At 47.5% G+C, this 71,395-nt stretch overlaps 3 protein-coding genes across 8 annotated transcripts; 1 reads left to right on the top strand and 2 right to left on the bottom strand.

Moving 5' to 3' along the window:
• Window positions 1-15,518: 15,518 nt before the first annotated feature.
• LOC119340709 (aconitate hydratase, cytoplasmic-like) lies at window positions 15,519-29,938 on the bottom strand. Of its 3 annotated transcripts, none has more exons than XM_037612629.1 (21): window positions 29,794-29,938; window positions 29,412-29,528; window positions 27,892-28,052; window positions 27,713-27,805; window positions 27,432-27,617; window positions 27,201-27,362; window positions 26,331-26,475; window positions 26,089-26,231; window positions 25,854-25,910; window positions 25,695-25,774; window positions 25,548-25,623; window positions 24,946-25,131; window positions 24,765-24,832; window positions 24,519-24,637; window positions 24,313-24,434; window positions 23,984-24,082; window positions 23,123-23,602; window positions 22,849-22,947; window positions 22,529-22,771; window positions 21,302-21,417; window positions 15,519-15,680 (listed from the first exon to the last, which is right to left on the bottom strand). In XM_037612629.1, the coding sequence occupies exons 1-20, from the start codon at window positions 29,795-29,797 to the stop codon at window positions 21,343-21,345; spliced, it is 2,715 nt and encodes a 904-aa protein (XP_037468526.1). In that variant the 5' UTR covers window positions 29,798-29,938; the 3' UTR covers window positions 15,519-15,680; window positions 21,302-21,342. The 3 variants fall into 3 exon arrangements, with proteins under 3 accessions (XP_037468526.1, XP_037468527.1, XP_037468524.1); XM_037612630.1 differs by lacking the exon at window positions 15,519-15,680 and having other exon boundaries at window positions 21,080-21,417; window positions 23,123-23,364; window positions 23,440-23,602; XM_037612627.1 differs by lacking the exon at window positions 15,519-15,680 and having other exon boundaries at window positions 21,080-21,417.
• A 307-nt stretch (window positions 29,939-30,245) lies between these two features.
• Window positions 30,246-41,810, top strand: LOC119339021 (uncharacterized CRM domain-containing protein At3g25440, chloroplastic-like). 4 transcript variants are annotated; one of them, XR_005164145.1, is made up of 6 exons: window positions 30,246-30,376; window positions 30,457-30,805; window positions 30,912-31,313; window positions 31,441-31,675; window positions 32,978-33,283; window positions 41,394-41,810. XR_005164145.1 is itself a non-coding variant. In XM_037611208.1 (5 exons), the coding sequence occupies exons 1-4, from the start codon at window positions 30,306-30,308 to the stop codon at window positions 31,630-31,632; spliced, it is 1,014 nt and encodes a 337-aa protein (XP_037467105.1). In that variant the 5' UTR covers window positions 30,246-30,305; the 3' UTR covers window positions 31,633-31,675; window positions 41,389-41,810. The 4 variants fall into 4 exon arrangements, 1 of the variants encoding a protein (XP_037467105.1); XR_005164144.1 differs by having other exon boundaries at window positions 41,389-41,810; XR_005164146.1 differs by lacking the exon at window positions 41,394-41,810 and adding an exon at window positions 37,908-38,305.
• A 332-nt stretch (window positions 41,811-42,142) lies between these two features.
• LOC119338164 (aspartyl protease family protein At5g10770-like) lies at window positions 42,143-45,438 on the bottom strand. Its single transcript, XM_037610463.1, has 2 exons — window positions 45,285-45,438; window positions 42,143-43,732 (listed from the first exon to the last, which is right to left on the bottom strand). The coding sequence occupies exons 1-2, from the start codon at window positions 45,385-45,387 to the stop codon at window positions 42,435-42,437; spliced, it is 1,401 nt and encodes a 466-aa protein (XP_037466360.1). The 5' UTR covers window positions 45,388-45,438; the 3' UTR covers window positions 42,143-42,434.
• Window positions 45,439-71,395: the final 25,957 nt, after the last annotated feature.

The raw sequence follows: 71,395 nt of genomic DNA, 5'->3' as shown, positions 1-71,395 counted from the left end.
TCTCCCATCTAGGGGGAAGGTCAAGGAAGAAGAAGAAGAATGGGGGCTCTTTCCCCCTCTCTCCAGGTGGCGCCGGAACACCGCCGGGACCATCATCACGATGACAATCTACACCAACAACTTTGCAGCCATCATCACCAACTCTCTCCCCCTCTATGCAGTGGTGTAACACCTCTTCTCCCTGCTGTAATCTCTACTTGAACATGGTGATCAATGATATATATTATTTCTCAATGATGTATGGCTATCCTATGATGTTTGAGTAGATCTGTTTTGTCCTATGGGTTGATTGATGATCCTGATTGATTTGAGTTGCATGTTTTATTATTGGTGATGGCCTATGGTGCTCTCTGTGTTGCGCAAGCGTGAGGGATCCCCGCTGTAAGGTTTGCAATATGTTCATGATTTGCTTATGGTGGGTGGCGTGAGTGACAGAAGCACATACCCAAATAAGTAGGTTGTTTGCGTATGGGAATAAAGAGGACTTGATACTTTAATGCTATGGTTGGGTTTTACCTTAATGATCTTTAGTAGTTGCGGATGCTTGCCATAGTTCCAATTGTAAGTGCATATGATCCAAAAAGAGAAAGTATGTTAGCTTATGCCTCTCCCTCATATAAAATTGCAATAATGATTATCAGTCTAGTTATCGTTTGCCTAGGGACAAATAACTTTCTTGTGACAAAAAGCTCTCTACTAAAACTAATTTAGTTGTTTCTTTATCTAAACAGCCCCTGTATCTTATTTACATGCTCTTTATTATCTTGCAAACCTATCCTACAACACCTACAAAGTACTTCTAGTTTCATACTTGTTCTAGGTAAAGCGAACGTTAAACATGCATAGAGTTGTATCGGTGGTCGATAGACCTTGAGGTAATATTTGTTCTACCTTTAGCTCCTCATTGGGCTCGACACTCTTACTTATCGAAAGAGGCTATAACTGATCCCTTATATTTGTGGGTTATTAGCCCGCGTGAAGCCATCACTGGGGACGAGCTTGATGTCGTAGCCAACTTTCTCGAGATACAGTAATGCACTAGCCCGCTGACATGAAGCCTTCGGCATGGCAACATAGTCAACGTCTTCGCTGGCTTTGGCAGCGACGTGTTGCTCTGGGATTGACAGTTCGGGGCGAACGGTGGCCACCTCGCCAAACGTCCGCCCGAGAGGCCATGATAAACCTCTTCTTGGCCGAATGCTCGTCGGGCTCCCCGGGATACGTGGTCGAGCTTAGGCTACGACATTCTAGAGCAGGGGATGTGGATCTGGCGGGGAGGGCCACCACAGGCCTCATCTAAAAACTCAGGGGAGTGGGCGACGGTATGAGAATCGCTGGGTAACCTGAACTTTATTATCTAAGCTAGGAAGAACGGGCAGACCGGCAGGGGTTGGCGGCGGCACCGGCGGTGGTCGCGAGCTAGGGTTTGAGGGGGGGAGGGGCCAGGTGGGGGACTATGGAGGGGGGTGTTTGAGGATACGTCGCGACTACTGAAAATTTTAGTAATGGTGGGTAGAGATGGTGGTGGATAAGGGAGGCCGACGGTTCAAATGCGTCGGCTACTGCAATTTTACTATAAGGTCGGTGTTGGAGGAGTGTGGGCAACGGTTGAAGTATGGCGGCTATTAAAATTTGGGTAAAGGAATTGATGTGGGGCAGGAGTGCCCAAGATCAGGCACGGTCCAGTAACAATATGAGTGTATGATAATAAGAAAAAGTGGCGCAAGCGCCGATTTTTGCAATGCTCAAAGCGGGTAGTTTGTTTTTATATTTCTAGCTAGCTAGTCTATCACACATGGTTCGTCCTAATTTCCAAATAAACTTACCCGCCTTTAGCTTGCACATGTGGTGATTTTACAGCGCACTTGCATCGCACACGGTTAAGCTAGTACCTCCACCCTTTGCGTGCGCTTGCGCGGTCGTGGTGATTTTACAGTGCACTGGCATCACACACGATTAAGCCAGTACCTCCACCTTCGCTCGCGCTTGCGCAGTCGCCGTGATTCACAGCACACTTGCATCACACACAGTTAAGATATTATACCCGTGTCCATTGAGCGTCATCAGAGTCTTTGTAGCAAAAAAAACATTAAAGAGGGTCCGAAGACAGCCGCACCAGCATGTGGCCCAAATATATATGAGTGAAAAGGGTGGTCTATGATGTTCAAAATTCCAATGCACAACTTTGACAGCGCGGGCCCACGGTTGGGCGCGTCGTCAAAGATCGATGAGAGGGGCTAGAAGTCAAGAACCACCTGGCAGTGGCCAAATATATGTAGAAATATTGGATGTGATGTTTAAAATTTTAAATACTCAATGCATAACTTTGGTGGCACCTGCCTCGCAAACCCGAAAGCACTCTTGGATATATCTATAATGACATAATGTTGTAGCTACCTAGGATGCTTGGCCCACCACCTCCCACTTCGTGTCAGCGGGACGGATGCACGTAATTATCGATATTTTGGTCATACATGCATGTCGCCATGCCCTACCATAAGATGGACCAGTGAATCTATCATTTGGTCAAATGTTGTCGATAAACCGTTTGGGCCAATAGATTGAACCATCATAAAAATCGCACGAGAGGGACCACAAAACCAGCACCTCTTGCATGCGTCCCAAAATGATGTACGCCAATATAGAATAATGTACAATTTAGATGTGGTGCCTACCTCTCGATACATACAACAACCATGAAGGCGAGGTAGTTAAGGACGAGATACGCAGGGTATGATGTAGGTTGAACCCAGCAATCCGAGCATGTGGGAGGGAATCTTGACAACGCATGAGCTCAAGCTTTGGTTGAGCGACATGTGACGGTGATCGGCCCTAACACAAACTAGGAGGAATCCATTCATGGCCTACACATACCCCTCGTTATCGGTCGAAGGGATGATATATATACACTCGGGGAGCCCACAGATATGTGTATCGTCACAAAAAACCGCACAAGGGAGACGTGGTCGATCAAAAGACCCCATATACACAACATGCGGCCTGAAAATATGTATGGGTACGGTGGCGTGTGATGTGTTTAAATCCCGAATGCATAACTTTCCGATGGGCCACCAACTACATTACAAACCGAACACCGTAACCGACTCCAAGCCTGGTTCAATACGTATGATGTCAGTTTCCCAACTTCGAGGATGCGACGGGGGGGGGGGGTGTCGTACCATGCATGCGCTCAAACTTTATTTGGTCTAGCATGGGACACATCTATACCCCTATATAGTGAGCGAATAACCTTGAAAGTTGATCGTTGGATGAAGCCAATCCGAGGTACAGAGATGGCAAATCCGAGCACTACTGGCCGTTGGATATCATCTACATTCCACCAAATTCTGCCACATGTACAATCTAAAAGACTCCATGGTTGAAATTAACACCCTGCCCCCTATACCCTGCATGTGACCTGAAAAAGGTTTATATAATCGCCATGACAGGTCAATTCAATCATTCTTTAACTTTTTAAAGAAAAAAATAACAAATAAAAACACAGTCTACAAATTAGCAAAACAAGGATCCCATGGTTTATATAATTGCCATGATAGGTCACTATAGAGATATATTATATCTCTATAATGACCGTGTCATGGCATTTAAATGAAGCTTATATCTCTATAATGACTGTGTCATGGCATTTAAATGAAGCTTGAGATATGCAACTTCCCACCGGGTCACCCATCCTTGGACTACTCCAGCCCGAGCATGCTTAACTTCTGCGTTCTATTCGACTAGGCTAGCGGATGGGAAGCCGCCCCTTGCTGATAGGAATTGCCTCCTTGCCATTAAGGTGTTTGATGCTGGCCACCCTATGGGACCTACTCCCTCCTATCACACACATTTATGCTTTAGAAACTGTGTGGGATATTTCAATGGCCGGTGTGTCGCCGCTAGCCTTCAATGAGCACTAACACTAGTAGCAGGAAAACGATGGGAGAAGAGGCGGGATACCGATGAGAGGAGTGGCGAGAAACAGTAGCATGTTTAAAAAACATAGTAGAGAAGGAAGCGTGAGCTTGCACGACGCATGCGCACAATGCTTACCCATGTACTGCTTGTGCTATCGAAAGGGCTGAGGGTTGCCGTTCGATCTGGGAGCATCCAATGGTGCACGCATACAATCTGTGGGGTTTGGGTTCTGGCCAATCAGAATGCACGACTCAGATCACGCTCACAGCAGGGGGATGCATCGGCCACGGTTTGGTAGGCACACGTCTTTCGTGAGTGAACCGTGTGCTATTTGAAAACATTTCATGAGAAGAATCTCAATTTTTAAATCCCCGTAAATCCAAAACTCACCTAAAAATCGTGAAACCTAGCATGGTGTCACGACATGGCACATATCTGTTGAGGAATTTTTTTCGTCCATTTTGGTTCAAGTTTTATTACAAGCCTCTTACAAACGGGAGCTTCTCTCAAAGAAGTCCCGTGGTTCCGAAGGGAAATATGTTCCCCTTGTGGGCGAAACATAATCATTGTCTTTTTTCGCCTTGTATTTTATTCTACGGGCAACATGGAACAACATGATATCTGTGCTGAAATTTAAACTTATTCAGGGTTCGTTAAGCCTTTTTATACACTAATTGAGTTTCCTAGGCATTTAATGTCCATAATTCAAATCTGCACTTCAAAAACATGCTCAAGTTCACCAAAATGGCTAGAAAATTTATAGCTGCATCCCATGTCTTATACACCATCTGTTCCTAAATATAAGTATTTTTAGAGATTCCAATATAGACTACGTAAGGAGCAAAATGAGTGAATCTAGATTCTAATCTAAACTATATCTATAATTTTATATACATCCGTATGTAGTTCATATTGAAATCTATAAAAAATACTTGTACTTAGGAAGGTAGGTAGTTGTATTTTACATCATTTATGCAATCTCAGTTTAGCTTCTAACATTTACTAGTTGCTTGTAGGTACATATATGAGCGGTACTAATCCATGCTTCGATCCCTCAATGAGATATTCATGAACAAGCGTTAAGTGAGGAAACTAAGAAAGATTGTTAGGCGAAAGAAATGGGTGATGTGAATTAAACTCTTTATTTACACTTTGTCCAAGACAATAGTGAACTTTAGGATGGTAAGAAATGAGTTGCCTTTTCCCCCTGCCCACAACAAGTTACTCTATTAGACCTCAGTATCTGATATTTTTCTTTTTTCATTGGTTTTCGAAGCTATTTAATGATGATTACCTTGCAAACTACATGATTGGGGTGGAGGCAACTAAGGTTAAAGTATTTAATTCAAGCTACCATGATAATGCTCTAGAAGTCTTCCTGAAGGCGGTGAAGGATGGGATGGCGATCGTCACAAGGGGTTGGACAAAACTTGTTCGTTCCTATGACATGCATGAAGACACATTATGTGCATTCCGCTTCTTCAACACCATCGGCAGTCAAAATGATTTACACTTGTCTCTTCACCTTTACCGCCTCTAAATATTATGGTTCATCGTAGTTAATTGATGTCTAATCCTGTAATTACTGAACATATTATACTGACAATTTTATTTATGGATTCGTTGTTGAACCACTGTGCTCAGAATTTGAATTGCACGTTTCATATTTCAAAATTTCCTATTTGAATAATAAATTACAGGGGAAAATAAAATTATAAAGGAGCGAATAAAACAATGTGCACACGGTTAGAAATAAAAACGGCGTGTGCGATAAAAAATAGAGAACATACGGTTCTTTGACGTGAAACGTATGCGATGCCTGACAGACACAGACACGGTTTCGTCTCATATGCGTGTGCGATTCATGGTAATATGAAAAAAGTTTCAAACCATGTGCGTGTGTGATAGGAATACCAACCGCACACAGTTATGAAAATGGACACGTTGGCGTTAGTAGAGGCACCACATAGATTTTACATTCTTGAATCGTGTGCGATAACGTACCTATTACAAACATATCGGTAGATTAAATGTTGATGTCCACCTTTTTCACAAGACTATAGCGGCGTAATCGTTTGGGATGTCTCTTAGTCAGAAACCTAACGTCGAGATGTAACATGTGGGACTGGGACGGCTTCTCATACGTTTATTCTATGGCAATCGTCAGTAGCCGCTCGCCTATCCCCGACGGTTTATGGGTCGTGTGAGACGGACCCCCCTATCGCCCACACTCACTAGGTGCCGGTTTCAAATGCCGTCGCGGAAAGGGGTTAAAAACCGTTTGTATAGCATGATACGGTACTAGTGGTAGAACATTTTTTTTTGTTTTTCTACTATGTTTCCCAACAACATGCACGACCACCAACGAAGCCGTTAGCGACCGTCTAGATCAGAGCGGTTCGGGACCGAGAGGCACTAGGCCGGGAAGGCGGTTGGTGAAATTGTAGGTACAGACCACGTCCATGACAGACACCCCTTGTGTCCTCGACGGGTGGGCCAACCTGGTTGGTGCCACCCATCCCTCCCGCCACCACTCCAAACATCACCCCCTGTGAGGCCCCACCATATCTCCCAGCCTGACACGGCATATGGTAAGCAACATCCACCCGCCCACCGGTGGGAAGCGCCGGACTGGCCATCACCCGTCGCCTCAGAAGAGCTTAGGCACCGTCCACAAGGGCCACTCATAGACGAGATGCTGCCAAGACCTGCCAACCTCTGTGGAGCGCCGCACCGCCGGTAGGCCACCGTGCCGCCATGGACCACAACCCATGCATCAGCCCCGAGGGCCTCCCTCACCACCCCGCGACGCCCACCGACAACCAGGCGCCATATCTAGCCAGATCTAGCAAGCACGCATCGCCAGGAGGCTGCAATAGCCGACGACCTCCGGCCTAGGCGCCGCTGCAATGTGGCCAGACCCCATCGACCAGGCTGCCCTCGGCACCAGATCCAGCCGAGCAACAGATCCAGCAAAGGAAGGCCAATACGACACACACTACCGTGGCCCACTACCCTTTACACCGCCTCCAGAAGGCCATGAGCCGTCGCTACACCCTCTGCAAGTGCTCCACCACCACCTGACTACCTCAGCCCGTGTTTAGCCACCCCAAGTGAGGGAAAGAGAGAAGGCCCTGCTGAGGCTAGCCGAGCTTCGCCCGCCAACGCTCTGAGGCGGTGGCAAGAAGGGTAGAAGGGAGCGAGGAAGAAGTTGAGCGGGGCAGCTAGGGTTTCCCCTCGGGTCGCTTGCGATAGCGATTGCAAAAGGTGGAAGGAATAAATCTAGTGGGCTTACTAGCTAACACTAAGGTATCATTATTCCAAACATTATAATACTCTGGTAGCCAACTGTGTGAACTAACGAGTTCGGAAAAAAGTTGCCAAAATTCTACCCATAATCATAGACATGCCTGATTATTTGACAATACAAAACCTCATTTACAACTGGTTATAGGTATGTTGAGTTGTTGACCATCTAATACAATGGCAGGGTGTAACTAGTTCTCTCGAGCTGCCGTGCTCTCTCAGTCTGACGACCATGGTTGCACCCTGAACAAAACTTCAACATGACTTAGAACCAATCATACAAATAAAAGACTGGTGAAGGAGATGGCGACACTCGATGGCTCTGGCGACCCGGCGGCTCCGCCGCCGCCCCAGCCCCCGTCCCCTTCCTCGTGTGCTGCCCAACCGCCGGTGCCCCCCTCGCCTACCCCGCCGTCGACTCCCCTCGATGTCCCAACGCGCGTGGTCTGGGCGGACATCGCTGAGGCCGACGACATCGCCGCGGGGCGCCCCATGGTGTGTCGGGACCGCGTTTCCCCCAAAGCCCCATCCCGGTTGCCTCGGCTTGACTCTGCTGGTGGCCTTACTCCCAGGGGTGGGAGTTCGGCCGCCCGCGTGTCTGCCCGACGCCGGCGCCGGCAATCGGGCTCGTCTCAGTCAGTAGGGGGGCAAGCTGCCCCCTTGGACTCAGGATCTCGCCCCCGAGGACGCTGTGCCGGCGGTTGGGGAACCGCCGGCCGCGCTGACCGCGGCCTCGCGCGTTCCTCCCGAAAGGCCGCTGCCCCAGCGTCGTCCTCCTCCGCTCCGGCTTGCCCGCCCCCAGCGCTCTCGTCGGAGCTCTCGGCTGTATTTTTTCGGCGCTCCCCCTTTCGGCCCTTCATCTCCGCGTTCGGCACCTCCGTTCCTCCGCCTCCAGGAGCCCTGCGCGCCCCGACCTGGCCTCGCTGCTCTTGCCCTGCCCCACCGGCGGCCACTGCGGTGGCGCTCGGGGAAACCCTTGGTCGCCCCGAAACTGTCGTACCGGGTCGCGCTGGTCTTGCGCCGTCCCGTGGGCCATGCCTTAGGGCCCACCCAGAGTGCCTCGGCCACCGGGCCGGCCAGTGGGGTGAGGGCCTTAGATCGCTCTATGGGCCGGTCTCGCCTCCCGCGACCCAGCCAAGCCCCTCGGTGAGCTCTAGCCCGGTCCGGCGTTCCATATGGCCTCCTCAACGGTTCCCTCGTCAACCCGCCCCAACCCCGCGCCTCCCGCTTCCCTCCCCAACGCGCCTCCCATCGCCCCTCGCCGCCCTCTGCTCACCGGCGCCTTCGGCCCCCTCGCGACCCGGGAATGGGGCGACGACGCGGGCCACCCCAAATGCCGTGCAGACGACCACCGTGAACCCCCAAGATCCTCCCCTGATGATCTCCGGCGCGAGGCCGATCTCAGGTAGCAACTGTCTTCTCGCCCGGCCCGGTTGTCCCCTACCCGCGACTCTCGCCGTTCCTCCCCCCGCCCCGCCCGCCGGTCTCCTACGCGCGATGACCGCCGCTCCCGTTCCCCGGCGCGCCGCTCGTCCCCTCTGGCGGACTCGTGGGACCGCGGTAGGTCATCGGCGGGGGAGGCCCGACTGTCCTCCCGACGGCGGTCCTCCTCCGCGTCGCATCGTCGGGACCGATCCCCCTCCCCTCCCCGTCAGTAGCCACACACCAACGCCACCAACGCCCCGGCTGCCCGCCGCTACCAGCCCCCGCACACCCAAGCTACGTTCCCGCCTTCCAACGGTGGCAATGGGAACCGGGGACGCCAGGGTGCCAAGAAAAAGAAGAAGAGGGGTCCCCCTCGCCCCCCGATCTCCGCCACCACCGCCGCCGCGGCGGCTCCACCTCCGGGCACCAACTCCGCTTCTGACGGTCCGCCGTGCTTCAATTGCGGATTGACCGGACACTTCCAGGTGGCCTGCCCCAACCCACCGACGTGCTACCTCTACAAGGACTCCGGTCATCCCGCGATCCTCTGCCCGGACTGCCCGGTGACGGAGGAGATCATGATGTACGGTCACGGCATCGAAGACATGTGCTTCTTCCACATCGAGGTGCCGGAGGTTCCTCCTTGCTCCTGGCACTTGTGTCTGTCGTGGGCGAGGGCGTCGCCACCCCGGAGCTGATAAAGGCCGAGCTCAACCACTTGTGCAGGTGCACGTGGGATTGGCAGGTGACCCCCACTGCTGGCAACGTATTCATGGTGATCTTCCCCAATACCCTGAGCATGGGATTTTGCACCCGCAGCGACAACATCACCTTGGCCCTCAACGGGATAGTAGTGAACATTTGCGAGCCGAGGTAGGATCCCAAGGCCGTGGCGGTCCTGGACACTGCTTGGCTCCTCATCGCCGGCCTGCCAGATGTGGCCCGGTCTGAGCGTGTCATTCGCAGTATGTCCAAGATCCTGGGCAAGGTGGTGGTGATCGATGAGCTCTCTCTGCGCAAGGAGGAGGAGGTCCGGGTCAAGGTGAAGTGCCTAGACTCCTCCAAGCTCAGCGCCACGATGCAGGTCTTCTTCAACGACGACTGCTACGACCTCAAGATCTGCCCCGAGCCTCTGAACCACATCGACCGTCCTCGCGTCTATGATGACAGCCACACGGGGGGCGGCCCAGCTGATGCCGACGACTCCCATCGCAGGCGGTCCCGCCACTCCCGCCTCGACGACCCTGAAGATGATGAGGACTTGTCAGAGCACTCCCGCTCTCCGTCCCGCGAGCCCGTCAACCCACCTTCGGGCCGTGGCGGCTCCGATGCGGGGCGCACCAGGGTGTCGGCCGCTGACCTCGCGGTGGCCCTCCGTCTGGCCGCCCCCCGGTCGCGCCCTCTCCTCCTCCGTCAGAGTCGGCCAGTGACATCTCCAGCGTGGGCCTGCTCGTCGTGCCGCCTTCGTCGCCTCGCTCCCCGTCCACCGACTCCGCCCTTCGCCCCACGCCGGCGGGCCCGGACCCCCTATCCCCCCTAGTCTGACCTCCTCGGTCCCCATAGGTGACGATGGATGGGCTCCACTCGCCGCGCCTTCTCCGACCCACCCACCCGCGGGGGACGCGTCCGGCGACACCCTGGAGCTCGCCTCCCCGCTCCCCCCGCTGGTGGCCTCCGTCATCCACCATGCCTCTCCAGGCTCTCCGACCGTGGCGGTGGACGTGGTCATGACCACTCCAATCTCCGCGCACCCTCCTCAGAGGGTGGCGTACGCCAAGAGGCCCCGCTCCACCTCGACGCCGGTGACGGCGTCCCGCCGTAGCGCCCGCCTCGATGCGGCCCGCCCGACGGACTCTTCGGCTCCGTCCATCTCCGAGCGTGCTGAGCTCCGGGCGGCGGCCCGGAACCTTGAGCCAGGTGTGGATCCCGCCCTTCACAGTTCTTCCAGCTGTTCCTTTTCCGCGCTTGAGGCCGTCCCTCTTGGCCACCTCGCCAAGGTGGCCACTGACTCGGCCATCATCTTTAGGGGGGAAGTTGGTCCCCGCGAGAAAATTGCGGCCATTAGGGCACGTGAGATCCTAGATGGCAAGCTGGCTGAAACACGGGCTCGCCTTCTTCGGCCTCCCGAGGAATTGACCGCCACTCCTGCGGTTCGAGCTCCTCCGGTGGCCGACGGGGTGATCCGTGGGACCCGTTCTCGCATAGCTGCTCTTCACGCGCAAAGCGCATCTCATGTCCTGGGGTCAAGCAGCCCCCCGATGGGGGCTTTAGATGCAGGCCCTTTTCTGGAACATCCACGGCTTCGCCCATGATGGTCGACGCCGCCAACTCATCGTGTACATGTGTGATGAACACATTGACATCATTCCCATCCAGGAAACCATGCGCACATAATTCTCCCTCCACGAGCTCGACTGTCTTAGTTCCCACCTCTTCGTCTGGCATTGGCTCCCTTCTAGTGGGACCACGGGTCATTCTGGTGGCATCCTTTTAGGGGTAAAGGATGCCACCCTTAAGGTGGGTGGCATGGACCGGGGGGAATTCTTCGTTAGTATGGAGATCTTTGAGCGTGCACTTAACCTCAAATGGGAGGTCGTGATTGTGTATGGACCGGCGAACCACCGCCACTCCCCGGCCTTCCTTGTGGAACTACATTAGAAGACCTCCAACTCCCTCCTCCCAGTAGTAGTGGGCGGAGACTTTAACCTCATCCGTTCCCCGGATGAGAAGAATAATGATCAGATTAACCTCCCCCGGACGCAGTTGTTCAACGACTGGATCGCGGAGCTCGGTCTCCGTGAATTAGAACGGACGGGTGCCCGGTTCACCTGGACAAACCGTCAAGTTGACCTGATACAATCCGTCTTGGATCGCGTCCTAGTTTCCTCGGAGTGGGAATTATGCTGCCCCCTGGCATCGCTTCGTGCGATTACCCGGATTGGATCTGACCACGTCCCTCTCCTCCTCTCCACCGCTGACGAGGGCCCCCCCATCCCGCCGCGGTTCCGGTTTGGGCTCTTCTGGCTTAATTAGGCGGGCTTCCGGGAGGCTGCCGTCGCTTGCTGGATCTCCGCTCGCTCTTCCCCTCATCGCTCCATGTCCATAGTTGACACGTGGCACTTCTGTGCCAAGCTCGCCTGCCAGTTCATGAAGGGATGGGCACTACAGGAAACAGATAATTTGCCGTCTGTGGATTACATACGGCAAAGACCTAATTCCAGACGGCAAAGACTTTGCCGTCTGGAAGCAGACGGCAAAGATAAGTCGGCAAAGAATACTTTGCCGTCTGCTGTTTATCGCGATGACGACAAAGAGTTTGCCGTCAGTCAATAGGGTTCACCGTGAGCGGACTAGCCAGACGGCAAAAATATGCCAACACACGGAGCGTCGCGCTAACGGACGGCGTCAAGTACTTTGCCGTCAGCTAGGCTATGTCTTTGCCGTCATCCTCATATACCCACACGGCAAAGCAAATATTTTTATTTTTAAAAAATGAAACAATGTAGAAGCCGTAGATGGCCGAAGGCGTAGGGAAAATCTTTCACAGCTATGACGAACGAACGAACAAAAGTACTTTGCCGTCAGCTAGGCTATGTCTTTGCCATCTGTGTTTTCTTTAGAGACGGCAAAGTATGTATTTGCCGTCAGTTGTTCTTTGCCGTCAGCTGCTGTCGGCAAATTTGTCTTTGCCGTCTGGCCCGACGAAATGCTGACGGCAAAGAACAGTACTGACGGCAAATCTCCTGTTTCCTGTAGTGGGGGCGCTAACCTTGGCCGGGACCTACGCGAGCACAGAAAGGCCCTCCTGCTGGCTATCCAAGCCATGGACGCCCGTGCCGACACCTCCGAGATCTCCCCGGATGAATGGATGCTGAGATATGATCTTGAAGACCAGCTTTCAACCATTTACACGGATGAGGAGGCTTACTGGAGGTTGCGTGGTACCCAACGGTGGGTGCTTCGGGCAGACGCTAATACCACCTATTTCCAGGCGGTCGCGAACGACCGGCGGCGTCGGAACTCCATCCACTGCCTATGGGATGGAGCTACGCCTCTCATTCGCCCCTCGGCCATCCGTGCCCATGTTGACGGCTTCTACAAAGCTCTATTTACCCCCACCCCTCGAGGTGGGGCTAGTCTCGCCTCTGACATTTGGTCGGGTGAACAATTGGTCTCTGTGGAGGCCAATGCGGCTTTGGTGGCCCCCTTCACCGAGGACGAGGTCCTCGCCGCTATTAAGGGGATAAACTCCTCCTCGGCCCCGGGGCCGGATGGCCTGCCCGTAACGTTCTTCAAAACGTTCTGGCAGACCATCAAACCAGAGGTCATGGCCCTGTTTGAGGAGTTCTTCTCGGGGTCCATGGATCTTGGGCGTCTTAACTACGGGATCGTTACCCTCATCCCCAAGGTCCCGGGCGCCTCAGACATCCGCCAGTTTCGCCCCATCACAGTGATTAATGTAATATTGCGGATCCTGGCTAAAGGGTACGCCAATAGGGTGACCCTGCTCGCTGACGTGATTACCCATCCTAACCAATCCGCCTTCATACAAGGCCGATTTATTCTGGATGGGGTGTTGGTATTCCACGAAGTCCTTCACGAAGTCCGGGTGAAACATCACCGTGCAGTCTTCCTGAAACTAGACTTCCACAAAGCGTACGACACGGTTCTCTGGTCCTTCTTGCGGGAAGTGCTGCTCCGCAAAGGCTTTGACGACCGGTGGGTGACTAGGGTGATGCAGCTTGTCTCCTGCTGCCGAACCGTTGTGAACATTAACGGTGACATTGGGCCCTACTTCCCCACCCTTTGTGGGGTCCGTCAGGGTGACCCGTTCTCGCCGTTCCTGTTCAACATGGTGGTGGATGCCCTTGCCACCATCCTTGACAAGGCCAAAGCTGTCGGCCATATTCGCGGCATCGTTCCCCATCTAGTCGGAGGGGGAGGGGTCTCCCTCCTGCAATATGCGGATGATACCATAATAATGGTGGAGGGATCTGTTCAGGATATTGCTAACCTGAAGTTCCTCCTCCTGTGCTTCCAACGGATGTCGGGGCTAACTATCAACTTTGATAAGAGTGAAGTGATGGTTCTTGGGTATCCCCCGAGGAAGCACAGGCTATTGCGGACCGACTGAATTGTTGGTTGGGTTCTTTCCCCACGACCTACCTGGGGATCCCCATTAGTGATTCGCGCCTAACCGTGGCGGACCTTCGCCCCATGGTGACCCGGATGCAACATCGAGTTGAGCCCTGGAAAGGGCGCTGGCTGTCGAAGGCTGCTCGCGTGATCCTCATTAACTCCTCGCTTGCCAGCCTTCTTTGGTTCCTCATGAGCTTCTATAGCCTTCATGAGATGCTTCATCAGGAAATCGCCAAGTACCAATCCAGATTCTTCTGGGCTGGAGAGGGTGATAAGCAGAAGTACCATATGGTGAGCTGGCCCGATATTTGCAAACCCAAGGACCAGGGCGGTCTTGGGATTTTGTCCTCCCGACGCATGAACATCGCTCTCCTGACCCGTTGGCTCTGGCGCATTGCTAATGGTGATGGAGGCCTTTGGCTCACCATCATCCGGAATAAGTACCTTCGGGGCCAGCCACTCGCATTCTGTGAGCGCTCTAGCGGCTCCCAGTTCTGGCAGGCTGTCATCCAGCTGCTACCTGTACTCCGCATTGGCACGTCCATCTCGATTAGTACTGGGTCCTCGACCCTGTTCTGGTTTGATCGATGGATTGGCGACCTTCCCCTGGCCGCGCGATTTCTGGAGCTCTTCGCCATTGCGATCGACCCTCGGGTCTCTGTCGAGGTGGCCCTTATTGACTTAGGGTGCCTCGCCTTCCGCCGCCCCTTCGGCCCACCTGAAGTGGATGCTTGGGATGCCCTCCTCCAGGACATCGCCCTCCTCCCGATGAACATTGCCGACACCCCAGACGCCATATCTTGGCGACTGGAGCCCTCCGGCTGCTTCTCCACCAAATCCCTCTACGCGGCCATCGCCCCCTCGATGGCCCCCGGGCCCTTTAGTTTGATTTGGGACATCCGCTTGCCCCTAAAGATCAGGATCTTCCTATGGCAATGGATCCGCGGCAGCCCCCCGTCCGGCGTTGAGGTCCTTAAGCGTAATGGACCTGGAGATGGGATTTGTCCCCCGTGCGGCACGGTGGAGGATGCGAACCACATCTTCTTCACTTGCTCCACGACCCAGTTTCTATGGTCCTGTTTCCATGAGACGATCGGTGGCCAGTGGTGCAACACCAACTTCCCTGACCTGCTTGTGGAGATTCACGCCTTCCCCCCTCGCTATCGCCATATTAGATGGCTATGCATTGGGGTCCTTGCCTGGATGCTTTGGACCGTCCACAATAAGCTTGTCATCCAGAAGGTGCCTCTTCGACGTGCTACTGACGCAATCCTTAAAATGTGTGGCTACTTGCAGCTTTGGCGGCCGCTTAGCCGTCCCCAAGACCGGGACGTCATCAATACTCTCCTCGCCGACCTTCGATTGATGGCCTTCCGCTTGGCACCTCCGCTCCCACGCCCCCCCTCCCCCGGAGCCCGACTAGTTGCTCTTTGCACCCCAAGTGTGCCTGTTTGTTTTTCTGGTTTTCAGGGTTTGTTGAGCTGTGCCTTCAACATTAACCCTTGGATTTCCCCTCTGTGTGAGACTTTTGTGTGTGTGTGTGTGTGTGTGTGTGTTTGAACCTTATTGGATGTTTAGCTTGGGCACTTGCTTTATAATATAAAGCGGGGCGAAAGCCTTTTTCGGTAACTAGTTCTCGAAACAGGCTTTTGCCCCGCTTTATAGATAAAGTATATGTCCATACAACCACAACTCAAGCACAGTCATAAATGAGAAATGCTGGGGCCACAGCACAAAGACGCCCAAATGAAAGAAGAAGAAACAGAAAGGCCACCAGGGGCAAGCTACGGGACCGACGAGCGATCGGAGAGCTGACGCGCGGTAGACACCAGGGCATCCAGGAAAAGCTGAAGGCGATCATGATCCCTCGGCCTAGCGAGCGGATGCCAATGCTGCAGGAAGGCAAGAAATTTGAAGAACGAGTCAGAAGCACGCCGCGGGGACACCCGCTCAATCACCATCTTGTTGCGAGTAGTCCAGAGAGTCCACATCATAGCCACAAAGATGAGCCAGAACAGTCGACGCTTACGGCCAATCTGAGTAGCCCTAACCTGCGGAAACTCTGCTAGGTCCTGAGCCTCCCACTCTGGCCCTAGAGTCTCACAAACAAAGCACCAAAGTGCCTGCACTACTACGCAAGAAAACAAAGTGTGCGTTCCCGTTTTCGGGACATGGCACAAAGGGCAAAGGCCATTGCCCGGACCATGGCATTTCAGCACCTCGGTCCCCGAAGGCAGACGGTCACGGAGAAGCTGCCATACAAAAATCTTAATCTTCAAGGGTGGTGCCTTCCACAATGGGGATAACCACTGTAGAAGCGGCATACGACATAATGCCTGATAGGCCGAACTAACGGAGAATTCACCCGAAGGAGAAAGGCTCAAAGAAACAGAGTTAGGGTCCGAGGACAAAGGAAGTGGGACTACTTCCCTCAGGTCAGTCCATTTCCGGACCTCATCTGGACCGAATGAGCGGCGGAACGCAATGTTCCACCCCTCCTCCAACGCAGCCGCAGATACAAGAATGGCCGGGTCATCACAAATCGCAAAGAGCCGCGGGAACCGCAAGCGGAGAGGCTCGCCCTCGAGCCAGGGGTCCAACCAAAATTGGGTCCCAGAGCCATTGCCAACCAAGAAACGCACATCCAACCTAATATCTTCCTTGATGGCCTCAATAGATTTTTAGAACTGGGACCCAGCTTAGTGAGAGCAAGCCATGAGGGGTTGACCCTGCAAGTACTTGGACTCAACCAGCTGCAGCCACAACCCCCCATCTCCCCGCCAGATCCGCCAAACCCAACGCAGCATAAGTGTAACGTTCATCCGACGCGATGCAGGGATGCCCAACCCACCTCGATCCTTCGGCAAGCAAATGTCAGCCTACTTCACCATATGATACTTGGGCCGACCATCCCCTACCTGCCAGAAGAACCTAACTAGCTCCTTGTCAAAGGAGCTATGCACCCCATCATATACATGGGGAGGCTGGCAAGGTTAGAGCTAATGAGGACAGTTTTGCTACCTTTAGAAGTGAACCGACCGCACTAAGGCTCCCCGAGACGCTACTCGTCCCACAAGCGGATCATACCCACTCACCAAGATGCTGGACTCAGCCAGAGGCATCCCCAAGTAAGATATGGGGAAGGATGCTAGTTGCCTCGATTTCCTTGCGTTTCACCACCAAAACATGCTACTATTTCTTTTGGTAGGCATTTAATCCCAGATTTCAGCATGAAAGTATTCGATAAATTTCAAATCTGGGCGCAAGGAGTAGACCGAGTTTCTTCACAATCTACTCTTATCTTTTGGATGGTTAGAAACATGCATGGTGTGATGGTGGAAATAGCTTTCTCTTAGCCCTTTGCACTATACAGAGAAGACAATAAAAAGCCACTATCTAGCAATTAATGCCTACATATATATGCCAATAAATATCTATACGTAGATCAAAAGTCAACCAAAAAACATATGCCAATGGCTCCTTGGGCGTTTCTGATGGTCAAAGGCAAACAACGTCTACAACCTCCCGCTTGCATGCGCACGCCCTTGGCAGCTATCACACGATACACAAGCAAACAACATCGTTGGTGCTCTCGAGGAACTCGATATCCCGTCGATAATAACTCGTACTCCCTCTGTTCCTAAATATAGGTCTTTCTAGAGATTTCAACAACTGACTATATACATAGAGATTTCAACAACTGACTATATACAAAGCAAAATAAGTGAATCTACGCTCTAAAATATGTCTATGTACATCTGTATGTGGTAGTCCATTTGAATTCTCAAAAAAGACTTATATTTAGAAACGGAGGGAGTAATAAGATAAGAGAGAGCAAAGGAGCTTTACATAAAGTCATTATTATACAAGCAATAAAACCCCGAGAACCCACGGATACCCAGCCAGGCCATCCGGAGCCGGGAGCTGCACTCCCCCGTATGCATGCAAGGCAACTCATTAATCGAGTACACTAAATACTTTAGCAGGATGTGTATCGCCAGCGTTTAATGGCCAGGCCGGGGCAGGGGGCCCACGCCGCGGTCCACCCACCCAAATTCCCGACGCCCCGCCGGCCGGCCTGGCGCCACGACGATTTGAGCAGAAGAAACAGAAATAGCAACCCATCAAAATCAGATCGGAGCCGTTTTTATTCCTAAAAACGAGAGCCATGATCACAACCTACTCGCCGCGGTGGGCTTCCTCCTCGCCTCGCAGATAAGGATTTGCGCTTGCCAGTTCCCACCACCATTACTCCCGACCGAGGAAGGAACGCGTTCGTTCATCATATATATGCGTCCGTTCCTACTCCTTACCACCCGGAGCGCCGGCGGCTATCCCTCCCACTTCTCCACCACCGCAGCGCCCAGCTATAAGCAGCCATCGACTTCGTCTCCCCACCCAGCCACCAAACCGATCCACTCCCCTCCCTCGCTCCGCCTCCTCCTCTGATCCGTCCCTACATGAGTAAGCGGAGCGGCCTGCTCTGCGTCCTGCTCTTGTCGCTGGTGGTGCTGCTGCAGGCTGCCTCTCTCCGCTTGCCCGTGGCCGCAGGCAGCACCCGCCAGCTCGTCGTTGCTGCTGCTGCTGCTCGGATTGGAGACGAATTTTTGTGTCAAGATCCGATCGGGCGACCCAGCAGCAGCAGCGTCATGTTCAGCAATGCTGGCGACGAGCTCAGCAGCCTACCCGCTGCTCCTGCTGCCGCCTTCACCCAACAGGGCTTCACTGCTCCTGGTGCCGCCTTCAACCAAGAGGGCTTCACTGCTCCTGCTGATGCCTTCACCCAAGAGGGCTTCCTTGGTGACGAAGCCTTCTCATCAGGTGACAAATACCCAAAAGAAGATGAAGACGAACTGCTATCCGGTGATGGATATTCAAGAGATCCCGAGAGATCTGTTGAAGAAGAAGGGCCTCTAGGCGAAGAAGAGGAAGACGGAGATGATCTGTTGCTCAGCGTTAAACAAGGTCCTCAAGTTGAGCCTAGCAGCAACAACTATGAATTGGATGGGAGCAGTGCCAACGTGCAGTGCCCTGAGTGCGGGAAGCTCTTCAGGAACGACAAGTCCATGTTCGGTCATCTCCGAAGCCATCCCAATAGGGGGTACAAAAAGGGTTCTGGTCATCTCAAAAGCCGTCCAAGCAAAGGCTACAAACCACCTGCCAGGCCCAGGCCACTGCCGAGCCGCAACGGTAAACTGTCGCCACTGCCAAGCCGCAACACTAAACTGTCGCCACTGCCGAGCCGCAATGCTAATCTGTCGCAACTGCCGAGCCGCAACGGTAATCTGTCGCCACCTGCCAACGACAGCAGTCGCGTGGCCAGGTACAGCCAGCGTGATCCCGAATTAAGTAGATTTGAAGTAATGATCGCTTACGTGATGCTCACGCTTAAGCAACGCGGTGATGGGGTAGCGCAGGATCAGTCTCACAAGAGAAAGCATGAGTCCAGCGAACTAGATGTTCCTGAAGAAGATTTGGTAAGGAACCAAGCAGGAGATGATGTCATGCTCGGTGATAACCATGGCACCTCTGTTGCTGAGATGCTAGGAGATGATGTGGTGCACCGTAGCGAACAAGGCAGTTCCCTTGTGGAGATGGCAGTAGATGATGCCGTGCTCGGTGATAAACATGGCACCTCTGTTGCTGAGATGCCAGGAGATGATGCGGTGCACCGTAGCGAACAAGGCAGTTCCCTTGTGGAGATGGCAGTCGATGATGTCGTGCTCGGTGATAAACATGGCACCTCAGTTGCTGAGATGGCAGGAAATGATGTCGTGCTCGGTGATAAAAATAGCACCTCAGTTGCTGAGATGGCAGGAAATAATGTCGTGCTCGGTGATAAACATGGTACCTCAGTTGCTGAGATGCCAGGAGATGATGCGGTCTACCGTAGCGAACAAGGCAGTTCCCTTGCGGAGATGGCAGGAGCTGACGTGGTGCTCCTGAACGAGCACCACGGTTCTGCTGCAGTGATGGCAGGAGATGACGTGGTGCACCGTAGCGAACAAGGCAGTTCCCTTGCAGAGATGGCAGGAGATGATGTCATGCTCGGTGATAAACATGGCACCTCAGTTGCTGAGATGCCAGGAGATGATGCGGTGCACCGTAGCGAACAAGGCAGTTCCCTTGCAAAGATGGCAGGAGATGACGTGGTGCTCCCAAACGAGCACCACGGTTCTGTTGCAGTGATGGAAGGAGATGTGGTAGTTCGCAACGAACATGGCAATGTCGAGGTACCAAGGAAGAAGGGGAGGAAGAAGTCCAAAGAAAGCACAGAGGCACGTAGAAAGGAGAAGGTGCCCAGTGCAAGTACGGTCAAGCGTTCTTACACATGCAAGCAATGCAAGGCAGAATTCCCCACACATCAAGCTCTGGGCGGGCACATGGCTGCGCACAACAAGGACAAGAGGATCCAGGCCCAGAATGAGCAAGCAGCAGCAACATGGGAGGCACATCAGAACCAGATAGACCGGAGCCTAAACAGGCTGGTAACCAGCAGCATGAAACCAGCATGGGAGGCACATCAGAGCCAGAAAGGCCAGAACCCGAACAGGCAGGAAACCAAAGGTGGCGGTGAGGAACCCAGGCAAGGTGGCGGCATGTTCATGTCCACCAGAGAACTGCTTATGGAACGCTACACCAAGCTGTTCAACCAGGGGTGGCTATCCAGGCAGGAGGCTGGAGGGTCCTCCAAGAGGCAGCACACTGAGAATAAGGATGGTGGCTCTCCATCGATAGCGCCGCCCCTTGCAGATGGAGGTAGGCGCAGGCCATTTGACATTGACCTCAATGCCGTGGCTCCAGAAAAGGAATAGAACAAACACATACCTTTTGTGTGTTTTAGGGAAAAGCAGGAATAAATAAAGCCATTCTGTAGGCATGTATCTTGAGAGAATCTTGTACTTTCACAACAATATTATATAATGTCTCTCCAAAGCTATACTTCCCAACAATACCCAGCAGAAAATATGTCATGTGAACACAGGTAAATTCGCCACCATGACACACTAAGAATACTATATATACTAGTAAAGATTGAATAGTAAATTTTATTTTGCGTCTATGGATCAGAATTAGTTCCAGACTAAAGTTTCCAAATAGTAGAATCGTGCTTGCAGTAAATCAATTCCAGACTATATCATTTTTAAAGACTAGTACACTTGATTTATCGACCAATGGACAGCATATATACATTCTTACTGATTTCTAAAAACTGCTGCATAATGCAAAAACATAATTCTATTATAATATTCATTAATATGGTCCAGTTGTAAAGTCAAATAAATAAGAACCTGCAAATTAACATATTGAGTATTAGCATGTGACGTATTCTTTGTTATCCGATCTCACATGCATGCTAAAGGATAGTCAGATACATACAAATCATGCTTGAACATCGGTTGTTTATTGTAATCTCCTTATTTCAAAGCTAAGATAAAAAGCATCATAAAATTCGTACTACAGGACATAATTAATATATACAAGGAAACGCCAAAAGAAGAAAGTTCTGGACCTCATGCTTTAATTTCCAATGCAAACATGCTCTCCAAGATACTAACGTGCTGAATTGATAAGTTTTCGCATAAGGTATTGTAGTATTCTCCCATGATCAAAGTAAGACAGTTCCACCTGCAAAATCATGTTTAAGGCAAAACCTTAAATTCTGTATGCATACTACTTGAAGAAATTATATATAATAAAAATAAAGCCATATCATACAGCCTGTCTACTAAACTATGCATATTTCATTAGAAATGAAATTTGATCATACAAAAATCAACGTTCTACTGCATCCTAAGATGTTATAAATAAGGAAATGTTGAAGACATTGCATTAAAGCTCAGGAAGATTGAAGTATTTTTTCGTTAGCATAAATTCTCACACGAAGTTCTTTGGGGTTTCATCTCCATAATAGTGGCTGAATTTTGATGTTGGCTCGCCAAGCCTATCACAACTCTCCTCCTTTATCTGGGCTTGGGACCGGCTCAGGATAGACAAAACTTGACATGGGAGGAGTCCATAAACAGGGACCTGAAGGACTGGAATATCACCAAAGAATAGCCATGGATAGGGGTGCGTGAAAGTTAGCTATCCACGTACCAGAACCATGACTAGGTTTCGAGATCTTTTAGGTTTCCACCCAACTTGTTTGGGACTGAAAGCTTGTTGTTGTTGTTGTTGTTGTTGGTTGTCAGCATAAATTCTCACATGATATTAAAAATATAGATTTAAACAGTTTTTTTTTATTTTGTACATTTCTTATAAATATATTCTATAGTTTCATAATATATTTCAAGAATTTCCTGAGTTATGTTTATCTCGTATCTTTTGTATGATCAAACGTCAACCTAATGTGGCGTCAATAATACGGCACAAATAGATGCAGCAAAAGAGAGAAGGTTGGTTTTAGATGGCATGAAGTATTTTCAGTACAGGAACAACTCCAGAATATATATGAAATAATTTACTTCTCAATTTCACATTCCTTACATACAGAAGCAGCACTAGTTAGCATCCTTAAAAGGAAATTAGTTTACAGAAAATTAAAGGCTCCTAGAGGATTAGATACTTGAAAATTATATGCAGTATATTCTGAGAAGTACTTTGTAATTTGTTATTGGATTTAATAAATATATTATGATATTTTGTTAGTAAAAGTTGTGTTTTAGAGATCATATCTATGTCTAATATTACAGCTTTCAGGGAAACGGAAGGAGTAATAAGTAAAGGTTCCATTTACCTCTGTGTCAAAGCGAAGCGTACACGTAAACGATTTTCGTGTGCTTGTGGTAACAACAATATCCTGGCCGGGCTGCATTTCATGAATACTGCTTGGAAGATGAATAGTGTATTGTTCTTGTCCAGTCAAACCAATTGAGTCCATATCTTCTCCAGACTTGAAGCACAGAGGAATTACACCCATCCCGACTAAATTGCTTCGATGGATTCTTTCGAAACTTTTGGCAATTACAGCCTTAACTCCCTGCGGCGACACATTATTCCATGAGCCTACAAAGTGAGGACGTGCAAGGCAGGAAACTTCCGTACTAAAATATTTACCAGCAACATAGTGCCTTTTGCATCCCAGTCCCTCGAACTTCCAGTCCCATATTCAGAACCCGCCAATACAATTGTGTCTTGCCCATCATTCTTATACCTCTATCAATAGTATGGAGAAAAGAAGAAACATGAGTAGCACAACTGCTCTTTTTCACAAATAGAAAGTTCTAAAATTTTTTGCAGCAGGAGAAATAGCCATCAACTAATTCATGAATATGGGAATTATGGACAGTGGAAAAAACCAAGACCAGTCTTTTTGTGCAAAGGAACTAACCATGGCAGCATCATAGACATAAAGCTTCTCTCTTGTTGGAATGTGAATTGTTTTTGGTCCAGGTTCACCGTCCAAAAGCTTGTTGACAATCCTAATATTGCCGAAGGTTCCCCTCATCATTACTTCATAGTTTCCGCGACGGCTGCCATACGAATTAAAATCCCTGTGCTTCACAGAATGGCCAACGAGATACTTGGCAGCTGGGCTATCCTTGTGAATGCTCCCAGCTGGTGAAATATGATCTGTCGTTACACAGTCACCAAAGCTCAACAAGCAGTAGGCATCCTTTATACTATGAGGCCCAGGTGGATCCATACTCATGCCTTTGAAGAAAGGAGGCTCACGAATGTAGGTTGAATTAGGATCCCAAGAGTAAACATCTGCAGTTGGAACCACCAGTTGGTTCCACATGGGATTGCCTTTCGTGATTACCTCATAAGTACTTTTGAACATATCAACCAAGACATTGGAATGCACAATCTGTGATTTGCATTGTCAGCACACAACAATTAGAATCACCATTGAATAAGTTCATGTATGTCGTTTGTGTTAGACGTAGTGAGGGCAGTACCCGTGCGTATGAGGGTGATACCCAAGTGTGTCTGGATATGTTGTGTGTGTCTGTGTGTGTTAGGATATTTGTGGTATTCCACCTCTTGTATATATATAGTACAAGGGTAGCACCCGTGTGTATAAGGGTGATACCCGAGTGTGTCTCTAACAGTTAGAAGTGCCAATGTCCAACAGGAGTGCAGCTCCATTGCTAAATTGAATCTTGTTTGTGCAAAGGTGCATATGTGAATGCTGCCTATTCAACCTTTCCAATGTGATGTGCATCAATTGCTTTCCAAGAAAACTTACTTCTGATACTTCCTCGCTAGATGGCCAGATGTCCCTTAGGAAAATTGGTCTGTTGCCCTTTCCAGTTCCAATTGGCTCCTCTTCAAAATTGATATCAACCTAAACACGACACTCTAAACATAAGAATCCATACGTTTTGGGGAACAGGATCCACTTTTCTTCTTCTATTATCACAGTTTCTAATTGGCAACATGATTTAACTATACAAAACAACCACTATGCTAATGGATATTAATAGCAAAACATACATAACAAAATACCCTATAAGTTACATATTTTTACGTTAGCTGGAAAGCATCATTGCAAACATTTACAATATTTCCACTTACGGTGCCAGCAAGAGCATATACAACGACTAGAGGAGGAGAAGCAAGATAATTAGCTTGAGTTAATGGATGTATCCGCCCTTCAAAGTTACGGTTTCCAGAAAGAACAGCAGCCGCGATGATGTCTAACAAAAAGATAAAAAATTATTCTAGTGTCTTCAATATGATACTTTGAAAGGAGTGAAGAGGCACATGCAAGAAGATAATACCATTTTCTGTAATTTCATCTGCAACGATTTGATCAAGATCACCTGAATTTCCGATACAGGTAGTACAGCCATACCCAACTAGATTGAAACCCAGGTCGCTCAAGTACTTCAGCAAACCACTGAAAATGTTATATTGCATCCATGATCAGTATGTTTGGAGGTTACAATACATAATTGCATCCAGGCCGGATTGCAGGAACAACAATAAGGGGCATATGATGAATTAACTGACATGTAGAAACATACCTCCTAAGCAGATATTTGGTAACAACTCCTGACCCAGGGGCAAGACTTGTTTTAATCCATGGTTTGACCTTACCAAACAGAAGTAGGCAATTGAGTACCCTGGCTAGCCAAAAGGGCAGAGAAGGAAGATGCACACCTACAGTAACTATAAACTATTGACCATAATTAACCAAGTGCTGACCTCGAGGCCCAACTCGTAAGCTTTCTTTGCAACCAACCCAGAAGCAATCATAACGGTGGGGTTTGAGGTGTTTGTGCAGCTTGTGATAGCAGCTATGACAACAGTCCCATGTTTAAGCTCTGCAGTTCGCCCATGAAAATCAAACTTCACAACTCTATTTTGCAAATCTTTTGGGATACCATAACCCTGAAATAAATAGAATGAATCATCCTTGCTTCTGTCTTCTCAAGAGAATAGTTACATTAGGTAAAGCAAACACACTCAACATATCTTATGACCTAAAAATACCATGGATGTTAGTCAGCGCATGAAGCTATTGGAAAATGAGCAAAATTGGTAATTTTAAAATGTATCAGCACAGCCCATGAACTTTTTATGAATACAGACTTGAGACCAGAATTCTGGAATTTGTTTGCGAAGACAGGACAAGAGGCACACTTATAGGCTGTAACTAACGTCTAACGTAAGTTTTGATATATTATGTTTGCTCTCTTGCACAACACCTCAACCACTTGGAATAGACTTAAATATATAATCTAGGCATCAAGATTCCTTCAATTAGTATGAGCAAACAAATTTTATTTGTCTGATGATCTCCGCACCTTGAAACCAATTTTATTTTCCAGACATGCATGCCAGTCTGTCTTCATGTCTTTTAAGGTGACTCGATCATGAGGTCTGCAAGAAGAGCTTGTATTAAAACCATGCAAGAGAATGGAAGTATACCACAACATAACAGGATAAATTACCTCTTCGGACCAGAAATACATGGCTCAACATCTCCCAGATCCAATTCTATGTATGATGAATATGTCGGTTCTATTTTAGGCTAAAATCATAATGGAATACGCAGTCAATATTCCTGCATGGTGTTCACTATATTGATAACAGTGAAGAATTAAACTTACTTCATTGTAATCCACAAACATTTTGTTTGCACGTAGATATGCCTCTATTGTTGATACCTACATGGTCAAAGCATTCAGCATTACCGAATAAGAATGTAGTTCTCAGTAGAAATTATGTTAACCATCAGGACATGGATATACTAGTGTACGTTTTTGTTCCAAACAGCATCTGCAAAGCATAGTAATGTATATGTAGCAAAGTCATTTTGAAAGAACAAACAACCATTATACTCACAGTTTCATCTTCTCTTCCAGTCATTTTAAGATATTCTAAGGTGATATGGTCAACTGGAAAGAAACCAGCAGTTGCTCCATACTCTGGTGCCATATTTGCAATTGTTGCTCTATCAGCCAATGCAAGCTCTTCCATACCTCGGCCTACACTTACACAGTAACAAAGCTAAGTTCCTGATAATAGCCGCTAACTGTTTGTGACAGGACAAAGGATATCTGCCAATGATCCAGACAGTAAAATACCATAGAACTCCACAAACTTTCCAACAACACCATGTTTCCGAAGCATTTGGGTAACCGTGAGAACTAGGTCAGTTGCTGTGACCCCATCCCTTAGTGTTCCATGTAGCTTGAATCCAACGACAGCAGGTAATACCATGCTCATGGGCTGCGGACAAAATATAGAAGAGGTAAATATATAAAGCATTCACTGAGCTTGTGGGAAAATTTTGTTCTCATGTACTATCGATTCATGGCTCGGTAGTCGCTGAACATTTAATGTTCATCAAAACTGCAGCAACAGACTGACAGGATCATTTACATGTTCCCAACAACTACCTAGACTAAAGTTAATTGTTATATTGATAATTTAATCTCTTGTAACCCTGTGCTCCTGATCAAATAAAACTATCTGCCCTGAAGGTGGTTCGAGGTCCGAACATAACATGAAGAATCAGCTAAAGGAACTATCTTTGCGAAGAATCAAATGGCCACCATGTTAGTCAGAAAGTTCAGGTCTCTAGACTCTGATCGGAAGCAATTTATGTGTTCCACATTACAGATTACTAGGTTGCTAATAACTTTAATTCCTGCTGTAGTAACAGACATGCTTTTATATTAAGTATGGTGATAATGGAATTAAAAAAGTATGCTGATAACTGAATATCTGAGCAAGGCAAAACATGCAAAACAGGGTCCTTGCACCATTTATGCAATAGTTTTAGTTGCAATAGTCAAACAATTATAAACATCATACTTGATTTGATCCCTGCGACAAATTGTTTCAAACTGAAAAACTAGCAAAAGAAACAGGCAAATATCACTCAGCATACTGTTTTCCAGGAAATTGCATATGCAAGCACATGTCAAGGCCAAAAGAATTTGAGCATGTACCTGACCAAGCATAGCTGCCTCAGCATCAATCCCTCCACCCCCCCAACCAACAACACCCAGTCCATTTATCATTGTAGTGTAGGAATCAGTCCCCAGGACACTGTCGGGATAAAGAAGGCCATCTCTGTTGAAAACAACTCTGGCAAGATACTCAAGATTTACCTACACTAGATAACATAATATAAGAGTTCAGACATAAAAAAAGGGAACCCTTGATTTTATTCCTTTCACCTGATGAACAATACCAGAACCAGGAGGTATGATAAGCATATTGTGAAATGCAGAAGACCCCCATTTAAGGAAGGCGAACCGTTCCTTGTTTCTCTCGAATTCCAGTTCCATATTGGCCTGTATCGCATTTTGTGACCTCACCACATTAGCAGTTACTGAGTGATCAATTACAAGATCTGCTGGAACCTAAAAGCAGAAATACGGAACTGTATATTAACTACAAAGAATATGTGAAAGGAAATACCCTCTGACTAAATATAGTATAGGAAATAATTTAATACCATCGGGTTAATCTTGTCAGGATTGCCACCTAATTCCGACATTGCGTCGCGCATGCTTGCAAGGTCAACAAGGACAGGCACACCAGTAAAATCCTAAGCCAAGGTATCATTAGAAAATCCTGCATGCAAAGAGTTTTATATGGGAAATCAACTAATGTTAGATCCTTGTACAGACGCACCTGAAGTATCACACGTGAGGGTTTGAATGGGATTTCAACTTGCTCCAGGGAGGTCTTCTCCCAGCCCATGATCTTTTCTACATCCTCCTTGGTTATTTGGAACTCGTCACAATTACGCACCGCAGATTCAAGAAGAACACGAATGGTGTATGGCAGTTTATCTGGAGAAGGCATCACCAAGCACTCTAATAAGTGATGTACTTCCTTCACCGTTCCTAAATGCAGCTTTGACAAACATTTTCTTATGATGTTCAATATATTTGCAAATATGTTGTTTGGTCCAACTTCAACCCTTAACTATACAACCTGTTTATAATAAACACTGAACTTTATAAAACCATTTAACCTGAGCCATAGCGTGATACTTGATAGTTGATTTTGTATTATAGGATTTTAAAAAATTATAAAATTCACAGGGGTAGCGAGTGCTCTGAAATGATTGCGAAAATTCAATCAACAGTATGAATATATGTGTCCTGTGTAAAAATGAAAAGACAAATTCCTTTATCTCTTGTGGTTTTTTTGTATAGAACACAAATAGTTATACTGTATGATGCAGTTTTGATGGTTCTCACTTTATAGCATTTCCCTTAGGCATGAATTGTTTCAGATTATTGGTAACCCTTGGAGACCAACCACCCTTCAAGCCTTCCCACAATATTTAGGGTGGTTTTGAACCTATGAAACTTCAGAAAGCTTTGAAGTATGGAAGACTGAGAAACTGCAAATATTCATCCAAACATATCCGAGTATTTGTCCTCTGTAACAAAACAGTACTCTGTTTATCTATTCTCATTTCGTAAAATATATTTTTGGATGATATAGTATCATAACATTTACTGCATATATCAACTGTTTTACATTTTTTGGAAACCAGAAATTACGAAAACATTATACAAAACCAAGGAAGGGTTCAGTTTAAATGATTTTAGAATTCAGTGTTTGACATAGACGGTTTCATAGTTCAGAGCTTATGTTGGACCCAGCACCATAGCTCATGGTTAAAAATGGACGTTTTGCTACAATAAAACTGCAATGGAATTGTTGTAAAAAGAAAAGCCTAGGGTACCAACGCTAAAACAGAAAACTTGGAGAATATCATTATTACACAACTATTAGCCACAGCCCACATGTAACATGCGCCTGGCCCTGCATGCCATTCTTGCATGTGACGATTTATTCCAACCTATACCCCTTTTATTATGGCATATTCATTTTCATGCAGTTTATACAAGCACGTGTTACTGTCCGAATAACAAACCGGTTTGACCGTTAGCGTGGTCGTGGTGGAAGCATTATTTGTATGAAGCGGTTTGACCGTTAGCATGGTTGCGGAAGCATTAATTGTATGTGAAATGCTGTTTTGTCCAAACATTTCAGTGGATTTCACGCGTGGATTCGAACGCAGGGTGCGCGAGTTTACCACCGCAAGATCTATCCACCGAGCTAGCGGCCGGTTCTCTCGTGGAAGCATTATTAATTTGTATGTGAAATGCTATTTTGTCCAACCCAGCATTTACCTATTCGCTGATCGCCTAGGTCGGGGATGCTGTAGTAGCTGCCACAATTGCCACCGTCGCGGTCTCGGAGCCCCCTCAAGGCGAAGCTGAATGGATTGCTGTTGCTGCTGCTGGTAGCTGCACACATAATCATCAAAAGTGCCTGATTTAGTTAAACTGATTCCATGAACTGCTACAAAATGACGTGAGAGCCGATCCCCTAAGTCGAACCGAATTACGGACCACAACGACGAAACAAAAAGGAAGGCTAAAAGCACATACACTTAAATTAACCCCAAAAATACGGCGAAATTCTTTGCAGCAAGGAGCAACGAGGACTCGACGTGCCTCGAAGATAAAAGTAAAAGTACAGAAATCGAAAAGTTGCAGCAGAAAATCGTACCCATGGCCACCGGACCGATCGGACGAAGAGGGGAGCAATGCGACGAGCGGCAGGCGGCGGGGGGATAGCATTTGGCGCGTGGCGTTGATGAGGATGGGGAGGCGCCGAGGTCGAGGCGCTGTCGTGGCGGGGCGAGGAGGAGGGACGCGAGCGGTGCGCCTCGTGTCCCCCCGCGGCATTCCCCACCTGGACGACGACGGACAGCGGCGGCAGGGATGGAGACAAAAGTCCCACCAAAACGCGGGCCTGTCTGGGCCGCAACCGCTCTGCGCAGCAGGAGATTGGGCAACCGCCGATTCGTGATCGGACGGTGGCCGAGTGTAATTTTGAGTTTCGGGCCGACGATCTCCGGCCCATGTTCTGTGTAGCAGACGTGTGGCCCATCATAAGCCCATCCAAGGTTTTACCAACCAACCAGGCCCTGCTAGCCCAAACACACAAACAAACACAGTTGGCCCTTAACTGAACACCTCGGGTGTCCGGCGGCCGGAGCGCCTCACTGCTCAGTCGCCATGGCGTCCCTCGTGCCCCGGCTCCTTGGCCGCCGGGCTCTGCAACCCGCCGTTGCTCTACGCTCTCCACGGTTCGTTGCCACTCCTCCTGTTAATGCCTCCATCGCCATCTTGTATCTTGGATTTGATTTATCCATTGCCTCCTAACCAGCGATCCTTGGATGCGATTCCACGGCGCAAATCCCCCACGCCCCTGCCCGCTGTTCCGGCCTTCCCTGGGGGTTGATGGATGCGCGAGAGCTGCGCGGAGATGGTGGTTTCTCTCGCCGGTAAGGCACCGGAGCACGGCGGTGACGCTGAACACGGACGGAGGCTTTGCGCGCTTCTCGGTCGGAGATCCGGGCACGAATCAGAATGGGGGGCAGAATCAGCCGCAAGCGAAGAAGAAGAAGATGTCCAAGAAGTCCAAGGTCAACCAGCTCAAGTGGTATCGCCTCAAGGCCAAAAAGAAGATGAAGTCGCCCAACCCCGAAGTCAGGATAAGATACAAGCTCGAAAAGGTCACTTGGTTTTAGCATGTTATATTACCACTCTGTTCCCTTTCGTATGTATAGTTGAGGAGAAATGCTGAAAATGCTGCATTGTCAATTTCTCATGTGAATTCAGGCCAAGAGGAAAGAAGAATGGCTGATTGAGAAACTCAGGAAGTACGAGGCCCCGAGGGCTCCGGAGCCGGTTCATGACCCTGAGATTCTGACCGAGGAGGAGAAGTTCTATCTGAAACGGACTGGGGAGAAGAAAAAGAACTATGTTCCTGTTGGGAGGAGAGGGGTGTTTGGTGGTGTGGTTCTCAACATGCACCTCCACTGGAAGAAGCATGAGACTATGCAAGTAGTCTGCAAGCCCTGTCGACCTGGGCAAGTGTATGAGTACGCAGAGGAGTTGGCGAGGCTCAGCAAAGGGACAGTTATTGATATTAAACCTAATAATACCATTATCTTTTATCGTGGAAAGAATTATGTGCAGCCAAAGGTTATGTCACCTCCTGATACTCTTTCTAAGCAGAAGGTAATCATCAGTAGTCCTATACCGACAAATCTGCTTGTTCTCATGGTACTCTTTTTCTATCTGAGCATACTATCGTTCAGTTGGTTCAGTTGAATTGACATCATGTATCTATACTCCATGTCCACAGGCCTTGGAGAAATATAGGTATGAACAGTCTCTTGAACATACCAGTAAATTTATTGAGCAGCTGGAACAGGAGCTTGAAGATTACCAGAAGCATGTTGCTTTATTTAAGAAGCGTGAAGGGGCTATTTCTGAGCAAATCAGTAATGAAGACTCTGATGTGGATGACCTCACAACTAGCTCAGATACCGATTGAATTGCCTTCTTCCTCAATTGACATCTCATATTCCGTGATGAAGGTTTGAGAAGATCTCGCTACCCTAAAAACTTATGTCATATTTTCTTTTCACTCTTCCAAATGTTTGGCAGGTGCAAGAAACGTTTGGTAGCAGCCACATTTGTGGCGTGCCACACTTGTCTAACATTGTATTTATACCCCACCTATCATAGACCTTTATTTACCCAAGTTTTGCCACAAGTGTGGTGACCAATTTGATCGCCACAAAACTGCCACTTGCCATACCTGTGGCACAAAAGTGAGATAATTTATGGATGGCAGCCAAACATGCCCTTAGATGCAGAGCTTAATATTCATACTCAATTGAAAAGCTTGCCCTCAGATAGGTTGCAATAGGAATTAAACAGCGCTTCAATGCTCGGAATCAGGTAGAAAAAGAGCGGTAGAATATTCAGGAGTATTATACTTGAAATTATTATTTATTAGTCTGGGTAGTTAGTAGGTACTTGGTACAAATGTTCTTTGTTTGTGTCTTGATGTGGTCTTGGGTTTGATACATCCATTTAATGAAAGATCTGCTACTTGAACATCAATGTTGTCTGCATTTGATCTTCATAGGGCTGGTAGTGAGTAAAAAGCTAGTTTTTTCTGTCCAGCTTGATTATATTGGTATGATTAGTTTCATGGGTTTTTATCATTTATGCCACTAGTTGTGTCCCACTAAGTTTTGCCGGTAGAAGTTACAACTGCTAAAAAATGCCATCGTTTTGTGAGATGCTTGCTCAAAAATGCCATTAGACACCTAAAAAATGCCATCCTTCCGTTAGATGCTTGCTCAAAAATATCATTAGACACCGTTACTGTCAGGTCGAACCCGTTGACCGTGTTATATGACCAAAATACCCCTAGACCCACATGTCAGCTCTCTCTATTTCACAATGATAAGTGTGGGCCCCACTTGTCATGAGTAAGCAAGCAAATAATTTTAGAGGAAAATAAGAACGTTGTTGGGGGTCGAGTGGGACCCACACTATCATAGTGAGATAGAGGGAGAGCTGACATTTTGGTCCATGGTTATTTTGGTCATATAACATGGTAAACGAGCTTTGAGCTGACAGTAATGGTGTCTAGTGGCATTTTTGAGCATGCGCCTAATGCAACGATGTCATTTTTGAGCAGTTGAAACTCCTAGTGGCAAAACTGAGTAGTGGGACACAACTAGTGGCATAAATGATAAAAACCCTAGTTTCATTGCACTGTTTTTAGGATCCTAAGAATAAGCGACCTTCTCTTTTAGAATCTGTTGTACATTGCCTTACAACCATTACCCGTGACTTGTAATATTGCAATAACCCTTGTGTAGGGTTCTCACGCTTCCTCATCAAATGGAAAAAGGGGCAGTTAGTAGTTCAAGAACTATTATACTGTTGGAGTACCATGAACCCAAAGGAGCTACACCTATGAGGAATCAAGTACCATAAACATATTTATGGGATGGTCACATTGAGAGTTAGTAAAGTTTACGGTTTGAAGATTTAAGGTAGTAGTGGATGCTGATGGTGGAGGAGACGAGTTGAACTTTTTGAGAGAGATGGGCTTGCTTGTTGCTTCAATACTGAAAAATCAACTTGGGTTATCGCTGCAAAGGAAGCTTCTCAAATGGAAACTGGTAAGCTCTTACCTGGATCTCAATGAGTAGATTAAAATAGCATACGTAAGATTGATGTTTTCAGATTAGAATTTACTTTTGTAAGAGTAGTTACTATACCGGCGGTGAAGTCAAGATAATGTCAAATGAAGAAATTATGGTTTACAGTAGCAAACTTGTATAGTTTATACCATGTTTTACTCATGAGCAACATTTTGTTCTACTTATTGTTTTCCTTATGGTAGCGGGTAGCCATGAATGGGTTCAGCCCTATTGTCAAAAAAGTCAACTTTTTGAGTTTGGTTTCTCTTCTTAGTACTCACCATCCCTTTTATATTTCACATTTGATTGAATGCTTGATTTGGACATATATATTCCGAAGATAGTTTCAAAATTTTAGTTATTATAATATTAAAATTCAACCCAATCTACTTTTGGAAAACTGAATTCGGCAAGGATCATAAGATACTTGCGGTAATTGGTTTTACCACTGGGGTCTTGAACGCTGGTACGACTTACATGCCGTTAGCCATGATGCCACGCCATATGTTGGCACAATTGATGATCTCACCATTTCCAGCAATGCACAGACCATCTAGGGGAATACTAGCTTGTGGCCCCGAAAAGGAAATGAAGTTATTGCTTGACTTCTTCACTTAATGACACTAGTCAAGTGGAGGACTACATAATTAGTGAAATACCCACGCTTTCCAATTGATAAAGGATTATAAAGAATCATGGCATGCTATCGCCGCCGGCTCAATGCGAGTTGTACTTCCAAAAAAATTGTTTGGAAGTGGCTCAAGCAATGATCGTTCCTTGCATATGGTGTACAACATATGAATGGGACAAAAGGAAGAAGGTGGAATACACGGAGTCACAAGCAAACGAGCTAAGAGTTATGGTTAAGAGGATAGAGTTTAGTTCGGATGTTGTTAAGGAAGTAGAGTTGAGCAAGAAAACAACTTTCAAATATGTTCGTAACAAGCTACATATGGCAAATAATACCTTGTGGCAAAGATTAAAGGAAGGAAGGCTCATGTGTCACATCAATGCCATCAAGTCCATGTTGACCGAGAGAACAAGTTAGGCAGGATCCAAATTTGTTTATCGATGTTGCATAGCATTACAGAAGAGCCTGTATTCAAAGGAATGTAAAGTTTCATACACATTGATCAAAATTGATTGTACCGCACTTGTCGTACTTAGATTATAACTGGGCACTAGATGTGGCTGATCCCTATCGCGGTGAGCAGAGCTAAGGTTTTATTGAGAAATCTAAGGTCTTGGTAGTAGTAGCAGGGTCGATATGACATTGATTGTATCATGACGTTTGTTGGAATTTAGGCATTTGGTCTTTCTCGTATGAAAAGCTGGCGAAAAGTAGTGAAAGATGTGAGGTGGGATCAATGCTGAACAAGGTTCTGCTGGCACTGACACGGGATGTAAGCCATGATTATTTGGTTAATAGACTTCTTCCCGCCATAAAGAAGATCTGTGGTTAGCGAGTGAGTGTGCCTGTGCCATATACATGTTGCAATGCAACGTGAAGATCCACATTCTCGAATGTTTACCTGTCAACAGAAGACGTTATTCTTCGGTGCTGCATGAGATATCTTTCGGACTGAGGAGTTAGCATTTCTTGCTCCGCAATGAATGTTACCGTTGTGCTCAAATTCCGACCGATGGAATCGTGTCGTTCGGCCATTGGTTGATCCGCATGTCCAATTTGGTCAATTTCCATTAGGGAAAGCTGCGGCTATAAATAGCCACCCCGCTCCAACATTGTCCGTTGGCTGTTCTGCTTAAGATTTATGAGAAGATTGATTAAGCATCCCCTCTCCAAGAAATTTGGGTTTAAAATCCACCAAGAGAAAACCAAGAACCGAAATAGTAGTTGTGTATCACAGTAGTTCTGAGTTAGGGTTCTTGTACCTATTACACTTAGAGCTGCGCACTCTCTAGACCGATAGGTGTCAGCTTGAGTGACGAAGAGTAATTGTCTTCACCAAGCAAAGTCTTCAGCAACCAAGAGTAGTTGTGGTTCGCGAAGAAGTTTGTCGAAGGTTTGGAGATCGTCAATAAGTATCTACCATGAGTGAAATTAACTGGAGTCTGATCAGCTCCTAGTTGAAGGAGAATAGGACGGAGAGAGGTTTTCATCCGGATCATCCTACGGGCATCACCATGTCAAGAGTCCGTTTGGCATACATAAAGGTGAATCATCTCCTTCACGTGTGTTCACTTGACCCCTTCGAGGATCGTATACTACTTGACACCCCTCTCGTGTGCATAAATAGGTATTGTCGGAACTTCATGGACGACGAGGAGGAGTGCAAGCGTAAGGGAACGACTACACCATCCAAGAAGGAAGCTTGGAAGCGGAGAAGGAACCGTCAAGAGGAAGGCCAAGTTACACCAACACCGACGGGAAGATCTCGAGAAAGTCGGAAGCCAACAACACAAAGGAAGAAAACGCGCCCAGGCGACCCCGTGCGCACGACCCCTCCTGATCCGTGTGCACGACCCCTCCAAAGAGCTACCGGACTCCGCTGGACATACTCTATGCGCACGGGCCCAAGACCCCGTGCCCACGATACAAGCCCGTGTGCACGGGCTAAGTCGTCAAGCTGCTGGATACCCCGTGCGCAAGGGCTTCACTTACCCCGTGCACACGGGGCTGCCTGTGTGCAGCTGTTGGGCTTTGCCCCTGTATTCCCATTTCGCCCCTCCTTACCCCTTCATGTCTTGGACCATATATATTCCTCCATTTAGGGATAGCTAAGAATAGACCTAGACATTAGAGCTTAACTCATGTATCTCCCCTTGTGGGATTCCTCCTGAGAGAGAGAAGACTCCATTGGAGTTCACGACATCCATTGGAGAAGATCCTTAGGCATTCAAGACCCCTTCAAGGAAAGATTCCTCCATGGAATTCAAGACCCATCTCTCCTGAGATTTGGATGAACTATCTTGTATCTTTATTTCCCTTGTCGTCTTTCGATTTTGATGCACCTCTTGTATTACTTGTGCTTTGAGGAGTACGTCGTGTTCTTATGTTTTCCCCTTGTGTTTTGGTGTTCTTCCTCAAATCCACCTCCCATTAGGTGGCCTGATGTTCACGAATTGGAGGTGGATTTGAGGAAGGACACCAAGAACACAAGGGGAGAACACAAGAACACTCTAATGGACAAAATTCACTCCAAGTACTCCTCAAATCACAAGCAATACAAGAGGTGCATCAAGATCCAAAGACAACAAGGGAAATAAAGATACAAGATAGTTCATCCAAATCTCTTGGAGAGATGGGTCTTGAATTCCATGGAGGAATCTTCCTTTGAAGGGGTCTTCAATGCCTAATAATCTTCTCCAATGGAGGTCTTGAACTCCAATGGAGTCTTCTCTCTCAAGAGGAATCCCACAAGGGAGATACATGAGTTAAGCTCTAATGTCTAGATCTATTCTTAGCTATCCCTAAATGGAGGAGTATATATAGGTCCAACACATGAAGGGGTAAGGAGGGGCGAAATGGGAATACATGGGCAAAGCCCAACAGCTGCACACAGGCAGCCCCGTGTGCACGGGGTAAGTGGAGCCCGTGCGCACGGGGTATCCAGCGGCCTGACAACTTAGCCCATGTGCACGGGCTTGTATCGTGGGCACGGGCTTGTACCGTGCGCACGGAGTATGTCCAGAGCTCTCTGAAGGGGTCAGGAGGGGCCATGCGCACGGGGTCGCCTGGGTGCGTCTTCTTCCTTTGTGCTATTGGCTTTCGGCTTCCTCGAGATCTTCCCGTCGGTGTTGGTGGAACTTGGCCTTCCTCTTGACAGTTCCTTCTTCGCTTCCTTCTTGTATGGTGTAGTCGTTCCCTTGCACTTGCACTCCTTGTCATCCGTGAAGTTCTAACAATACCTATGTATGCACACGAGAGGGGTTCAAGTAGTATACCATTCTCGAAAGGGCCAAGTGAACACGCATAAAGGAGATGATTCACCTTAATGTATGTGAAGTAGATGTGGCACGTGTCACCTGCCAAACGGACTCTTGACATGGTGATGTCCGTAGGATGCTCCGCATCAGGTTTGCTCTTGTGTTCAACCACAAGTCCCTCCAACCAGACATAGTCCTTTGTCAGACGGGTGAACTGGTCTATCAAATTCATCTGTCGCCATCGAGCACCACTGGTTCACTTTACTTTACTTCTTTTCCCTTAGCAGTTTACTTTCGTGCTCTTTGTCGATAGACTTATCTGATCTATTTTAGTATTTCGTGCTTTCCTCTGTTTCACTCTATCGGTTCGCATCCTTTTAGTTCGTACTTAGGTTGTTTGTCAGCATGATCTTCTCTGTGCTTGTCTCTATCTATTCAGCTTGTTTTCATTCGGTGTTATACCTGTTTTCCTAGCTAGTATTCCTCTTGGTTATATTGTTGTCATATATCTTCACATGCTACTATATCTGCTGACCTACTACATTATCATCGTAATAGTCAGACCTGTGATCTACTATGCACGAACAATTATCGCATCTTTCCTCAAAAGATTTGTTCCTCTCTGAAGTGCATGTTTACCTTTTGCTTTAGCGAACTTAATCCGCCGCTGTGATTGGTCCTAATAGTGTTGTCTTGTTGTATGTATGTGCTGCAGTTTGTTCCGTTGTTTAACTATTTTCTGCTTTATGGCCGGAAGAAGCCTATCAACCATGTAATCATGACTTACATCTGCCAGTAGAACCTTGGTGACCATTCCCGCCTCACTGATTTTATTACTAGTCTTTACCATTTTTTCATACATGAAAGCTCAAAGGCCTATCTTGCCAATAAAATGTAATGGCACCATCAACATCTGTCGAGGCATTTCTACCTCCGTCAAGAACATAACTTTCTCGATAAAACCATGGCTCTGTTTATTGTGGTCAGGATCATCCTCATTTGGTGCCAAATAATAATTCTGAGTACCCCAAGTGCGGTACAATTACTTTGCATCGATGTGTATGATATTGTACATCCTTTTGATGTGGGCTCTTCCAAATGCTATGATCATCAAAGATCAATAAAGAAAACCATATTCTGCCAAACTTGTTCTCCTCTGTTAAAGTGTGCTTGATGACATTGGTGTGACGGATGAGCCTTCCTTCCTTTAACCTCTACCACAAGGTAGTCTTCGCCATATGTAGCTCTTTAGGAAGATCTTTCAAAGTTGTTCCCTTGCTCAATTGTACTTACTTTACAACATCTGAATTAAATTCTTATCTTTTAGGACCATAATTCTTAGTCCATTTGCTCGCGTCTGGATGTATTCTACCTGCTTTCTAAGCTCTCTTCCATATGTTCTACATTGTACACAAACAGCAACTGATGCCACTTCCAAGCTCACTTTCGTGGCTGAATACAGCTTGTGTGGTTCTCTCTAGGCGCATCGCATATATGGCATCTTCTCTTCATCTTTATATTGTCTGGTTTTAGCTCTTATGTTACCAGTGGTGCTTAAGAACCACTACAGTAAAAATAGTGACATGCCAAAATATTTTACTCGAACAAAATAGTGAGAAGATGCTGCCATTTCAAGAGAAAGTCACTGCCGTGGCAGAGAAAACTTGGATTCACTCAGGTTTCTCTGTCATGGCAGTGTTTTCCATAAAATTGCTTATGCACATAAGACTTGAACATGGTCTCTACGCCGACTACTGCATTCTCAAAAATCTGACCATGATCTCTACTCCTACATCATGAGTACATCATTTGCTCCTACAATCATGAGTACACAATTACCTGCGCTATTACGACCTTGTACATCCTCTTGGCCTCCCCTCTAGTCTCACCACCTCCATGTCCAAGCCCACTGCCCTCACGACCTTCGTCTCTCCACTCCCGCTACCCTCACGTCCTTCATCTTAGCCATGTCGCTCATCGTTTTCCGCCAAAGCCAACATTCATGTCCAGGCCAATAGTGGGGTGGCCAGTGTTCATGCTATGCCCGCGGCCTTTAAGACCGGGAGGACGAAGTTTGCATCTACTGCTTGACTGGCCGAGCCATTTGGTGATCACGGGACCGTGCTCGGCCATGACCCATCAGTCTAAGCCTTCCAAGGCCGCATGCGTTTGGACGCACCCGCCATGCCTGCGACCACCATGAGTGTGTCCACTGACCCCATGACTAACTGCTAGACTGTTGTGATTGTGACCATGTTTGCCTTCCATGTCAAGATGTAGGCGGGGCGGGAAACGGTCAGCCTGCACTTGCTAATGCGGGTGGTCGTGGTCCCGGCGGTTTGCATGTGCTCGGGTGTTTCCTTGTTGGTTAAGCGGCAATTCGTGAAAGCCGCATACATCCAAAATCATGCAACTGTGACAGGGATTAGAAAGCAGGTAAGGGCATAAGGCGTTTCCTCACATCCAGGGCACAGTTCACCTGCAGCACGCAGCAGCCAGCACAGCTTCCCTACTGCGCATCCATGCAGTCCATCTCCCGCGCCACCTCAGGCAACACTGCCCTGCCGCAGACCGCCCCCGGCCGCGCAATTTTCAGGGTGCGAGTTTACTGTACATGTATAGTAGATCCGGCTTGCTCGTTTACTGGTGTGAATTTTTGGGGATTCTCCCGGTTGGATAGAGCTCATAGTACGAGTTATGTTTTAGTTGGAGATGCAGGATGCTGCAGCGCCCGCCGGACAAAGCGGCCATATCGTTTGAGCCCGCTTATGACCATATGGTCTATCCAATGGCGCTTAGCGGGCATACTTTGCGGGGCGGTGTTGCGGCCGAGCGGGTAGTCCCGTCCAGCTTGCATCCTGACTTCCACGCCACCCTAGGCCGTTCTCCTCATGACCGTGGACATGTCCCAAGTCGTCGTTGGCGCTATCAACATGATTGCAGGCAAGTCGAAGACCATTTGGGGCACTCTAATAAAACATGGTTCTCGATTACCTTGAGCTTTTGGGTGAATTGTCTGGTGCATGTAACTCGATACCACCTGGGGGTGGGGGGTTGCTAACTTATGGCCCCAAAATTGAAGTGAAATTATTGTTGAACTTTTTACTTTATGACACTGCTCTACTGGAGAACTAAGCGTAATTTCCAGAAACATGGTTCATCCAACTTTTGGTACAAGGGTCTAGGTCTCTGCAGTGCCATCTCTTCCGAATTTTGCTGTGAACCTGAACCGTGTAACCTAAATTGGTTTGTGTATGACAAAATTATTATGACATAGGCTTCTGTCACAAAACTCAGACCATGGCCCTAAGTTACCTTCCTAAAATATGTTTAATGTGGCAACATCAGAAAGTGAAACACCAACCAGCACATGTTTGTTGCTCTTTGTTTTTATTTTGTGCAGCCTTCACTTAATACCATATAAAGAATCCAACAATAAGAAACTGAATATCATAAATTGTTCTTGTCAAAGCCAGTTGCCTGGTGGGTACCACGTAGAAGTGTTCCAATTTCACAGCTCACGTGTCAATGTCGAAGAACCCTTTCATATTATCCTATCTGTAGGCCATAGCCAACTCCAAGACAAAGCACACCCCAAAGCCATTTGGATGTCTTGCACACCGCTGCCATTACCCCACATGCAAGACTAATATGGTCCCTTTCAGCTGTCCTGTGGTGTATGCTGACGAACAATATATGTTAGGCCCCAGCCATTGACATGACATGAGCCCTTACCAGTTGGCTCTGAAGGATTCCTAGTCTCCATTTTTGGTTCTAGTCCAAAAGATGATTAAATCGGTTTATCGGCAGCGAGATCTGTCAATCCCCAGAAAGCAATCACTCATCATGTAGAACTGGTCATCCTGCGGCGTTTTACACCATCTACTTCTGTGATACAGAAATGGTTTAAATTTAGAGCATCATGTCAATTGTGTAATACAGAGACCTCTGAATTTTCCCTTGTGAGTTTTTATGCTGTTACCATATGACGTTAGTTGGTTCTTGGTTGGTCATGTGTACTTTATGAAATATGAATTACTTCTGTGGATTTTGTTCGAAACCAACTCATACTGTATGACACATGAACAACATTACTATAACATGTATGCATAAATTTAGTTACAACTCAGAAGCTACTATTTTTCTTATGAGGACCCACAATCTAGTGCCTGACACTAATTGTACCCTTGTAACAGTGAAGACCTGGAGACGTAATGGATGCCGATTAGGGATTTCTGGACCATTGAAGAGCTGATTTACAGACCGTTGAAATGACAACATACTGGTTATTTTATATGTAGGATGATTTCTTGGATCATCTATCTGTGTTCTGCATGGAATGTGCTGCTTCACAAACTTTTGGTCTTCTTCACTCGAGAGATTAACAGATTATAAATGGACGAAGTCCTTATCTGCATGTAACTGTAAACTAGTTGTACTTTCTCATATAATTGGTGTTAGTTTTCCTTTTTCTTCTACGAAACCTTATCAAGAAGATTGCAATTCTATTAGAAGAAGAGAATAACACCGGTTAGTTATCAGTATCTTTGTTTTGCTGTTACTTTCGATATATGCATGTCCTGGGAGTCTTGCCATCCATCATGGGCAGCTCCCTCCACATCTAGAAGTACAGTACTTGTCATCCATCCATGTACTCTCTCCTTTCACAAATATAAGATGTTTTAACTTTTTTCTGAATCAGATGTATATAGACATGTTTTAGTGTGTTTGTTCACTTGTGTCAGCCTGTATGTAGTCCATATTAAAATATTCAAAACATATTATATTTGTGAATAGAGGGAGTAGCTGTTATTGGACGCGGCAAAACATCCAAACCAGTTGAATAGTTTGCCTCGGTGTTTTGCATTTGTCATTTGTTGCAAAATTTATGATAAGGAAATTGTTCGTCAAATGGAAATAGGAAAACAATGAATCGTTGGAGAACACACATTAACAAGTCATAAGTGTATCATATCCCAAATCTTTAGGCCATTGCAATACTTTTGTACATTTACAATACATACAGTGGTTGAAGCACTTGTACAGACAGAAGAAGAGCAAACACTGCAGTTGCCCTGCCTGTGTTTGACACAGTACTATTTCACATCCATCAGTGCTTTATGACATTGTTTATCTTCTTTGGTGTAATTGTAATTTGCAAGTACCTTGGCGTGCTCTGGTTGCAGATTTACCTAGTTGGGTCCATGCATGCGATGCAGGTGCGGTTCATTTCAGCCATTCTTCAGCTGCAGCCGCCGGCCGCGAAGCCGATCCTGGACTGCGCGACGTCGTAGACGACGCCGAACGTCTGCTGCTGCGTGTTCCCGATGATCGCTGTGCTGTCGGTGGCCGCGAACGCGAGGCACGTCGTGGACTCGTCCACGTCGATCAGCACATTGCCCGGCGCCAGCTTCAGCGTCGCGCCGCCGGCGAACGCCATGTCCACGGCCGGCACGCGCAGCGTTGACACCTGGCCCTTGAAGCACGTGTCCAGGATGGAGTACGCCGGCGCGCGGGGCGCCCCTCCCATGGCCGCGCCCAACGCCTTGCTCAGCGCCGTGTACACGGCCATGGGCAGGCGCGTGATCACAGTGCCGGAGTCGATGATCGTCGGCTGGCTGCCGTACTCCGAGGGCGACACGGCGAGCGGGCTCCCGGCGACGGACATGCTAGCGAGGCTGACGAAGTAGAGCGAGGCGTCGAGCGAGCTGGACACCATGGGCGTGTACGAGTACTCCGCCGGGTTGTACGACCCGATGGACAGGTACCCGGTGGACGCCGTGGTCGGCAGGCAGTAGGAGAAGGAGTCGCCGAGGCTCGGCGCGAGCTGGTAGAGCAGCGACAGCTTGTTGCGCGCGAGGCCGATGAGCCCGGCCGACCGGCCGAAGAGGCCCTCGTTGTCCTGGCCGCAGCCGTAGTAGAAGCCGGGGAACCTGCCGGAGCCAAAGGAGACGGTGTCCCTGCTGAGGTACCCCAGGGAGAAGGAGCTGTCGCCGTAGGTTGCCTGGTAGATGCAGACGCCGGAGGCGGAGCACGAAGACGGGTTGAGCGTGGCGGCCTGCAGCTCCCCGCACTGCGGCGCCGAGCACGGCACGGCGGCGTACGTGCTGGACGCGCGCGGGTTGTAGAGCGGGCCGGCCTGCCGGTGGCACGACACCACGCAGGGGGAGCACTGGAGCCACGTGAGCGACGACCCCGTGTCGACGACCATGGCGTAGGTGGTCGCCGGCGTGCCGAGGCCCAGCTGGGTGACGTAGTTGCCCACGCCGACCGACGTGCCGGGCGCGAGCGGCACCGAGCTGGCCAGTGAGTCGGCGAGGTGGTTATCGCCGGAGGACTTCTCGCGGTGCTGTTGGCGGAGCGACGTCGGGTGGCGGGAGGGAGTCTTGGCAAGGCGCGAGGCGAGGCGGGCGATGCGCGCCTCGTCGTGGGCGATCACAGCGGAGAAGGGGAGGTCCGAGGGCAGAGGCGCCGGCGAGCAGGGGCTCTGCGGGTGGTGCAGCGGCAGGTGCATGCCGGTGCCGTTCACGTGCTGAAAAACTGCAACAAACCATCGCATAGTTTGTTATTACTCACGCCATTACCTTCACATGTTACCGTTTGCTTTTTTTTTTTTTTTTGCAAATACATGTTACCGTTTGCTGAGATTAACTGGTAGTAGTGGTTTATAATTTTCCAACTTAACTCTTCACAAGGGATCATGAAGAGTGCCCCTGCATTTTCTTTTTTACTACTCAAAATGTGGTTTGCTTTCAGATGGAGCTAGTCCGTCCGTCCAACATATTTTGGTAGCAGCGGACTGCACGTAACTTTGTACGCACATGACTATGACGCGTCGGGTTATTCACTCCAACGATGTTTGGATATAAGTTGGTAGGGAGTCACGGTCTGGTGTTGACGTGGAGAATTACAAAACGAAAGGGATCGTCAGCAGATTAGCAAACAGGAGAATCTGGCCTAACATTCTATGAAGACGAATTTTGTCACAACCCATTTTATCAATTATACGCGCCTTCCGTAACCATGTAACTAAAACCCTATCCATTTTGTCACCAGCTGCAACATAAATTTGTCGCCGAATCTTCTTTTTTTTTCTCCCTTTTTTTTTTCTCTTTCTCCCTTCTTCTCATCCAGGCACCAACAGACGATGCTCCCATCCCATGGAGCACCGGTTGCCATGCCCTCTCATTTGTCTCCACATCACAACTTTCAAGTCTTTATCAATTATTGACAGGTTACCAATTTGTCCATGATTGTACTACCCAAAAGTCCAACGCCAGAGGAAACCCGTCAAACGGAGTAAACTGAATTGATTCGTCGACAGTTACGGGGAGGGAGAGTCAGACTGGTTCACGCAAGCGTCTATTCGTGCCACTTATCACTGCTTGGTTCGCTCTGTATGGTCACCTTCTCTTTTCCTAAGCACTGTTGCTTAGCTTAATGGTTGCTATCTTTGCTAATTATCTGGTTCGGTAACTATCTGGCGCCTGAATTTCTACAGAAATATGCCTCGTGAATTTCACATATTGTACGTGTTCTTGGAAATGTGTAATGCAAATCTCTAACAAAGTTGAAATCTGCGATGCAAACTGATTCTAAGATGGTTAGGTTAGTGAAACCGGGCCGCAGGTCGGGTTAGCAATCTCAAATCTTGATAAGATGGTTAGCGAAGGTGGTTAATAGTTATCACCCCTTTGCATGCTAGGGATTAAAACACATGAGTTGTATTATGTGTTTATATAAAGAATAAACAAAATTGGCGTCCTAAGCAGTAAACCAATAAATAAGGAAAATTTTGTAGACCTGACAATTGACACACCATCTACCGCCACATCCTCTCTATCTAAGCTCTACAACTCCAAAAGAACAAAGGACATAGGTATCCAGCCCTGATTCAACCATAAGCCATCCATCCGTCTATTTAAGTATTTATCATGGTCCCATGAACGGTTCAAGCTAGGTTGTGTACTGCGCAACAACATGGTATCTGACGATGATGAAAACTTCTATAATAAAAAAGCTATGATGGACGGAAAACTAACTGGGGAAGAGATAAATACACTGCCAATATTACTGAGTATTATGGGAGTACCATTAGCTTGTGAGGTGCAGGCGTTGGTGATCTCCCTGGCAGGAGCGGCAAGAGGGAAGATGAGAGAGCATGCGAGAAGAAGAAGAAGAAGAAGCAACTCCATGGTGCTGCCGGCTAAAAGCTTCTGCTTCTTCTTGAGGACGTTCAGTAGGCTTGTTCTTGTGGCCTCTATATAGTGTGTGTGAGTGGTTCGTTGGAATCTTCCCGGTAGCTTTCAACGCACATAGTTTGTCACAATAGATACGTTTGAGTTTATCCACCCAAATGATTATTTCTTAGGGACACAAATTATTGTTGTGGTGACGATGCTCTGGGCGAAGTGATTACTGAATTATTTGACGAGTAAGGCCTTGTACAATGGGAGATGCTTAGAGAGGTGCTTAGAAAAATAAACCTGGTTTTTCTAAAGCACCGGTGCCTATTTCTATAGGAGAGACGTTTAGTTAAGCGTCTATCCTGTACAAATAAGCACCGGTGCTTAAGAAAAGCCTGGTTTATTTCTCTAAGCACCTCTCCTAAGCACCTCCCATTGTATAAGGCCTAATATGGCGCTGCTTCTTAAGTCCCGACTCTCAGTTAAGTGCATAATTTGTGCACTGCTTTTGCTTAGGGAGCACAAAATTTAACTGCCAAATAGACGTATCTACGGTAGTTACACTTAGATGTAGGGTTTATTTTGTCGGCCGGTGCACGAGCAGAAAGGGAAATCAGGCACCGTTTGGAAGTTGATATTGAGGCTCAAAATTGGATAATGTTAGGACGCCGATAACGCCCACAAATGTGGGCATTAAGGGGTCTGCCCACACAGTTTGTGTGGTATTTAAGAGGATTAGACCACACGCTTACGTGTGGGCAAAACAAGTAATGCCCACACGTCTTTTTTTTTCTCACGGTCCCTCTCACATGCCTGCGTGTGGGCAAAATAGATAACGCCCACACGTCCGTACGTCAGACCTCCTACCTTATGGCCCCGCACGCCCCGTGTGACAGTCACCAGCGTCCCCACAGTTGTCATGGTCTGGACCCTCTTCCATGTTCATTTAACTGCAGTTGCCATATCGCTGAACTACAGTTGCCATGTCGGACAACTACAGTTGCCATGTATGGTCTGGTCTACTGTAGTTGCCATGATTTCAAAACTTTAGAAGTTGCCACCTACTAACACTAGGCAGTTGAGAGAGTTGCCATGTGCTCACAAGCACGCTAGGGCAGTTGCCATGTAAAAGGAAGAGTTGTCATCTGCTTACGTGCACGCTAGGGCAGTTGCCATGTACCATGCAAAAAAATATGGCAAGAGTTGTCATCTGCTTACGTGCACACTAGGGAGTTGCCGTGTACCCTGCAAAACACATGGCAACTGACATGTTCGGGTAAAAAAAGAGAGTTGTCATATGCTTACAAGCACACTAGGGCAGTTGCCATGTACACTGCAAAACACGTGGCAACTAGCAGCTTGGATGTGGGAGAGGAGACAGGCGTGTGGGCGAGATAGCAAATGCCCACACACCAGCCCTTGTGCGTGAGTGAAAACTGGCATGTGGGCGAACTGCTAAACGCCCACACACCGGCCCCTCCATGTGGTGAAACGGATGTGTGCGCAACTGGATGAATGCCCACCCACCAGCCCAGTCCTACCTGGCACCACAAACATGTCAAGATTCATGCACCCACAAACGGACTCGGATCTACGGGTGTGGGCGAGATGCAAACACCCACACGTGTGGGCGTTAGTGTTTCCGTAATGTTATTGGGGCTATCTGAGTGTTGATATCTTTTTTGAGAAACACAATAAATATGCAGAAGCTCACAAACACGTACATACGCTCATTCCTATAAATGCATGCACGCATACTCTACCCCTATAAACATCTCGAAGAAACTGAGCCGACGGTTCTTGAGATTGATGAAGACACCACAGACACCTTGCTGTCTACGGGAACGTCGCCTCCCCTGAAAGAATGTTCTAACTTTATGGGACATCAAAGCATCAAACCAGGGGTTTGTGATGGGGAACGAAGCATGAAAATCAAAAAAAAATCTACAAACACCCAAGATCTAATCTAGGAGATGCAAGGCAACTAGAGGGGAGTGTGTCAACATATCCTTGTAGACCAAAAGCGTTAGCGTCGTAACGTTGTTGATGTAGTTGTACTCTTCACGACCCAATCGTGATCCAATCCAATCTAGTGCCAAACAGACGACACCTCCGAGTTTAGAACATGTACGGCTCGGCGACGTCCTCTCCTTAATCCAGCAAGTGAGGGAAAGGAGGTAGATAAGATCTGAACCAACACGGCGGCATGGTGGTGGTGGTGGTGCCAGCAGAATTTCGGCAGGGCTTCGCCAAGTGCTGATGGAACGTGGAGGAGTAACGGGAGGGAGATGGGGCAATCATGGAGGGGATGGCTGCCTCCTGCGCCTCCCCACTATATATAGGGGTGAGGGAGGGGCGTGCCAGCCTTAGCCTCCCTCCCAAAGCAGGGGGCGGCGGCCAAGGGGGAGGAGTGCCCTCCTGGCCAAGTGGAGGCCCTCCCCCTTAGGTTTTCCCTTCCTCAGGTGTATGGCCCTTGTAGGGGATGGTTCGCCTGGCCCAATATGGCCAGGGTGCCCCCTATAGCCCATGCTACTGTATGGGGTGTGGTGGAACCTTACGGACTTTCGGACCCCTCCGGAGTCCTCCGGAACCTTCTGGAAGCTTCCTGGTACAATACCGAAAAAACCCAAACTTTTTCCGGAACCCCGACAACAACTTTTCATATATAAATCTTTACCACTGAAGCTCCTCGTGATGTCCCAGATACCGTTCGGGACTCCAAACAACCTTTAGACTCTCCACTATTAATATCTCAATACTACCCTAGCACTACCGAACATTAAGTGTGTGACCCTACGGGTTCGAGAATCATGTGGACATGATCGAGACTCCTCTACGATAAATAATCAATAGCGGGACCTGATGCCCATATTGATTTCCACATATTCAACAAAGATCTTTATCGCTTTAACCACTACGTCAAGGATTCAGTCAATCCCGTATGCAATTCCCTTTGTCCAGTGATATGTTACTTACCCGAGATTCGATCGTCGGTATCTCCATACCTAGTTCAATCTCGTTACTGGCAAGTATCTTTACTCTTTCCGTAATACAAGATCCCGTGACTAACTCATTAGCCACATTGCTTGCAAGCTCTTTATGATGTTGTATTGCCGAGAGGGCCCCTGATATCTCTCCATTATACGAAGTGACAAATCCCAGTCTTGATCCATACCAACCCAACAGACACCTTCAGAGATACCTGTAGAGCATCTTTATGATCACCCAGTTACGAAGTGATGTTTGATAGCACACAAGGTATTCCTACGGTATCCGGGAGTTGCATGATCTCATGGTCTTAGGAATAGATACCTAACATGATGAAAGCTGTAGCAATAAACTTAAGTGATATGATCATATGCTAAGCTTATGGTTGGGCCTTGTCCATAACATCATTCTCCTGATGATGTGATCTCGTTATCAAATGACAACTCATGTCTATGGTTAGGAAACCTTAACCATCTTTAATCAACGAGCTAGTCTAGTAGAGGCCTACTAGGGACACTGTGTTGTTTATGTATTCACACATGTATCTAAGTTTCTGATCAATACAATTCTAGCATGAATAATAAACATTTATCATGAACGAGGAATATGATAATAACCATTTTATTATTGGTCTAGGGCATATTTCCAACAGTCTCCCACTTGCACTGGAGTCAATAATCTATTTCACATTGCTATGTGATTAACATCAACGAGTTCTGGGGTTTGATCATGTTTTGCTTGTGAGAGAGGTTTTATCAACGGGTCTGCAACATTCAGATATGTGTGTGCTTTGCAAATCTGCATGTCATACTGTAGATTCTGCTACCACGCTCCACTTGGAGCTATTCCAAATGACTGTTGCACTATACGTATCCGGTTTGCGACTCAGAGTCATCCAGACCAGTGTCAAAGCTTGCATCGAGTAACCCTTTACGATGAACTCTTTATCACCTCCATAACCGAGAAACATTTCCTCAGTCCTCATTAGGTGCCTAAGGATAATTTTGACCGTTGTACAGTGATCCACTCCTGGATCACTCATGTACCCCCTTGCCAGACTCATGGTAAGGCACACATCAGGTATGGTACACAACATTGAAGGAAATATGCCCTAGAGGCAATAATAAGGTTGTTATTTATATTTCCTTGTATCATGATAAATATTTATTATTCATGCTAGAATTGTATTAACCAGAAACTTAGTACATGTGTGAATACATAGACAAAACGGAGTGTCCCTAGTATGCCTCTACTTGACTAGATCTTTAATCAAATATGGTTGTGTTTCCTAACCATAGACATGTGTTGTCATTTGATAAACAGGATCACATCATTAGAGAATGATGTGATGGATAATACCAATCCATTAGCTTAGCATTATGATCGTTACAGTTTTATTGCTACTGCTTTCTTCATGACTTATACATGTTCCTCTGACTATGAGATTATGCAACTCCCGGATACCAGAGGAACACCTTGTGTGCTATCAAACGACACAACATAACTGGGTGATTATAAATATGCTCTACAGGTGTCTCCGAAGGTGTTTGTTGGGTTGGCATAGATCAAGATTAGGATTTGCCACTCTGTGTATCGGAGAGGTATCTCTGGGCCCTCTCGGTAATGCTCATCACTATAAGCCTTGCAAGCAATGTGACTAATGAGTTAGTTGCGGGATGAAGCATTCCGGAACGAGTAAAGAGACTTGTCGGTAACGAGATTGAACTAGGTATGATGATACCGACGCTCGAATCTCGGGCAAGTAACATACCGATGACAAAGGGAACAACGTATGTTGTTGTGCGGTTTGACCGATAAAGATCTTCGTAGAATATGTAGGAGCCAATATGAGCATGCAAGTTCCGCTATTGGTTATTGATCGGAGATGTGTCTCGATCATGTCTACATAGTTCTCGAACACGTAGGGTCCGCACGCTTAACGTTCGATGATGATTTGTATTAAGAGTTATGTGTTTTTGATGACCGAAGTTTGTTCGGAGTCCCAGTGAGATCACGGACATGACGAGGAGTCTCGAAATGGTCGAGACATAAAGATTGATATATTGGAAGGTTATGTTCGGATACCGGAAATGTTTCGGAAGAGTTCGGACATTTTTCGGAGTACCGGGAGGTTATCGGAACCCCCCGTGGGAAGTAGTGGGCCTTCATGGGCCTTAGTGGAAAGGAGAGGAGGGCCGCAAGGGTGGCTGCGCCCCCCCATGGCAAGTCCGAATTGGACTAGGGAGGGGGCGGCGCCCCCCTCTTTCCTTCTCCCTCTCCTCCTCCTTCCCTCTCTCCCCCTCTTGGAAAAAGGAAGGGAACTCCAACTAGGATTGGGAATCCTAGTTGGACTCCCCCTATGGTGCGCCCCTCCTAGCCGTCGGCCGCCTCCTCTCCTACTTTATATACGGGGGCAGGGGCACCCCAAAGCGCAACAGAAAATCTCTTAGCCGTGTGCGGTGCCCCCCTCCACAGTTTAACACCTCGGTCATATCGCCGTACTGCTTAGGCGAAACCCTGCACCGGTAACTTCATCAACACCGTCCCCACGCCGTCGTGCTGACAAAACTCTCCCTAGACCCTCTACTGGATCAAGAGCTCAAGGGACGTCATCGTGCTGAACGTGTGCTGAACACGGAGGTGTCGTACGTTCGGTACTTGGATCTGTTGGATCATGAAGACGTCGACTACATCAACCGCGTTACTAAACGCTTCCGCTTTCGGTCTATGAGGGTACGTGGACACACTCTCCCGTCTTGTTGCTATGCATCTCCTGGATAGATCTTGCGTGATCGTAGGAATTTTTTTTGAATTACTACGTTTCCCAACAGACATGGCATACATTATACAACCTATGGTTGAGGCATAGGGGACGACTTTCATCCTTTCTCTTTCTTCTGCCGTGGTCGAGCTTTGAATCTTACTCAACTTCACACCCTACAATAAAGGCAAGAACGCCTTCTTTGACTGATCCATTTTGAACTCCTTCAAAATCTTGTCAAGGTATGTGCTCTGTGAAAGTCTTATTAGCCGTCTTTATCTATCTTATAGATCTTAATTCCCAATATGTAAGCAGCTTTACCAAGGTCTTACTTTGCAAAACTCCTTTCAAATAACCCTTTATGCTTTCTAGAAATTCTACATCATTTTCCAATTAACAATATGTCATCCACATATACTATTAGAAATGCTATAGAGTTCCTATTAACTTTGTTGTAGATACAAGTTTCTTCATAAACTTCGTATAAACCCAAAAGCTTTGATCACCTCATCAGAGTGTATATTCCAACTCCAAGATGCCTGCTGAGGGAGTCCTAGACTAGGGGGTGTCCGGATAGCCGAACTATCATCATCGGCCGGACTCCAAGACTATGAAGATACAAGATTGAAGATTTCGTCCCGTGTCCGGATGGGACTTTCCTTGGCGTGGAAGGCAAGCTTGGCGATACGGATATGTAGATCTCCTACCATTGTAACCTACTCTGTGTAACCCTAGCCCTCTCCGGTGTCTATATAAACCGGATGGTTTTAGTCCGTAGGACAACAACAATAACAACAATCATACCATAGGCTAGCTTCTAGGGTTTAGCCTCCTTGATCTCGTGGTAGATCTACTCTTGTAATACCCACATCATCAATATCAATCAAGCAGGACGTAGGGTTTTACCTCCATCAAGAGGGCCCGAACCTGGGTAAAACATCGTGTCCCTTGTCTCCTGTTACCATCCGCCAAGACGCACAGTTCGGGACCCCCTACCTGAGATCCGCCGGTTTTGACACCGACATTGGTGCTTTCATTGAGAGTTCCTTTGTGTCGTCACCGATAGGCTCAATGGCTCCTTCGATCATCAACAACGACGCGGTCCGGAGTGAGACTTTTCTCCCCGGACAGATCTTCGTATTCAGCGGCTTTGCACTGCGGGCCAATTCGGTTGGCCATCTGGAGCAGATCGAAAGCTACGCCCCTGGCCGTCAGGTCAGATTTGGAAGTCTTAACTTCATGGCTGACATCCGCGGGGACTTGATCTTCAACGGATTCGAGCCACAGCCGAGCGCGCCGCACTGTCACGATGGGCATGATTTAGCTCTGCTGCCAGACAGTGCCCTGGAGGCCGCACACGAGACCGCTCCGACCCTTGATTCGGAGCCGGCCGCGCAGATCGAGGACGGATGGTTAGACACCGCCTTGGGGGCTGCAACCTCTACGGCGATAGAGCCGAATACTGACTTTGTTCCTTCTGAAGCTCGTGACTCCAAGGTGTCGGACTCCTTGCCGGACTCCAAACCTCCCGCGCCCCCACCAATCGAATCCGACTGGGCGCCGATCATGGAGTTCGCCGCTGCGGACATCTTTCAACACTCACCTTTTGGCGATGTTTTGAGCTTGCTAAAATATCTCTCGTTATCAGGAGAGCCCTGGCCGGACTGCAGTCAGGACGGTTGGGATGCGGACGACGAAGAAATTCAAGACCCACCCACCACCCACTTAGTAGCCGCTGTCGATGATCTAACCGACATGCTAGACTTCGACTCCGATGACATCGACGGTATGGACGACAATGCCGGAGACGACCAAGAACCAGCGCCTACTGGGCACTGGAAAGCCACCTCGTCATACGACATATACATGGTGGATATCCCAAAGGATGGGAATGGCGAAGGAACAGCGGAGGAAGACCCCTCCAAGAAACAGCCCAAGCGCCGGCGTCAGCGGCGCCGCTCTAAATCCCGCCACAGCAAGAATGGCGATTCCGACACCGGAGATAATAATACCCCAGACAGTGCCGAAGACAACCCCCTCCAGCAAGATTCAGCGTAGGAGGACGGAGATGCCAGCCCTCATGAGAGAGCGGTAGACGAAGAGGTCGAGGATGATAATTACATACCTCCCTCCAGAGACGAGGCAAGCCTCGACGACGACGAATTTGTCGTGCCTGAGGATCCCATCGAACAAGAGCGTTTTAAACGCGGGCTTATGGCCACGGCAAACAGCCTCAAGAAAAAGCAGCAACAGCTTAGAGCTGATCAGGATCTGCTAGCCGACAGATGGACTGAAGTCCTTGCGGCCGAAGAGCATGAGCTCGAACGCCCCTCCAAAAGCTACCCCAAACGCAAGTTGCTCCCCGGATTAGAGGAGGAGGCATATAAACCTGCATCACCAGAGCACAATACGGCTGACCGGCCACCTCACGGCCGCGACAGAGAGGCCTCTAGGCCTTTCATTATAACTGTACCCCGGCATCGCTCGAACAACACAAGGCCATAGGGGAATGCTCCGGACTTGCGAGATATATTGGAGGATAAGGCAAGACAATCAAGATCGATCTACGGATCGCGTGGGCGCCCCATGATACGTGACGACAACCTTCGCGCCGGACACAGTAAGTCCGGCCGGGCCGAACACAATAGACAAAGCTCGTTGGAGCTTCGTCGCGATATAGCCCAATACAGAGGCGCCGCACACCCACTATGCTTCACAGACGAAGTAATGGATCATCAAATCCCCGAAGGGTTTAAACCCGTGAATATCGAATCCTATGACGGCACAACAGACCCCACGGTTTGGATCGAAGACTATCTCCTTCATATCCACATGGCCCGCGGTGACGATCTTCACGCCATCAAATACCTCCCACTCAAGCTTAAAGGACCAGCTCGACATTGGCTTAACAGCTTGCCAGCAGAATCAATCGGATGTTGGGAGGACCTGGAAGACGCATTCCTTGATAACTTCCAGGGCACGTATGTGCGACCACCAGATGCTGATGACCTAAGCCACATAATTCAGCAGCCAGACGAATCGGCCAGACAATTCTGGACACGGTTCTTAACTAAGAAAAATCAAATCGTCGACTGTCCGGATGCGGAGGCCCTCGCAGCCTTCAAACATAACATCCGTGACGAGTGGCTTGCCCGGCACCTGGGACAGGAAAAGCCGAAATCCATGGCAGCCCTCACATCACTCATGACCCGCTTTTGCGCGGGGGAGGACAGCTGGCTAGCTCGCAGCAACAACCTCAGCAAAAATTCCGGCAGTCCGGATACCAAGGATCGCAATGGCAGGTCATGTCGCAACAAGAACAAACGCCGCATTAACGGCGACAATAATGAGGATACGGCAGTCAACGCCGGATTCAGAGGCTCGAAACCAGGTCAGCGGAAGAAGCCATTCAAAAGAACTACTACGGGTCCGTCCAATTTGGACCGAATACTCGATCACTTGTGCCAGATACACGGCACCCCCGACAAGCCAGCCAACCACACCAACAGGGACTGTTGGGTATTCAAGCAGGCAGGCAAGCTAATCACCGAAAACAATGACAAGGGGCTGCACAGCGATGACGAAGAAGAGACCCGACCGCCGAACAACAGAGGACAGAAGGGTTTTCCCCCACAAGTGCGGACGGTGAATATGATATACGAAACCCACATACCTAAGAGGGAGAGGAAGCGTGCACTCAGGGACGTATACGCGATGGAGCCAGTCGCCCTGAAGTTCAACCCATGGTCCTCCTGCCCGATCACTTTTGATCGAAGGGACCACCCCACCAGCATCCGCCACGGCGGATTCGCCACATTGGTTTTAGACCCAATCATCGATGGATTCCACCTCACCAGAGTCCTGATGGACGGCGGCAGCAGCCTGAACCTGCTTTATCAGGACACAGTGCGCAAGATGGGCATAGACCCCTCAAGAATTAAACCCACAAAGACGACCTTCAAAGGCGTCATGCCAGGTGTAGAGGCCAATTGTACGGGCTCAGTCACACTGGAAGTGGTCTTTGGATCACCGGATAACTTCCGAAGCGAGGAGTTAATCTTTGACATAGTTCCGTTCCATAGCGGCTATCATGCTTTGCTCGGACGGACCGCGTTTGCAAAGTTCAACGCGGTGCCGCACTACGCATACCTCAAGCTCAAGATGCCAGGCCCTCGAGGAGTCATCACGGTCAACGGAAACACCGAGCGCTCCCTCCGAACGGAGGAACATACAGCGGCTCTCGCGGCAGAAGTACAATGCAGCCTCTTAAGGCAATTCTTGAGTCCGGCCGTTAAGCGACCAGACACGGCCAAACGCGCCTGAAGTAACCTACAACAAGACCACCTGGCGCTCCGAGCACGCGTAGCAATGCGACCCCAACCCCAGCCCTCGCAAGACCGCAAGACTGGTCCTTCACGTACATCATTATGCTCTGGAGATACCATGGGCATAGGGGAAGGGGCACGACCACGACAGGCCCAGAATGCGGCTCAACCACATCAGGGGCTCCTAAGTGTGTCATTTCTTTTTTTCCTTTCCTTTTTTTCTTACCCACAGGACTATGTTCACCAGAGGCCCTGTCTGGCAGTAGACCGGCCGAACTCACGATGCAACAGCCAGGGAAGGAGAAAGGCTGCAACGAATATCCAGGTGGTCTCCCTTACGAGCATTTAATCTGTTTTATACACCACTCCGCAGCCTATCCCTGGAGGGGGACATGTTTAACAGTCCCGTCCCTTGCTTATCGCACTATTTGTATCGTTCTGCATTCATAGCAGTACTTCTTGAATAAAACAATGCAGCACCTTTTTTGCTTATAATTGCATTTCTTTCTTATACATATGTTCATTTACGACATGTTGCATCCGTACACTTTGGTACGGCTAAAAACACCAGGGGTTTATGTCCCCACATCATGGTGTGATAAGTCCGAACACTTTCACAAGTGCGGCACTCCGAACTTATAGCATTATATGCATCAGCTCCGAATCATGTCTTGGGTCAATAGCTGGGTTTGCCCGGCTCCCATGTTTTGGTACCTTACGTTCCGTTGTATTGGCTAAGGTAGCACTAGGAGAACCACTGCAATTGCGCCCCAGTTGAGCTGGGTTAACGCCTTAGTGGAGAAAGCTAAAACTGACCGTCATGATGAGGCGAGAGCCGGTCGCTGTTCGAGAGGTTTTTTCGAGGCCCTAAAGACTTATGCCGCTTAGAGCGAGGAACCGGCTTTGTACGGCCCAGGCGTGGATAGCGCCCCGAATTCGGCCTTCCGAACACTAGGGGCTTCGCCGAAATTTAAAATTATAGAATTCTATGGCTAAGTGAGAGTGTTCAAGCATTATAAGTCTGGTTTCCTAGTTCGTCGTGTTGAGTGCCTCCCTAGATGGACCCAAATATGGGAACAAGAGTGCTCAAATTTATACCGAACACCCCAGCACTCGTGGCATGGGGGCTGAAGCCGACGACTTGCCATCTCTCAGATTTGATAAATAGCCGCACAGAAGGTAATATTTTAAATCAACAAGCGTTGCTTAGCGCATATGAACAAAGTTTTCTGCGCACAGGATAACAAAATGCGATTTTACTCAAATATTACATTATTGGAGCACTCACCCGCAATAGTGCGGGCACCCTTCAGGACACTCTTATAATACATCTCGGACGTGCGATACTCCTTGCCCGGCGGTGGCGCGTCCGTCACAAGCTTCTCAGCATCCATCTTGCCCCAGTGCACCTTAGCACGGGCAAGGGCCCGACGGGCACCTTCAATATAGGCGGATCGCTTGATGACCTCAACCCATGGACACGCATCCACCAGCCGCCGCACCAGGCCGAAGTAGCTCCCAGGCATGGCCTCATTAGGCCACAGCCGAACTATGAGGCCCTTCATGGCCTGTTCGGCCACCTTGTGGAGCTCGACCAGCTGCTTCAGCTGGTCGCTAAGGGGAACCAGATGTCCGGCCTCAGCATACTGGGACCAGAAGACCTTCTCCGTCGAGCTCCCCTCCTCGGCCCTGTAGAAAGCGGCAGCATCGGACACGCTGCGGGGCAGATCTGCGAACACTCCTGGAGAGCTCCGAATTCGGGTAAGTAACACGTAATCCACATCCACATGCTTGCTTTGCATGAAAAATGCCTTACCCGACGCTATTTTCTTCAACGCCTCGATTTCCTGGAGGGCCTTGTAGGCTTCGGCCTTAGTGGCTTTGGCACTCTCAAGAGCCGATGCAAGCTCGGACTCTCGAGTCTTCGAGTCACGCTCCAAACTCTCATGTTTTTCCACGAGAGCCTGGAGCTCTTGCCGTACCTCTGCCACCCGCGCCTCCTGCTTCTCTCGCTCGGCGCGCTCCGCGGCCGCATTACATTCAGCCACGGACACTGCCTCCTTTAGGGTCGCCACCTCGTTTGTGGCCCCTGCAACACCCACGTTATCCTTGTCATTCTTTTTGCAACCAAATCCTTTCCTGTAAGGTACAACCTTAATAAGGCGCTACTCACCTTCTTTGTCCTCGAGTTGCTTCTTGGCATGGCCGAGCTCGTTCTCGGACCGCTCGAGGTTTTGCTTCAAAGCATTGACCTCCGCAGTCAGTGCGGTAGAGGTCAGCAGGGTAGCCTGCAATCCCATATCGACATACTTTCTATGACTCCTACGTATATCTTTTTAGATCCTCAGTCCGGCTTTTCTTTCCGAACACCGAACCGAGCATCAGGGGCTACTGTCTATGCGGTACTATTTTACATATATTAATATTCTTACCTCAAAGCCTGATAGAAGGCTGCTGCAGGCTTCGGTCAGCCCGCCTTTGGCGAGCTGGACCTTCTGAATCACCGCACTCATGACAGTGCGGTGTTCCTCCTTGATGGAAGCGCCGTTGAGCGCCTCCAGCAAGTTATCCGGTGCCTTCGGTTGGACGGAGGCCGCCGGTGCCATGGTCTTGCCCTTCTTGCGAAGGGGCCGCCCGCCGGACTCCGGAACCACTGCAGGTTCTGGTGTGGAGTCCGGCACGAAGTCCGAGAGGTCGCCCTGTGCTACCTCCGGGTCCTCCTCCTCCGGATGGGTCCCTCTTTGGGATCCCACCTCGACATCGTCAGTGTCGCGGGGAGAAGAGGCGGTTGGAAGTGAAGTGTTGTTCACATCCGACGAACCCAAGGACCCGCTCGACGAAGCGGGAAGATCGTCCTTGGGCGGACTGCAGGGTTGTATGCGGCGTTAGAAAGACACCAAGTGGCGAAAAGACAAATCATGAAGTCATTCGAGAGTCCGGATACTTACGATCTCGCCAGGGGCTTGGCCCTCGGAGGCCAATCCTCGTCGTCGTCACCGGCATTGGCAGAACAGTCCGGGGGAAGAGTTCTTCCCTTCTTGGACCCTTCGGCCTCCCTCGTTGGGGAGGCCCTCCTTTTCTTCCCTCCCCCCGCTGGGGGAGAGGCCCTTTTCTTCTTCTCCTCGTCCTCGGGGGAGGAGTCCGCCTCGGAGTCATCGGACACCTGAAAATGGGAACTCTTTCGAGTACCCGTGGCCTCCTTCTTGGCCTTCTTCTCCGGCACCACATGGGGTGCCGGAACCAGCAGCCCCGCCAGATGGGCATCCACTGGGTCTTCTGGCAAGGGGGCCGGACAGCTAGTCTGCTCGGCCTTTTTAGCCAGTCCTGTCAAAGGAAAGGGAGTTTAGATCCCGCATAGAGTCAAACTATGAAAAACAAGTATCCCGTAAAGGGTAAAATCATTTACCTCGTCAGCCGGACGCTGCGAGCGGAATCCGCGATCTTTGGTAGCGGATGCGGGGGCCTCGGCACCCTTAAAAAGCACCTTCTAGGCATCTTTGTACCTAGTGTCGAAGAGCCCACTCAAGGTTCGGTGCTGAGCCGGATCGAACTTCCACAGTTTAAAGGCCCGTTGTTGGCACGGGAGGATCCGGCGGATAAGCATGACCTGGACGACGTTGACAAGCTTGAGCTTCTTGTCCACCAGCTTCTGGATATAGGCTTGGAGTCCGGTCAGCTCCTCCGAATCGCCCCAAGTCAGGCCACTCTCCTTCCAAGAGGTGAGCCGTGTGGGGATGCCGGATCTGAATTCGGGGGCCGCTGCCCATTTAGGGTCACGCGGCTCGGTGATGTAGAACCACCCCGATTGCCACCCCTTGATGGTTTCCACGAAGGCGCCCTCGAGCCAATTAACGTTGGGTATCTTGCCCACCATGGCGCCTCCGCATTCCGCTTGATTCCCCTTCACGACCTTCGGCTTGACATTGAAGATCTTGAGCCACAAGCCGAAGTGGGGCTGGATGCAGAGGAAGGCCTCGCACACGACGATAAACGCCGAGATGTTGAGGATGAAATTCGAGGCCAGATCATGGAAATCCAGGCCGTAGTAGAACATGAGCCCCCAGACAAAGGGGTGAAGTGGGAAGCCCAGTCCGCGGAGGAAATGGGGAAGGAATACCACCCTCTCATGGGGCCTGGGGGTGGGGATGAGCTGCCCCTTGTTGGGGAGCCGGTGCGCGATGTCGCTAGACAGGTATCCGGCGCCACGCAGCTTCTCGATGTGCCCCTCCGTGACGGAGGAGGCCATCCATTTGCCTCCCGCTCCAGACATGGCTGGAGGAGGTCGAGGCGAGATGTGCGGACTTGGGCGCTGGAGCTCGAGTGCGTGGAGATGGATAAGCAAAGGAGGAAGAAGGCATAGGTGAAAAAGGTGGATCCTTATCCCCTTATATATGGACGGACGAAACTATGCGTCCCCACCGGCCTGGTAAAACTCGCTTTTCTCCCAAGCGCCGCAATCAATGGTGCGGTTGGGTTACCCACGTCCGTATTGATGAGAATCCCGGAATAGGGGGAGCATGATCTCTGCTTCAACAAGACATGCCAAGGAAACCGCTTCGCTAAACGTGCTGAGGCGGTATAATAAAAACAATTTGAGTGAAGGCTTGTTTGTGGTGTGATGTCACACCATGAAATACGTCAGCAGATTGAACTTGTGTAAATATTATTCTCTCTACGATGGAGTGTGGAATTTATTTTTGCAGAGCCAGACACTATCCTGGTGTTCACAATCTTCTACAAATTATTCGGAGAAGGAACCCGCCTTGCAATGCCGAAGACAATATGCGCGCGGACTCGTCGTCATTGAAGCCTGGTTCAGGGGCTACTGAGGGAGTCCTGGACTAGAGGGTGTCCGGATAGCCAAACTATCATCATCGGCCGGACTCCAAGACTATGAAGATACAAGATTGAAGACTTCGTCCCGTGTCCGGATGGGACTTTCCTTGGCGTGGAAGGCAAGCTTGGCGATACGGATATGTAGATCTCCTACTATTGTAACCGACTCTGTGTAACCCTAGCCCTCTCTGGTGTCTATATAAACCGGATGGTTTTAGTCCGTAGGACAACAACAATAACAACAATCATACCATAGGCTAGCTTCTAGGGTTTAGCCTCCTTGATCTCGTGGTAGATCTACTCTTGTAATACCCACATCATGAATATCAATTAAGCAGGACGTAGGGTTTTACCTCCATCAAGAGGGCCCGAACCTAGGTAAAACATCGTGTCCCTTGTCTCCTGTTACCATCCGCCTAGACGCACAGTTCGGGACCCCCTACCCGAGATCCGCCGGTTTTGACACCGACACCTGCACCAGCTCATAGATGGATCGCTGGAGTTTGCATAGCTTTTTAGCATCGTTAGGATCCATAAAACCTTTATGCTGCATCATATACAATTCTTCCTTAAGGAAAGTGGTTTTCACATCCATCTGCGAGATTCCATAATCGAAAAATGCAAAAATTGCAAACATAGTTCTGACAGACTTAAGCATCGCTATGGGTGAGAAAGTCTCATCGCAGTCAACTCCTTGAACTTGCTAAAAACCCTTTGCAGCGAGTCGAGCTTTATAGATAGTGACATTACCATCAGCGTGTGTCTTCTTCTTAAAGATCCATTTGTTTTCAATGGCCTGCTAGTCATCGGGTAAGTCCACCAAAGTCCACACTTGGTTCTCATACATGGATCCTATCTGGGACTTCATGGCCTCTAGCCATTTGTCAAAATCCGTGCTCATCATTGCTTCTTCATAGTTTGTAGGTTCACCGTTATCCAACAACATAAGTTCCAGGACAGGATTACCGTACCACTCTGGTGCAGAACGTGTCATGGTCGACCTACGAATTTCAGTACTAACTTGATCCGAAGTTTAATGATCATAATCATTAGCTTCCTCTTCGATTGGTGTAGGCATCACAGGAACTGCTTTCTATGATGTGCTACTCTCCAATTCGAAAGAAGGTACGATTACCTTATCAAGTTCTACTTTCCTCCCACTCACTTCTTTAGAGAGAAACTCCTTCTCTAGAAAGGACCCATTCTTAGCAACAAAAATCTTGCCCTCGTATCTGTGATAGAAGGTATACCCAATGGTCTCTTTACGGTATGCTATGAAGACGCACTTCTCCGATTTGGGTTTAAGCTTATCAGGCTGAAGCCTCTTGACATAAGTGTCGCGTCCCAAACTTTAAGAAACAATGGCTTAGGTTTCTTGCCAAACCATAATTCATACGATGTCATCTCAACGGACTTAAATAGTGCCTTATTTAAAGTGAATGTGGTTGTCTCTAATGCATAACCCCAAAACGATAGTGGCAAATCAGTAGGAGACATCATAGAACACACCATATCCAATAAAGTATGATTATGACGTTTGGACATACCATTACGCTGTGGTGTTCTAGGTGGCATGAGTTGTGAAACAATTCCACATTGTCTTAAATGTGTGCCAAACTCGTAACTCAAATATTCGTCTCCATGATTAGATCGCAGAAACTTTATTTTCTTGTTACGATGATTCTCCATTTCATTATGAAATTCCTTAAACTTTTCAAATGTTTCCAGACTTGTGTTTCATTAAGTAAATATACCCATATCTACTTAAGTCATCTGTGAAGGTTAGGAAATAACGATATCCACCGCACACTCCAATACTCATCGGACCGCATACATCGGTATGTATTATTTCCAACAAGTCACTTGCCCGCTCCATTGTACCGGAAAACGGGGTTTTAGTCAACTTGCCCATGAGGCATGGTTCACATGTTTCAAAAGATTCATAATCAAGTGATCCCAAAGGTCCATCAGCATGGAGTTTCTTCATGCGCTTTACACCAATATGACCTAAGCGGCAATGCCACAAGTATGTGGTACTATCATAATTAATGTTGCATCTTTTGGCACCAATTTTATGAATATGTGTATCACTACGATTGAGATTCAATAAGAATAAACCATTCACAATGGGTGCATGACCATAAAAGATATTATCCATATAAATAGAACAACCATTATTCTATGTCTTAAATGAATAACCGTCTCATAATAAACAAGATCCATATATAATGTTCATGCTTAATGTAGGCACCAAATAACAAATATTTAAGTTTAAAACTAATCTCGAAGGTAATGTAGAGTGAGTGTGCCAACGGTGATCACATCAACCTTTGAACCATTTCCGATGCGCATCGTCACCTCGTCCTTAGCTAGTCTCCATTTACTTCATAGCTTCTATTTTGAGTTACAAATAAGAGTAACCGAACCAGTATCAAATACCCAGGTGCTACTACGAGCACTAGTAAGGTACACATGAATAACATGTATATCAAATATACCTTTGTTGATGTTGCCAACCTTCTTATTTGCCAAGTACTTGGGGAATTTTGCTTCCAGTGACCATTTCCTTTGCAATAGAAGTACTTAGTCTCAGGTTTGGGTCCAGCCTTGAGTTTCTACAAGGGAGAGGCAACTGCCTTGCCATTCTTCTTGAAGTTTCCTTTCTTTCCCTTGCCTTTCTTGAAACTAGTGGTCTTATTAACCATGAACACTTGATGCTCTTTCTTGATTTCTACCTCCACAGCCTTAAGCATTGCGAAGAGCTCGGGGATCGTTTTCTCCATCTCTTGCATATCATAGTTCATCACAAATCCCTTGTAGCTTGGTGGCAGTGACTAAAGAACTCTGTCAATTGCTACTTCATTCGAAAGATTAACTCCCAGCTGATTAATTCAAGCAGCTGTAGTACCTAGACATCTTGAGTACGTGTTCCCTAACGGAGTTGTTCTCCTCCATATTACAGCTAAAGAACTAGTCGAAGGTGTCATGCCTCTCAACCTGGGCATGAGCCTAAAATACCAATTTTAGCTCGTGGAACATCTCATATGCTCAGTGGTACTCAAAACGTCTTTGGAACTCCAGTTCTAAGCCGTAAAGCATGGCGCACTAAACTATCATGTAGTCATCACTTCTAGTCTGCCAGACGTTCATAGCGTCCAGATTTTCGGGAGCGGGTGGTTCACCTAGCAGTGCATCAAGGACATAAGCCTTCTGTGCAGCTATGAGGATAATCCTCAAATTACGGACCTAGTCTGCATAGTTGCTTCCATCATCTTTCAACTTTTCTTTCCCTAGGAATGCACTAAAATTCAGGGGAGCTACAACGTGATCCATTGGTCTACAACATGATTTGTGAAGACATTTGGACTATGCTCACAATAATTGGTTCGTTTAATCAAATTCCTAGTGAACTCCCACTTAAATCAACATCCCTCAAGTTGTCTAAGTGTTAGATGATCGACATCAACTACCCATGTCTGATCATCACGTGAGATGGGGTCGTCATCAATGGTGAACATCTCTATGTTGATCATATCTATTATATCACTCATGTTCGACCTTTCGGTCCTCCGTGTTTCGAGGCCATGTCTGTACATGCTAGGCTCGTCAAGTTTAACTCAAGTATTCCGCATGTGTAAAACTGGCTTACACCCGTTGTATGCGAACGTAGAGTCTATCACACCTGATCATCACGAGGTGCTTTGAAATGACAAACTTTTGCAATGTTGCATACTTTAGGGAGAACACTTTTATCTTGAAATGAAGTGAAGGAATCATCTTATAATGCTACCGTCGTCCTAATTAAAATAAGTTGCATAAAAGATAAACATCACATGCAATCAAAATATGTGACATGATATGGCCATTATCATCTTGTGTTTTTTATCTCCATCTCCAAAGTGAAGGAAATATGCCCTAGAGGCAATAATAAAGTTATTATTTATTTCCTAATTTCATGATAAATTTTTATTATCATGCTAGAATTGTATTAACCAGAAACTTAGTACATGTGTGAATACATAAACAAAGCATAATGTCCCTAGTATGCCTCTACTAGACTAGCTCGTTTATAAAACATGGTTATGTTTCCTAACCATAGACATGTGTTGTTATTTGATGAACGGGATCACATCATTAGGAGAATGATGTGATGGATATGACCCATCCGTTAGCTTAGCATTATGATCATTACAATTTCATTGCTACTGCTTTCTTCATGACTTATACATGTTCCTCAGACTATGAGATTATGCAACTCCCGAACACCTGAGGAACACTTACTGTGCTACCAAACGTCACAACGTAAATGGGTGATTATAAAGGTGCTCTACAGGTGTCTCCAAAGGTGTTTGTTGGGTTGGCATAGATCGAGATTAGGATTTGTCACTCTGTGTTTCGGAGAGGTATCTCTGGGCCCTCTCGTTAATGCTCATCACTATAAGCCTTGCAAGCAATGTGACTAATGAGTTAGTTGCGGGATGAAGTATTAAGGAATGAGTAAAGAGATTTGCCGGTAACGAGATTGAACTAGGTATGATGATACCGACGATCGAATCGCGGGCAAGTAACATACCGGTGACAAAGGGAACAATGTATGTTGTTATGCGGTTTGACCGATAAAGATCTTCGTAGAATATGTGGGAGCCAATATGGGCATCCAGGTTCTGCTATTGGTTATTGACCGGAGATGAGTCTCGATCATGTCTACATAGTTCTTGAACCCGTAGGGTCCGCACGCTTAACATTTGATGACGATATGTATTGTGAGTTATGTGTTTTTGATGACTGAAGTTTGTTTGGAGTCCCTGATGAGATCATGGATGTGACGAGGAGTCTCGAAATGGTCGATACATAAATATTGATATATTGGACGGCTATATTCGGACACCGGAAATGTTCCAGAAAGTATCGGGTAAAACCGGAGTGCCGGAGGGGTTACCGGAACCCTCCGGGGAACTAATGGGCCACATTGGGCCTTGGTGGAGAGAGAGAGGGGTGGCCAGGGCAGGCCACACACCCCCTCCCCCTTGGGTCCGAATTGGACTAGGGAAGGGGCGCAGTGCCCCCCTTTCCTACTATCTCTCCATCTCCTTCCTTCCCCCTCTCTCCCTCTTGGTGGAATCCTACTAGGACTAGTAGTCCTAGTAGGACTCCCCTCTTGGGGCGCGCCCTAGGGGACGGCTGGCCTCCCCCTTGCTCCTTTATATACGGGGGCAGGGGGCACCCTAGAACACACAAGTTTATCTCCCAACCGTGTGCGGTGCCCCCCTCCACAGTTACACACCTCGATCATACCATCGTAGTGCTTAGGAGAAGCCCTGCGCCGGTAGCATCATCATCACTGTCACCACGCCGTCATGCTGACAGAACTCACCCTCATCCTCAACTGGATCAAGAGCACGAGGGACGTCATCGAGCTAAACATGTGCTGAACATGGAGGTGCCATACGTTCGGTACTTGGATCGGTTGAATCCCAAAGACGTTCGACTACATCAACCGTGTTATTGAAACGCTTCCGCTTTCGGTCTACGAGGATACGTGGACACACTCTCCCCTCTCGTTGCTCTGCATCACCTAGATATATCTTGTGTTTAAATTACCGCATTCCCCAACAATGGCATCCGAGCCAGATCTATGCGTAGATGTTATATGCACGAGTAGAACACAAAGAGTTGTGGGCGATAATAGGCATACTGCTTACCACCAATGTCTTACTTTGATTTGGCGGTATTGTTGGATGAAGCGCCCCGGACCGACATTACATGACCGCATTCATGAGACTGGTTCTATCGACGTGTTTTTGCACATAGGTGGCTGCGGGTGTCTGTTTCTCCAACTTTAGTTGAATCAAGTTTCACTACGGCCGATCCTTGTTGATGGTTAAAACAACACACTTGATGAAAAAATGTTGTGGTTTTAATGTGTAGGTAAGAACGGTTCTTGCTAGAAGCCATTAGCAGCCCCGTAAAACTTGCAACAACAAAGTAGAGGACGTCTAACTTGTTTTTGCAGGGCTTGCTGTGATGTGATATATATGGTCAAGGCATGATGTGATATAAATAGTTGTATGAGATGATCATGTTTTGTAACAAAGCTATCGGCAACTGGCAGGAGCCATATGGTTGTCGCTTTATTGTATGCAATGCAATCACCATGTAATTGCTTTACTTTATCACTAAGCGGTAGCGGTAGTCATAGTAACAATAGTTGGTGACATGACAACGATGCTACAATGGAGATCAAGGTGTCGTGCCAGTGACGATGGAAATCATGACAATGCTTCCGTGATGGAGATCATGAGCACAAGATCATGATGGCCATATCATGTCACATATTTTGATTGCATGTGATATTTATCTTTTATGCATCTTATTTTGCTTAGTACGATGGTAGCATTATAAGATGATCCCTTACTAAATTTCAAGGTATAAGTGTTCTCCATGAGTATGCACCGTTGCTACAGTTTGTCGCGCCGATACACCACGTGATGATCGGGTGTGATAAGCTCTACGTTCACATACAATGGGTGCAAGCTAGTTTTGCACATGCAGAATACTTGGGTTAAACTTGACGAGCCTAGCATATGCAGATATGGCCTCGGAACACTGAGACCGAAAGGTCAAACGTGAATCATATAGTAGATATGATCAACAAAGTGATGTTCACCATTGAAAGCTACTCCATCTCACGTGATGATCGGACATGGTTTAGTTTATTTGGATCACGTGATCATTTAGATGACTAGAGGGATGTCTATCTAAGTGGGAGTTCTTAAGTAATATGATTAATTGAACTTTAATTTATCATGAATTTAGTCCTGATAGTTATTTTGCATGTCTATGTTATTGTAGATCAATGGCATGTGCTACCGTTCCTTTGAATTTTAATGCGTTCCTAGAGAAAGCTAAGTTGAAAGATGATGGCAGAAACTACATGGACTGGGTCTGCAACTTGAGGATTATCCTCATTGCTGCATAGAAGAATTACGTCCTGGAAGCACCGTTAGGTGTACCACCTGCGCCAGCAACTGCAGACATTATGAATGCCTGGAAGATGCGTGTTGATGACTACTCGATAGTTTAGTGTGCCATGCTCTATGGCTTAGAATCGGGACTTCAAAGAATTTTTGAACGTCATGGTGCATATGAGATGTTCCAAGAGTTGACGCTAATATTTCAAGAAAATGCTCGAGTTGAGAGATATGAAGTCTCCAACAAGTTCTACAGCTGCAAAATGGAGGAGAATAGTTATGTCAGTGAACACATACTCAGAATGTCTGGGTACCATAACCACTTGACTCAGCCGGGAGTTAATCTTCCTGATGATAGTGTCATTGATAGAGTTCTTCAATCACTGCCACCAAGCTATAAAGGCTTCATGATGAACTATAATATGCAAGGGATGAACAAGACTATTCTCGAGCTCTTCGCAATGCTAAAAGCTACGGAGGTAGAAATCAGAAGGAGCATCAAGTCTTGATGGTCAACAAGACCACTAGTTTCAAGAAAAAGGGCAAAGGGAAGAAGGGGAACTTCAAGAAGAATGGAAAGAAAGTTGTTGCTCAAGAGAAGAAACCCAAGTCTGGACCTAAGCGTGAAACTGAGTGCTTCTACTGCAAAGGGACTGGTCACTGGAAGCAGAACTGCCCCAAGTATTTGGCGGATAAGTATGATGGCAAAGTGAAAGGTATATTTGATGTACATGTTATTGATGTGTACCTTACTAATGCTCGTAGTAGCGCCCGGGTATTTGATACTAGTTTTGTTGCTCATATTTGCAACTCGAAACAGGGGATACAGATTAAACGAGGATTGGCTAAGGATAAGGTGATGATGTGCGTGGGAAATGGTTCCAAGGTCGATGTGATCGCTGTCGGCACGCTACCTCTACATCTACCTTCGGGATTAGTTTTAGACCTAAATAATTGTTATTTGGTGCCAGCGTTGAGCATGAACATTATATCTGGATCTTGTTTGATGTGAGACGGTTATTCATTTAAATCAGAGAATAATGATGTTCTATTTATATGAGTAATATCTTTTATGGTCATGCACCCTTGCTGATTGGTCTATTTTTGTTGAATCTCGATTGTGATGATACACATATTCATAATATTGAAGCCAAAAGATGCAAAGTTGATAATGATAGTGCAACTTATTTGTGGCACTGCCGTTTGGGTCATATCAGTGTAAAGCGCATGAAAAAACTCCATGCTGATGGACTTTTGGAATCACTTGGTGCTTGCGAACCATGCCTCATGGGCAAGATGACTAAAACTCCGTTCTTCGAAACGATGGAACGAGCTACTGACTTATTGGAAATAATACATATAGATGTATGCGGTCCAATGAGTGTTGAGGATCATGGCGGGTATCGTTATTTTCTTACCTTCACAGATGATTTGAGCAGATATGGTTATATCTACTTAATGAAGCATAAGTCAGAAACATTTGAAAAATTCAAAGAATTTCAGAGTGAAGTGGAAAATCACCGTAACAAGAAAATAAAGTTTCTACAATCTGATCGTGGAGGCGAATATTTGAGTTACAAGTTTGGTCTTCATTTGAAACAATGTGGAATAGTTTCACAACTTACGCCACCTGGAACACCATAGCGAAATGGTGTGTCCGAACGTCGTAACCGTACTTTATTGGATATGGTGCGATCTATGATGTCTCTTACTGATTTACCACTATTGATTTGGGGTTATGCTTTAAAGACAACTGCATTCACTTTAAATAGGGCACCATCAAAATCCGTTGAGACGACGCCTTATGAACTGTGGTTTGGCAAGAAACCAAAGTTATCGTTTCTTAAAGTTTGGGGCTGCGATGCTTATGTGAAAAAGCTTCAACCTGATATGCTCGAACCCAAATCGGAGAAGTGCGTATTCATGGGATACCCAAAGGAGACTGTTGGGTACACCTTCTATCACATATCCGAAGGCAAGATATTTGTTGCTAAAAATGGATCCTTTCTAGAGAAGGAGTTTCTCTTGAAAGAAGTGAGTGGGAGGAAAGTAGAACTTGATGAGGTAATTGTACCTTCTCCCTTATTGGAAAGTAGTTCATCACAGAAATCAGTTCCAGTGATTCATACACCAATTTGTGAGGAAGCTAATGATGATGATCATGAAACTTCGGATCAAGTTACTACTGAACCTCGTAGGTCTTCCAGATTGAGGTCTGCACAAGAGTGGTACGGTAATCCTGTTTTGGAAGTCATGTCACTAGACCATGGTGAACCTACGAACTATGAGGAAGCGATGATGAGCCCAGATTCCGCAAAATGGCTTGAGGCCATGAAATTTGAGATGGGATCCATGTATGAGAACAAAGTGTGGACTTTGGTGGATTTGCCCGATGATCGGCAAGCCATAGAAAATAAATGGATCTTCAAGAAGAAGACTGACGCTGACGGTAATGTTAGTGTCTACAAAGCTCGACTTGTTGCGAAAGGTTTTCGACAAGTTCAAGGAGTTGACTACGATGAGACTTTCTCACCGGTAGCGATGCTTAAGTCTGTCCGAATCATGTCAGCAGTTGCCGCATTTTATGATTATGAAATTTGGAAGATGGATGTCAAAACTGCATTCCTGAATGGATTTCTGGAAGATGAGTTGTATATGATGCAACCAGAAGGTTTTTTCATCCAAAGGGTGCTAACAAAGTGTGCAAGCTCCAGCGATCCATTTATGGACTGGTGCAAGCCTCTCGGAGTTGGAATAAACACTTTGATAGTGTGATCAAAGCATATGGTTTTATACAGACTTTTGGAGAAGCCTGTATTTACAAGAAAGTGAGTGGGAGCTCTGTAGCATTTATAATATTATATGTGGATGACATATTGTTGATTGGAAATGATATAGAATTTCTGGATAGCATGAAGGGATACCTGAATAAGAGTTTTTCAATGAAAGACCTCGGAGAAGCTGCTTACATATTGGGCATCAAGATCTATAGAGATAGACCAAAATGCTTAATTGGACTTTCATAAAGCACATACCTTGATAAAGTTTTGAAGAAGTTCAAAATGGACCAGTTAAAGAAAGGGTTCTTGTCTGTGTTACAAGGTGTGAGGTTGAGTCAGACTCAAAGCCCGACCACTGCAAAAGATAGAGAGAAAATGAAAGTCATCCCGTATGCTTCAGCCATAGGTTCTATCGTGTATGCATTGTTGTGTACTAGACTTGATGTGTGCCTTGCTATAAGTATAGCAGGGAGGTACCAAAGTAATCCGGGAGTGGAGCACTAGACAACGGTCAAGAACATCCTGAAATACCTGAAAAGAACTAAGGATATGTTTCTCATTTATGGAGGTGACAAAGAGCTCATCATAAAAGGTTACATTGATGCAAGCTTTGACACTGATCGAGATGACTCTAAGTCACAATCCGGATACATATTTTTATTGAATGGAGGAGCTGTCAGTTGGTGCAGTTCCAAGCAGAGCATTGTGGCGGGATCTACGTGTGAAGCGGAGTACATTACTGCTTCAGAAGCAGCAAATAAAGGAGTTTGGATGAAGGAGTTCATATCCGATCTAGGTGTCATACCTAGTGCATCGGGTCCAACGAAAATCTTTTGTGACAATACTGGTGCAATTGCCTTGGCAAAGGAATCCAGATTTCACAAGAGAACCAAGCACATCAAGAGATGCTTCAATTCCATCTGTCATCAAGTGTCGGCGGGGGAGATAGAGATTTGCAATATACATACGGATCTGAATGTTGCAGACCCATTGACTAAGCCTCTTCCACGAGCAAAACATGATCAGCACCAAAACTCCATGGGTGTTAGAATCATTACTTTGTAATCTAGATTATTGACTCTAGTGCAAGTGGGAGACTGAAGGAAATATGCCCTAGAGGCAATAATAAAGTTATTATTTATTTCCTTATTTCATGATAAATGTTTATTATTCATGCTAGAATTGTATTACCCAAAAACTTAGTACATGTGTGAATACATAGACAAAACATAATGTCCCTAGTATGCCTCTACTAGACTAGCTCGTTTATCAAAGATGGTTATGCTTCCTAACCATAGACATGTGTTGTTATTTGATGAACGGGATCACATCATTAGGAGAATGATGTGATGGACG

Source organism: Triticum dicoccoides, chromosome 7B (assembly GCF_002162155.2).
Source record: "Triticum dicoccoides isolate Atlit2015 ecotype Zavitan chromosome 7B, WEW_v2.0, whole genome shotgun sequence".
In the NCBI taxonomy this organism is placed as follows: domain Eukaryota; kingdom Viridiplantae; phylum Streptophyta; class Magnoliopsida; order Poales; family Poaceae; genus Triticum; species Triticum dicoccoides.
This window is presented reverse-complemented; position numbering and strand designations above follow the sequence as displayed.

What these genes read in the sequence shown, in the direction of transcription:
- LOC119339021 (XM_037611208.1), top strand. Translation starts at nt 30,306, where the DNA reads ATGGCGTCCCTCGTGCCCCGGCTCCTTGGCCGCCGGGCTCTGCAACCC. An exon ending in GTTGCTCTACGCTCTCCACG is followed by an intron (nt 30,377 to 30,456) that starts GTTCGTTGCCAC and finishes CCTCCTAACCAG; the next exon opens with CGATCCTTGGATGCGATTCC. An exon ending in TAAGATACAAGCTCGAAAAG is followed by an intron (nt 30,806 to 30,911) that starts GTCACTTGGTTT and finishes ATGTGAATTCAG; the next exon opens with GCCAAGAGGAAAGAAGAATG.
- LOC119338164 (XM_037610463.1), bottom strand. Translation starts at nt 45,387, where the DNA reads ATGGAGTTGCTTCTTCTTCTTCTTCTTCTCGCATGCTCTCTCATCTTC. An exon ending in CTGCACCTCACAAGCTAATG is followed by an intron (nt 43,733 to 45,284) that starts GTACTCCCATAA and finishes GGTTTGTTGCAG; the next exon opens with TTTTTCAGCACGTGAACGGC.
- LOC119340709 (XM_037612629.1), bottom strand. An exon ending in AAAATAAAATTGGTTTCAAG is followed by an intron (nt 25,132 to 25,547) that starts GTGCGGAGATCA and finishes TATTTATTTCAG; the next exon opens with GGTTATGGTATCCCAAAAGA. An exon ending in CTAGCGAGGAAGTATCAGAA is followed by an intron (nt 23,603 to 23,983) that starts GTAAGTTTTCTT and finishes TGCAAATCACAG; the next exon opens with ATTGTGCATTCCAATGTCTT.